This window comes from Malus domestica, chromosome 05 (genome assembly GCF_042453785.1).
Source record: "Malus domestica chromosome 05, GDT2T_hap1".
Classification (NCBI taxonomy): Eukaryota; Viridiplantae; Streptophyta; class Magnoliopsida; order Rosales; family Rosaceae; genus Malus; species Malus domestica.
The window spans coordinates 27,946,134-28,007,081 of NC_091665.1; the positions used below are offsets into that span (position 1 = coordinate 27,946,134).

Sequence of the window (60,948 nt, forward strand, 5' to 3'; positions counted from 1 at the left end):
ATTCCAGCATGCTGGAAAGAAAAGAGTTTGGAAAGATGTTTCCAAATCTCCACTACCCAGTACCCAAAGAATAATGCTCATATAATATCTCAAGTAAGCTCCACTAAGGTGCTAGAAAATAAGAAAAAAAGAACAAAACATCTCCAAAACATCTCAAGTGCAAAACTACGGGTGACCAAAGTCACCAAACCAAACCCATGTAATGGAATAAAACTGCACCGAGCAGTGTGCAGAACAGAAAAGTTCATAAAAGCACGTTTTAAACATAAACCAATCTGTTGCTTAGTTTCTTGCACAGCTACACTAATCTAAACTTCACATAAGCGATTGTGATTCAGTACTATCGCCAGCTCAAGCAACTATAGCCAATCGCAAAACAAACCCATCCATGAACATTAACACTCGCCTATCATCAAGCGTTTCAAGTTCTTCATCATTGTTACTGAAACTATTATCACGTGAAAATCTAAACTCCCTACCTCCTTCATCCAGTTCTTGCATTATATTACCTTTACGCAACATTCCATAGAATTCCACAATTTGCAGGTTGTTATGCAGCAATCAATTAATATAAACCAAACAGCTACCACTCTTCGCTCATGTAAACTACAACGAGATGACTACTACAAACTAAAGATTCACATTCAACCTCCATTCAAGTCGAACTCTACATTTACTTCCTGGACCTAAGCCTACAAACTGAAATCCACATTCAACTCCATCCAGGTCAAAAATATGTCCGTCATTTACTCAATCTGCTCCTAGCCTCCTACTTCCGAAACACCACCCTTATATTACTAAATGGAACAACGAACAAGGATTTCTGACCCCATTCTAGAAAACCCGAAATCTATGCCTCAACACTTTTTCAACATTTCTCCTACATTTCATCGATTTTCACCAACTAAATCAACACTGAAAAAAGCACAAAGATTAATACGGAAGCCAAAACAAACAATTCAACATTTCAAAATATTCAAATCATGAAATTGAACAACAATTTTCTCAATTCATACACAGAAATCCAAAGCATTAGACCCACAACATTAAAAACTGGTTCCACATAATTCCCTCAGAGCCAGAAAATCGCATTATTGTATCAAAAAACAGAGTAAAATCCCAAGAATTTCACTACCCTAAGCTTATGGAATGTCCCAGGGTTTGGCCTCAGGGACAGCAACCACCATACCTTGAAGCTCTGGAGTGAGTACGACCTGGCATCCCAGCCTGGAATGCTTGTTGAGAACCCTAGCCCTAGAGTTCCTCTTCAGCACGTACTCCTCGTCGTAGGACCGCGGCGGGAGCTTGTCGAACCATTCCTGAGCAATGTTGACTTCGCACTCGGCGGAGCAGGCGTCGATGTCCTCGAGCCGGTGGGAGGCCGGGTCGATCAGGCCCCTCTGGGCCAGGGCCTTGAGGAGAGTGTGGCCGGATAGGCCCACCACCTCGCGCTTGCGGCCGTCGACGTCGATCGCGAAAAGCTTGACGATTCGGTCGGAGACTTTGGCGGAGTGAGTGGGGGAGGATGTGGAGGCGGAGGATCTGGAGATTAAGGAGAGGGAAGGGAGGCGGTGGAGGATTTGAGAGTGACGGAGTCTCTGAAGGCTCGCCATCGCCATCTTTTGTTTCAGGTTTGGGCAACGATTTGGCTGTGTGACTGCGATGACCTGTTTGTTTGGGAGAAAAAAAATACTTTTTTTTTGTTGTAAAATCGAAGGTGTGTGCAATAAAATAAATGAAATAAGACATAAAATTTATGAGGTTTTTCTACAGTTAGTGTGACTGGAGTACGTTCTCGGGGCAGCAGTGGTGCTTTCTATTACAATTTAGAATAATATGAGTACAAAAATAACTTTTTCTATTATCTCCTCTCTTTTCTCTCTTCCTCTTCCGTGAACTTCTTACTTTCATCCTTAGGTGTGTTGTGTTCCATAAAGCTTGCTTTTATATAAGCAAATTACGAGCAACATAGTGAAAGGCATATTAGTAGAGTCACCTAACATTCCATCCAATAAAGATAGATTGAAGTGGATTAGTGATTAGTCATCCAGTCACCTTTACAACATTCCATCTTGAATGGTCACAAGTCTTCGATTGACTCCTTAAAATCTTGATATGTTTTTGGATGCTCCCCTTGATGAGTAGTATCATATATGTTATGCTTGTTGACTTTCCACATGCTTGTTCTTGAACTGGGCTAGAGGGTCTTCTGCTAGACTTCCTCCAAATGTCTGAATTTACTCCTTTTATTTGGAGCTGAATTTGATTCAAAGGTGGTGGACACTTGATCTTGAATCAGACTTGTGATTTCTTCAAGGACTGTCGAGGCTTGATCTTGAATGAAATTGGACCATGAGGAGCTTCACGTGGCAAATAGTCTTCAGCTTTGTCAGGGATGAATCAGCACGTGTTTGTTGCGCTTATCTCCACATGCTTCAATGTATCATTTTCACTTGTCTTATCTGTTCCCCTTGCATAAGTGGTATTTTTCTTGGTTTTCCCCCATGCATGTGTGACATCTTCTCTTATAGTATTTGTCCCCTGTTGCAAGAATGGAATGCAACCCTTTCATTTGGATGGTTCATCACTTTTTCGTGACTGGAGACCCAGCTCCAACAACAGTTGGAGATGGTTACTCGAGAGCAATGCTAGGTAAGCAATCAGGAAAGGTTCCAGGCAATTGGTTCCTTACCAGAAGTTTGATTGAAGGTTCCGACATATTGCTTTCTTTATCCTTGTCTTTGTAGGTAAGAACAAGGACAAAGGAAAGAATATGGAAAAAACATGATAAGAGATACTCTTGCTTTCGACCCTGATGATATGAGATACTCTTACTTTGGTGTGACTTGTTTTGAAGAGGTATTCTCGGAAAGGAAGACATGAGTATTTCGAGATGCTTTGTTGAAGATGCATTCTCGGAGATGAGGAAGAGTTAGGTATTCTTGCAGGTCTGCTTTGTTATGGAGAACGGAGGTCGACATATATAGAGATTTCCCAATAGCAAGTAGTGGTGTTGTGCATTTACTCTTGTCAGCAACTGTGGTGTAATTAGAACAGTAAGATTTACGCGTTTTCAACTTTGTCAGAGATCTTTGACAAAGTTGCACACGATATCCGAAAAAACTGAGATTGCGTCTGAAAAATGCCAACAAACTTTATTCAAGAAAATCTGGCTTTTGAAATTCGGAAAGCGGTGCCTCTTCGATATCTGAACAAGTGGCTTTGTTGCCTCTTCTTTTATAGAGACATCAATTGTGTTCAAAAGTATGCTAAAAAAGTTGTTGCCTGTAAAAATTTTCCCCTTCTTGCACTTCTGAGATTTTGACCTCATTTTTCCTTCATCATTTTTGAAAATGGCTTGCCCATCTAACATTTTCTTAGATTTGAGTCTTAGGAGTGATACAGACAAGCATCGTCAAGATAATATATGGCGCTCGTCCTTCTTATCTTCTAATGGTCCTCTTACAGTTGGGGATTCTGTGATGAAGAATAACATAACCGTTATTGTGGTAGCTAGGAATCTTCTCACTCTAAAGGATAACAGAATCCTTTCAAAAAAGTCTGATGAGTCGACCGTTCAAGACTCTTTGGCTCTTAGTGTTCAATGTGCGGGCTCTGTATCCAATATGGGCCAACGCTTACTTGTTCAAACTCGCCAAGTTGAATCATTGATGCCTGAGGTGACAAGTCTTAAACAAGAGATCAGATGGGCTTAAGCACGAGAATAGAATGTTACACGTGCTTGTAAATAATTACTCGATGAACATGAAAAGAAAGCTCGACCAGCTGCAGAAATCTGAAAGTCGGATTCAAAGTGATCACCAGAGATTCGTTGCTAGATTTCGAAAGCAACTGCTGCCTTCCCCTTTTGGTGTTTTGTCAAGTACTGGGGTGCCACATGATCAATCTCCAGTTCCTCCTCCTTCTAGGGTACTGCCGAACATTGAGGCTTCACATGAGCAACCTTTGTGAAGGTTTCATCCTGTTTGTTTGTTTTAACTCATGTGTATGCACATATCTATAATTTCTCGAAGATATTAATAGATAAGCTTTATTTCATTCAATATATTGTGTCAAATACAATAAAGCATTTACTTCACTAAGATGTGGTACTTCTGGACCAAATATCAATTTATTTTTTCCCTCATGAAGATAAATGATCATTCTTAATGTCAACATCATTTAAGTATTCAACTCATAATCTTCAATCTATATGATTCTTTAATATCATAAACATCATGGATAAAATTCGTGTTGGCATATTGTTCGATCTGCAGTTCGAGACAATTATTATGTCGTGCATCATTGCCTTTTTCAGATTGTGCCATGCATATTCCATAAACTTCTTTTTTTTTTCTTTCTTTGTCTATCTCTACCAGTCTCGAAACCCAGGACCAGCTGGGTTGTTGTGGAGGTCACACAAAACCAACTCAATATAAAAAGGTTACCAGAGACTGACGTTGTTCTTGCATGGCCCAGAGAACATGGCATCACAAAAGCAAGAACCTCCCTACAGAGACATAGATGATAGTGGGGTTGACGGAGGCACAAGAGATGGAGGCTTGTGTGGATTCATTCTTGCCATCACCATCTCAGACAACCGAGTATTCATGAGAGTTCTTGAGATTCGTCGAAAACGACGTAATTTGGGTTTCCAAGTCTGATGAGATTATTCTGGATCTCTAGAAATCAGTTGTCAAGTACGAGTTTTCTCATCTCGTGACGACTTCAGGTCATTGTAAATTTCAATTCTCACCGGAATTCGGCGGGGCGTTTCAGGGGCGGTGGGAGAGACAGAAAATAGACATACCTTTTATTTTGTGAGATTTTGGCTAGCAGAGGTGAGAGGTAGGTAATGCTTCACCGGATTTATGACGTTGTGCTTTCCACTGACATGAGAGCTTCTCGTGTTGATAACGTGTTGTAAAATCAACGGTGTGTGCAGTGAAATAAATGAAACAAGACACAAAATTTACGAGGTTCCTCTATAGTCAGTGTGACTGGAGTAAGTCATCTGGGCAGCAGTGGTGCTTTCCATTATAATTTAGAATAATAGAAGTACAAAAATAACTCTCTCTATTATCTCCTATCCTCTTCCTCTCTTTTCTCTCTTCCTCTTCCGTGAACTTCTTACTTTCATTCTTAGGTGTGTTGTGTTCCATAAGACTTGCTTTTATAGAAGCAAATCACGAGCACCATAGTGAAAGGCATATTAGTGGAGTCACCTAGCATTCCATCCAATAAAGACAGATTAAAGTGGATTAGTGGCCATCCATCTAGTCACCTTTACAACACCTTTTTTTTAAAATTTTTATTTTTGTTAGTAGGAGAAAAATGCTAAATTGTATAAGCAAAAAGAAAATGAAAATAGAACTCCACCAAAAATATAGGAGGAAAAAAAAAATAGCATGTACCACTGAAGAAAAAAATAATAAAAAAATTCTTCCTCCTTGAAATTAACGTATTTTTTATCTTTTAAACATGTTAAATGCAACTATTAATTCTTCATTATCATCTAAAATCATCTCTGCAAAAATAATTCAATTTCGACATTGTTTTGGTTATCCATGCATGTTAAACCAATATTTTGATATAAAGTAGTGTCTTCATGATGAAATGAACATTTGTTTGATACATATGAATGGCTAAACTATTTTCATTTTTGTAAAAATAATCTTTAAATGATGATAAAAAAAAATTAATAGTTCCGATTTATAGAAGTCTTGTGGCCATGGCATGTAATTTCTGTAGATCTGAAAAAGCTGAAAAGTTGCTAGTACATTGCATTGTACTTGAGAAGTTGAAACACTAAGGATTCATTTGGTGGACAGGATGAAATAGGTTATTTCCAATTAAATTGAACTTGTAACCCATCCAATGTTTGGTGAGAAAAATATATCACACATTGGATTGGCTACAAAACCAAAATAAAGGAAAATACGATGAGTTATGTAATCCATACATAACTCATCCAATGCCAATCCTATCCCTGAAGCTCAATCCCATCCAGCCTAGCTAATGGATCCTAAGCGTGCGGGCATGCAGGTTTCGGCTAAATAGTAAATACATTCTATTTAATTTTCCAGGGAAACTGGAAAATACGTAGGCTGGACGCAGATGCAGATGCTTGTTGTAATTCCTGGTCTCCTTGTTGATTCCACAAGTGCTCAATAAGACAGCCACTTCACGTTACATTGTATGGTGTTCATAAGAGGAGTAGAGTGAAAGATTTTCCACCAAACTGCAGATGCCGTTCCGTGGTTGTTACTTGTTGCACAAGCGAATGCAATTGGATACGACAGCAGGCAGATGTTCCCAATTGGCACCCTTTGGCACTTCTCGTTTTCCACCTGCCGTATTTGTTGCTCAATTTTCGCAAGTCTACTAGCGATATCGATAAAAGAATCAAGGACAGAATCACAAAACTTGTACTTGGAATGGAACTAAAATATCACAAAAGAAGAAGAAAACCTCTGGTCAAGCAATGAATCACATGCCTTGATAAGAATAAGAGGCAAAGCATAAGTCTTTACCTTTCACATTCATCTACATTATTAATAACTTCATTTTTCTCATAAAAAGTTCTCCATGGTTGATTTGCCGAGTCACTTTTCCATGCACAGGAGGCAGCAAATATGCAACACCAGCGCCACCCAGTTACTAGCCCACAGCGGAGCAGACGCTCAACTATCAAAGGAGAAGTTGTCGTTGTCCAGAGCCATAAACAATCTGGTTCGGGAAAATCAGCTTCTCTTCGATTATATAGTTCGACAGAAGTTGATCCAAGTGAGTTCAAACTGGAGCAATTACTTTGAAAAACTAATGAGCTTTGTGTAATTCTCTGACCCGAAAATCTTCGCTTTCTTGATGTTGTATCCAACAGAAACTGGCAAAGGCAAGTTGAGCAACCAAGCTTACCTCAAATGTGGAACCACCAAAACAGATGATGGTGAAAAAACCAGAACATATAGGGTCAAGTTCCAGGTTGAACCAAACTTTGGAAATCCAGGAGCTTTGGTTGTAAGAAACCGAGGCAAGAATAGGTTTTTCCTCCAATCTGCATCTCTTCAAATCCAGAACAATCAGATTATACTTTTCGACTGCCACTCCTGGGTGTATCCATTCCGAACGACCAAAAATTTAGATCGAATTTTCTTTGCAAATACTGTAAGTTGCACAAATACTAACTTGCCTGTTTTATTTGACACAAGTATTTGCAAATGCAATTAAGCAACACAGCTGCTCATGTTGTTACAGAAATATCTTCCCCATCAAACACCCCAAGCTCTAATAGAACTGAGGAAGGAAGAGCTTATTAGCTTGAGAGGAGATGGAACTGGGGAGAGGAAAGAATGGGAACGAATTTACGATTATGATTACTACAATGACCTCGGGGATCCTGACAAAGGCGAAGAACACAATAGACCTGTCTTGGGTGGGTCGGAATTACATCCATATCCGCGCAGAGGAAGAACAGGCCGCCATCCTAGCAAGGCAGGTATACAACTTCTCTTTCTTCTCATTTCAATTTTGTTGTCAGAGCAAATAGTATTTCCATGGCTAACATGACAAATCGTAGATCCTTTAACTGAAAGCCGACCAAGTACCATTAACCTGGACATATACGTTCCTCCGGATGAGAGGTTCAGCCCCAAGAAACAATCTGAGTTCGCATCAAACTCGATCCAGGCTGTCCTGCATTTCCTGACCCATAAGGTAGAATCTGTGATACAGCCCGGTTCCAATCATTTTGAGTCATTTGATGAGATACATGACATGTTTTCTCGCAACAAAAGTCAAGTAGTTGAGGGCGCTCTCAAAGAGAAACTGAAAGCTTTAGTACCAAAAGAGTTTTTCAAAGAAGTTACTCATGCAATCAAGAACCCCTTGAAATTTCCAGTTCCTCAAATCATAGCAGGTGACGGAGCTGACTATTACACTACTGCAGCTTGCACGGTAGATGCCACTTCATAACTCTTTAGATTGTTGTTTTCCACTTTCCAGAAAACGAATTTGCATGGAAGCATGATGAGGAGTTCGGCCGCCAAATGCTTGCAGGAATCAATCCAGCACGAATACGATCCTTGGAGGTACATCCTACCCTTACTCAACCTGTACTGTTTCTACGCGATTAACAACAAAACAATTCTAGTTATCTTCATATATCGGTTTTCTTTTGAGAAAATTGAAGGTATTTCCACCACGAAGCAAAAACGGACAAGTGAGTTTAATAGAGCAATCAGACATAGAGCACAACCTCGAAGGAATGACTCTTCCTCAGGTAATTCTGTATGATCATCCTGCCTCCCAAACTGAAAAATCAGTATATAATTCACACCGGTTGTAAATTCAACCCAACGTTGTATCACAGAAGGAATGCATTTTCATAGCAATTGTTTTTTTTATAAATTTCCATAAACTTCACAGGCAATGAACAAAAGGAGAATGTTCATCTTGGATCACCATGACTATCTCATGCCCTTCTTAAGCCAAATCAACTCAAAGGATGTTTGTACTTACGCATCCTGTACACTACTATTCTTGAAGAGCGATTTCACACTAAAGCCAATAGCAATAGAACTTAGTTTGCCGGGTTTAGAAGTAAACAACGAGATCAATTGGGTAGTTCAACCGGCAAGTCAGGGCGAAGCTGCAGCACTGTGGCAGTATGCTAAGGCCCATGTTGCAGTTAATGACTCTGTCTATCATCAACTAGTCAGCCATTGGTGAGTTGAACTGTTTGATGAACCCTAAATACTGCATTTATCATTGTTCATTGCATTTCATACAACCAAAATGCTTGCCCGTGCAATGAATCTTTTAGGTTGCATACACATGCGGTGGTTGAGCCATTCATCATTGCTACTAGAAGGCAGCTCAGTGTGATGCACCCAGTCCATTGGCTACTAGATCCTCATTTCAAAGACACCATGCACGTAAACGCTCTGGCTCGGAGTATGCTCATTAACTCTGGTGGAATCCTTGAGAAGACATTGTTTTCTGCTGAACTCTCGATGCAGTTATCTGCTGAGCTCTACAAAGAGTGGCGATTTGATGAACAAGCCCTTCCTGCTGATCTACTTAAAAGGTATTTATAATTCCATGATAACCCTGGGTCATAATTCGACATTCAGTGAGCAATATTGTTTATCTGAAGATGCTTTCCAAGAAGTGATTTCTTTGTGAACACTTTTCAGAGGTATGGCCATAGAAGACCCAGATCCGAATAACCCTTCCGGGGTTCAGCTCCTTTTCCAGGACTATCCCTATGCTGCAGATGGACTTGAGATATGGACTGCTATCCAGACTTGGGTAACAGATTTTTGCATGCTCTTCTACACAGACGACGTTTCTGTAAGATCTGATGAAGAAATCCAAGCATGGTGGTCTGAAATCCGAAACGTTGGTCACGGTGATAAGAGCAGCGAGACATGGTGGTACCAAATGGCATCACGCGAGGACCTCATCAAAGCTTTGACAACTCTTATATGGATTGCATCAGCCTTGCATGCTTCAGTAAACTTTGGGCAATATGCATATGCTGGTTATCCTCTAAATCGTCCCACACTGTGCCGAAGGTTCATTCCTGAGGAAGGAACATTTGAATATGCAGAGTTCTTGACGGATCCAGACAAATACTACCTTAACATGTTGACTGAAAGGGGTGAGATGATCTTGGGTATAGCACTTGCAGAGGTGCTCTCACAACACACGTCGGATGAAGTGTACTTGGGTCAGAGGCCATCAACAATGTGGATACATAATGAACAGGTTAGCGATAAGTTTGAAAAGTTCAAAAGAAAACTTCGAATGTTAGAGGAAAGAATTGAGTGCAAGAACACCGATCCCAGGCTTACCAACAGACGGGGGCATGCCAAGATTCCTTACATGCTTCTGTACCCTGATACACCCAATGTTGAATCCAGAGGGGGCATCACGGGGAAGGGGATTCCAAACAGTATATCAATTTGACATGTTTTAGGCAGTATGAAAGATATGCGACTTTTCGAGCCCAGGAGCCGCACCATAATGTATTTTAATTTATATGAAAACGTGGAAATATGTACACAACACTTCTCTATAGAACACCTGGCTAAATAGCACAAAACAATCATAGAAGATGAAAGATAAGATATGGAATACATAAAGATGAGCAGAAAGGTTCTCCCAGACATGACCTTAGAACTTAGGCTATCCTGAGTGCCCAAGCTACGTTATGAATTTATGATTCATATAGCCCATGAAATGATCATGAAAATCACTGTCTTAATGTTGAATACATTGGTGGTTTTATCATCAACATCGACCATGAACAGTGAACGGTGCAGAGTTAACCTTCTCAGAATTTCCTAGCACCATATCCGTGAGCATTTCGGCAGTCCCTAGAGCCTGAAATTGGAACGAAATGATGGATGATTCTTCCTTCACTTGACATAACTTTTAACAAATAATCAGTACAAAAAATTACCAAGGAAAGTCCTCCCCCTTCATGCCCAGTTGCAAGGAACACGTTTGCCAAACCGGGCATAGGCCCAATCACTGGCTTCCCATCTGGCACTGAGATACAAGGTTATGTCATTCTTCAATTCACCGGAAATGACAAAAGTTTTTAGTACTAGCATAAATCTTAGAATCCAATGATCCAGAGGATCACATTAATTAGGTTCTAAAAGATTTCAGGACTTACTGTAAGGTCGTAATCCTACTCGCACTTCTCTACCCTTACTGATATCTGAAAAGAGCTTTTCTTTTAATTTGGGAAAGAACTCCCCAGCTCGCTCCCATATACGGATAATAATGGATTCTTCCAACTCGGTGCAGAACCCAGCAAATTGGCGGCTGCTTCCTAGAAAGTCATAATAACTGGAGGTAAGACTCTCTTGGATTTGTAAAACATGAGCTTGAGTTATTCTTTACAAAATTCCATGTCTTGTCAAGAAACGAAACAAATAATCAAAGTAAAATTTTACCAAGAATAATGTTCCCCATTGTATCCATAGTGGCTGTCATTGACACAGACAAGGATTGTTCATCTTGATTAAGCAATTCAGAAGTCGATATGCTTGGAAGCGGATTTGCAGTTTGATGATCAACGTATCCCACCTCCATCAGCCCATGATTGAGATGAAAGGAATTAAAATTCTCAAGCACTAAAAGGTGACCCTGTCATGCAGAACAAAAATCTTAGGTCATTCTTAAAATAAAAGTTGGAGAAATTAGAGCAACTCGTTCAGAAGGTTGAATGGCATAAAACACGTACAAACTTCAGTTATAAGTTAACATTATTAAATTACATTTATGCATCTGGAAATCCAACTAAGTCGGTTTAATATACACAAGAGAAGTCTGTTCAAATCCTAATTTAAACCTTTCGTGGTTTCACGGGGACATCCAGCACAATTTCTGATTCTTTCAGCAGGTCACGCATCAAAGACCCACTCCAACAACCAGCTGCGACTACGATAGCCTTCTTGCAGTGCAATGTATTCCTAGAAGTCTTAATAGCCACAACATCCCCATTGCCACCAGATCTGAGCACATAAGAAATGTATGAGTATTAGCTTAACAATGTAACTGAACTACTGAAAACCAAATTCTCCATTCTTGTCCGTTGGTTTCTCAGTGTATCTCCAGAGCACCGAATAAAACATGACAGCAAACCTTAATAAACTAATCACCGGATGATTATAAAACTCAGCATATCTACCCTTCGATGCATAATTCCTGTTACCCTGCGTAAGTGGCGGATCATAAATTACACCAATAACAAGAGGATCACTAAATTTGTTCACTATGCGACATGTGAATACACAATATCATTCACGTGCCAGAAATGAGTAAAATTCAGGGCAGAATAAATGAAAAACCTGTTCAAGATATTCAACACCACGGCGTGCATCCAACTGGCAATCATCAGGTAGAAAGGCAGCTCCAGTGTCTTTATCAGCCAAGAGTTCAGGTTCCTTTACATGCAAGTCACTGGAAGACAAGTACTCCGCTCTTAACCCGGCTTCACATACCTGCTTAACCCTCCTTTTCAACACGTCTAAGTCCTCAGGAGTTCTACCAACTAGCAAGCTTCCTATAAAAGCAGACTAACACTTCAAAATAAATACAAAAAAAATAAAAGATAAAAAATAATAGAATCACCATATTAATTCATTGAATTTGCTACTAAACAATGTGACATGTGTCAGTATCTTTTCTGTTAATGATAAATGAGGTTCATAGCGTGTCAAAATTTGAATAAATAAAGCATACTTGGGACTACTTGAAATTCAAAAAACATTTTATGACAACCAAAATCTCTTCTAGCCGCATTTGGCAGAAAAACTTAAGATTGCTTCTAGGTCACGCCAGAAGCTCTTTCTAAATAAGCACCTGCCACATGGAGCACTTCCAAGTGTTTTTCATGCAACATTTGATTTTTTAATATAAAATTCGAAGTGTTTGTAACGAAATCATTTTTATTAAAAGCGCTTATGAACAAAACTGTTTTCTACAAAAGCAGTAGCGAACGAGCCTTCGAAACGCAGAAAATACCTGTTTTCTTCCAACCCAATAGTTGCAGAGGGTCCAAACCTTGCTCAATCAAACTCTCAGCCAATTCCTCCCAAAGCTTCTGGCTTCTGAGCCCCAAGTCCCAAAGGTCGCTGCCGGGAGTTTTGTGTCCCATCCATATATATCCTTGGCCTAAAACAAAAGATCAACATTTTCATCAGATTAAATTTGACCCAACATTTTTCCGGCATCTAATTTGATTTTCCCGCCTACCAAACAGTCAGTTAGAAGGAAAAAGTTAACTTACCGGCACCGGTGGCGCCAGAGCAAGGGACAGACTTGTCAATTACGGCGACCGACAGGTCCGACCCGATTAGGAACTGCCGGGCAATGGTCAACCCGATTATTCCAGCTCCGATTACTAAAACATCGAATGTTTGATCAGACCGGGATTCCGAATGGGACAAGGTGGCGGGTTCGGGTCGGCCGGATCGGGTTGCGGCGGTGCGCAAGGAGAGCGGTTTGGATGCGAATTTGGAGGAGCCGAAGGAGGTTGACTTGGAGGCGAAGCTGGATGGCTTGAAGTGACTTCGTAAAGACGAGACGGCGTCGTTTGTGTGGGGCTTCGGGTGCGAGAGCAAATTCGAAGCTGCAGCCATCGAAGCTTTGTTGACTTTTCTTCTGAGTTTCAGTTAATCCGAGGGGAGTGTTGGTGTAAAGGGAAAGCAGAATATTACAGCGAGACGACACGTCGTTTTACCGGGAGTAGCGGATTGGTCATTTGAATAAAACTCAACAGAAAACTGAAATTCAAACGGGATGAAGTGATTTTCACTCAATTTTTTATGGATTAAACTTGCGTTGTCCTAAGTAGAAATGCACATAAATGTCCACATGTTTTTTTATTATTTTTATCTTTAATATCTAATATTAGAAAGCCAGAAACACATTTTGGCGTCTCGAAACTTCACCAAAGAAGATTGGACTAAAAAGCCCTTCAAACCAACAAAAATCTAAAACTGACAGAAAAAATAGGATTATAATTGCTAAGGGCACGTTAGTAAATTGAGTATCAAAACTAACTATTTTAATTAACAAAATAAGATGATAATTATCACTTGTGGAGTTTTACGATTATATAACTTCCTGAATAATTGTTGGTTCGATATCAAATTAGGTTGTCTATTGCATGGTTTAGTCGAATTTCCCTAGGCCAAAAACATCAATGTACTAAAAAAAATTAAAAACAAAATAAAACTCCCTCGGTAGTCCCCCACCCACGTCTTATAACTTCTCTTCCATTTTTTTGAGCTTTTTGACGCCAAACCTCCTCTCCATAATCCGTAGTTTCTTGCAGGGTCCGGGAGGCAGAACAAATTGAAATTTTTTTAGATCACTTAGGTGTAAAAGCCCTTGGCATTGGAAGGTATAATTTAATCTTCACCACAAAAATTTTGCAATTTCTTCCTTGAGTTGAAGGGAAGGAACTTCTAACCTATACCGCCCTCTAATCATATTGATTTATTAATATTTTTTTGGAGAAATATTTCTCATTGTTTGAATTCCATTGCGGACAATTAATTTATGTACTATATGTTTTTTGGAGAAGCATCTGGTCTTAGAGCTGACCTAGATTTCATCAGATTTTTGCTTTCAAGTTCACCTGTGCTCGAGCAGATGACTGTGGAGCCAGCTACCATTGTCGAAGGTTTTCCGGAACTAGTAAAAAAAGTGCTCCCGTTTTGGCGTGTCCCGGAGAATGCAGAGATAATATACTTGGACCCTTGCCTCACGATTCATCCATGAAACAACTATGGCACTGCGGACTTGCTTGCTGAACTGAAAAGTGTGGTTTTGATAGTTGGGTGCTATTCCTAGTCTTTTGTTGTCTTCCCAGTTTAAATGGTGGGCAATTTATGTTTGGGTACAATTGCCTACCATTTTTTCTTTGCAAACAATAATATTTAGCCATTGCAGACCCAAAAGTAATAATATTATGTCATTTCTTGTGTGTGTATATATGTATATATCATATATGGATGATTCTTTTTTTTACTTGAGACACAAGTAACTAATAAACTATCAGTCACTGTTGATAAATATCTACATAAGCAGCAGAAGAACCATGTATGATCCACTGCCATATTGTATGTCCTCTCCTTCCATGGCCGGTTGCAAGGAACGCGTTTGCCAAACCCGGCACAGGTCCGATCAAGCACTGAGATACTACAGCTTATGACATACATCAATTAGAACCCAAACGGGACTTACTGTAAGGTCGTAATCCTCCTACTCTAAATCGGATTAATCGAAACTAATAAATGCAAATGTTGCACAAAACTCATACCGTGCAAATCTTAAGGGTATATGAAAGAATTAAGCCTCTATTCTAGGACTAGAACAGTCGTGCACTTTGAATAGATGCACTCAAATATACAAAAGCCTGATCAAACAAACGTTACTTCTCTTACCATGCATAGAGTTGCATAACACAAGTGGTTTTTTCTTTCGAAAGGTCATGACTGTTTAGCAGGGAAAACCGTCTCCAAAATAACATACAAAATTATCACACATAGTGTATATCAAATACCAGGGAATTTTAGAAATACGTACAACATCTAGAACATTCTTTACTCGTCATTATCTACATACAATAAAGTGCTTATGAACTAAAAAACACTTTCACGAAAAACGTTTTCAGTCATTTAAAAAACGTTTCCAAATGAGCTTTATTGAAAGAGGTTTAAAGCTCTTTTGGTTTTTGGATAGTCATAGCCACTACAAAAAAATAGGCCCTTTTGCGACAGGACAGACACGTCGCAACAAGTGCTAAAAACATCGCAAAAGGCTTTTGGCAACGGCCTTGTGACGACAATGGACACGTCGGAACAAACCTATGTCGCAAATGTTTGACACCTATATACGACGCAAAATGACCGTCACAACTACTATTTGCGACCAAATTGGGACATTATCTACAACGTCATTAATAATAGATGCTAGGTGTAAAAAAAAAACTATGACGCTAGAGACAAATTATTCTATTTAATTCTATAAAATAGAAATATATTATTAGTGAAAAATGCATTGTTTTACAATATACAGGCACCCACAACACTATAAAATCAAGACTATAGTTTTACTTAAAATTAGCTGTCATTGTATACATTATACACCAATGGCATCAGGTAGTATTTATCCAAGACCTACAACAAGTGATATTTTTTAAACCATCAATAATGTAGGAAAATTTTTAAAAATCGTAGTTCCATTTCAATAAGAAGAAAATAGATATAGCTAGAAATAGGGAATGAATACTTCAACGTACCTTGAATCCCTCCCATAATCGGGTGATGCAGCTATGGGGCATCATGAGCGCCAAGAGTTTTTTTTGTTGAAAATTTGATGGCAAAGGCAGTAATGAACATCCACGCCAGTAAAGCCACCTTTGACACGCCCTAACCCCGATATCCCTAAATACCAGAGTAGGCACGTGATGGCCGACACTCAAGGGTGACGAAGCCATTAAAAACATGCATATCGATAAAATATTTAATTAAAAAGATATAAACCGATGCATAATCGTGTTCAGAGCATACAACTACTAAGAATAATATGGAAGGATTATTAAGAAAAGATATGAACAAGGAAATGATACCTATATTGAGAAGCTCGAGAATATCTATGTTGTAGAGTCCTGACTCCGGGATCATGTGCCTCGAATCTAAATCCTGAGGGGGACGCAAAACCAGAAAAGGTAAGTGGACCAGAGTTTATAATATTAGTACTAATAATAGGAAAACATTTTTTTTGGGTAAATTACATAGTAACCCCTCAGGTTTGATGTCTAGTACAACCCCATACAACATCTTTAAAACATTTCACTTTCATACCTCAAGTACTATTTTATTTCAATATAATACATCCGTTAGATTTTCCATTCATTAATCCGTTAAATGCTGACGTGGCTGTCAAATGTGTGCCACGTGGCCAAAAAAATAATTTTTTTTTTTTTAAAACCTGAATCTTAAAAAACAAAAAAAATAACCCCCACAAACAAACCCAAAAACGTTATCCTCACCCCCTCCTCCCCCAACCCCCCCCCCCGATACCCACCTCCCTCTCCTCCACTCTCTTCACCTCCCCTCCCATCAAAAAAACCCACCTCCATCTTCCCCGAGCCCTTTCTCCCTTCTCTCATCTGCAACCCCACCCATCCTTAGCAAACCTAACTCCATCTAGACCACCACCAACCGAAAAAATTCAAAATTTGAAAGATGAAAGACAAAATCAAATACATACCTTGTTGTCGGAGCCGAAAGATAAGCCGACCAGCCCACTCGGCGATGCGTCGAGGAGTAGGGTTCGGATTAAAAGGGGGAATAAGGTTTCTGGGTTTTCGGGGTTGCGGGGAGGGGGGAGGAAGATGGGCCTACGTGGGTCATGTGGGTGGGGAGTTTTCGAGGTCGCGGGGAAAGGGGAAGGAGATGAGTTTGCGTGGATCATGTGGGTGGGTGGGGGGTCTGCGACTGGGGGGAGATAAGGTTTCTGGGTTTGGGGAGGTGTTTTCAGCTTTTTTTTTTTTTAATTAGAAGATTCAGGTTTTTTTTTTAAAAAAAAAAATTTGGCCACGTGGCACACCTTTGGCAGCCACGTCAGCATTTAACTAATTAATGGATGGAAAATCTAACAGATGTATTATATTGAAATAAAATAGTACTTGAGGTATGAAAGTGAAATGTTTTAAAGATGTTGTATGATGTTGTAATAGACATCAAACCTGAGGGGTTACTATGTAATTTACCCTTTTATTTTTTAACATAATAACCCCCTGTTTTGAAAACATATATATAATACTACACAATAGGTTTTATGAAAACTCTAACATGCAATGAAAAATGTTTGTAAAATCGATACGTGTAAAACCATGCTTAAAAATACTGAAAACGTCGCCCGAAAGCAAATAAGTAAATCTCATCAGTAAAGTACTCAACTAGGGGTATCATAGTCGCCCGAAGGCAGTACCTATCCATCACCCGAAGGTGAAACTGTATAACATGTCCATCACCCGTAGGTGAAGCTGAACCAAATAGCATAAAATCCACACCGACACTAGCAGTGGCTAGTGAAGCTGTCCGACACCACTTTCGACGGTGAAGCTGGGGGTATATAATATTTTATATCCCACTCCTCCATCATCTGTGTCCTATGGTCATAGACATAATACCCGTGGTGTGCGGATGTGCCGTATGATAACCCACTAGGTAAGTATCGAAAATATAACTCAAACCTCATATTAAATCTCGGAGTTCAAATGTTCAAAGAATTATCTCATAAAATCATATAACTTTCTAGTTCAAACCATCAATATAAATCATAATGAATCCATATCCGTAAATCCATCATATAAATCATAATCGAAATCCACAGAAATCCATATATGCAAATCCAATAATTCATATCCACTCGTAAAAACATAATTTCAATAAATCATAATATTTCGTAAAACAACTTAATTAAATCATGAATTCTATATAAACCATAATTATAGAAATCTGGAAAACATAATGTAAAACATATTAAATGCACAAAATATGAAATGCATGCTAGGTCAATATTTTATAAAAATATATAAGTTATGAAGGGGTCCACTCACTAGTTTTTCCATTGCCCGAAGCTGCTCGAACTATCGAGGATGTAATCCTTTCCTGCTAATGCACCTAAACACAAATAAGGACCTTTTAGTAAAACTCCTACTCGCCACTTTGAATTTTCTGGAATTTTTCCAGATTTTTCGTCCAACTTTGAAAGCTCATTCCAAGTTCGATACAAGCCTAAATCGAGTGATTCAAAAGCCAAAATGTAGTTAGGAATGTGGAGAAGAGATTCATACCCTTGGATGGCTCGACAGAATATAGGGTTGGCCAGAAAAGTGTCTAGAATATGGCCAAACAATCACAGTTTTGAATTTCCAGATTTCTGGAAAATGCTCCCGAGTTGATTTTCGTGTTAAAACCTTCACCAAAGTCACTTTTAATCATCAATAAAGTGATCTAGCCTACGAGGAAGGAAGATAGGAGGAGTTTCGAAGATCACCTTCACCGGAGACGGCGATACTTTGTCAGAAATGGATGCACAGTAACTGTGCCGTGCTATGTAAAATAGGATAGGAGTTTTCCTTACTTATGTTAGGACCTAGAATGATGATTGCTTGAGGGTGTGCTCGCCGGAGTGATAAGGTGGTTGTGGTGGTGGTTAATGGTGTACGGGGAGGAAGAGATAAGGCTGAGGTGAGTGGTGTTGTGTGATGATGTTGGCAGGGCAGCGAGGGAGATATGAGAGCTGAGGTGAGGGAAATGGCACGGTAGAGAAAAGAAGATGAGAGGGAAGGTGGTGAAGTGACTATGTCGGCCAAGAGGGAGAAAAGATGAGATGTGTGTGTGTGTGTGTTAAGTGAGACAATCTCCAACCGAGGGCTAACCAAATGACTCGTTTTAGCCCTCTGGCCCTCCAAGATATTAATATTTTAATGAACAATACAGGGCCATATTTGCCTCCGTCTCCAACTGAAGACCAAAGGGCCAGAGGGCTCGTTTTAGCCCTGTAAAAAAAAAACCGTCTCCAACCAAGGGTCAAAGGGTTATAGGGCCAAACATAATTTATTATTTAAAAACTATAACTTAAATGTAGTTTAAGTTTCATGTTGTTAAATGTTTTTTTTTTATGTTGTATAATTTTTATGTTGGTTAATGTCATTTAATATTGTTTCATATTGTTTAATGTTGTTTCATGTTACTTAATTTAATTTAATGTTGTATAATGGCTTAGGATGTTATAGGAAAAAAATAGAATTAAAAAAAATATATGATACAAATTTTGTGAAATAAAAGTTATAGGAAAAAATGGAATTTAAAAAAAAATATGAAACAAATTTTTGTAAAATAAAAGTTTTAGGAAAAAAATAGAATTTAAAAAAAATAGAAGTTATAGGAAAATTTTTGTAAATAAAAAATAATAATAAAACTGTTTAAAAAAAAATCAAAGTAATCCTGTTGATTCTAACCGACAGTAATACGTTCATATAATCGACAGGATTTCCATTTTTTCTGGCCAGCCATTTTCGATTCCATGGGGCCCTCTGGCCTAACCCTCGGTTGGAGACGATTTTCGGACTATTTTCGACCATCTGACCCTTTAGACCCTTCGGTTGGAGATGGCCTGACAGAAAGAAGAAATAGGCAGGGAACAAAGGTCACGGGCCAAACTGGAATCCTCTAGAAAATGGGGGGACAATCTGCAACCCGTGAGTAGTCCAATGGTGTAAAAATCTCCACTTGTGAAATTACGACAATACCCTTGCATTTAAAAATTCGTAGAAGCTTCATTTTAGTTTCGAATTCAAAACCGCTCGCACTTACACGTTTGTAACGATGAGTACTACAAGGCTACGCCAAGGAAACGAGTATTACATGACACGACAATGCGGTCAACAAAAGTCAATGTTTTTGCCTCGAAGGGCATTTTCGTAACATCACACTTTAAAATTATAAAATCATAATAATTGGTTATGAGTCGTTACAACCTCGACTCATTGGAGAGATAATCAAAGTCCCCATAAAAGAGTAGTACAATTCACAAAGAAGTTCAGATTTTTTTTTTAAGAAAATTTGGTCCTGGATGCTAATTAAATCAATAAAGTCAGTCCACTGCACTGCAATAAAGCAATAAGATTAGTCTCGGTCATTGACAAAGGCTTCTTAAGCAAAAGTCATTGCCAACATCAATAAAAAGATTAACAATTGAGTCACTTACCAAATATCACTGGCAAGATAGTCAGGCAACCGAGGAAGGCCATGCTCACAAAAAACGAGCACCCCAAGGAATGAAAATTTCCAATCTTTTGTACTCACCAATTGGCCTCTTCAAAATTTCAATTAGTTCAATCCACATGGAGGACCTCTGCCAATCTAGGAAGCTCTGTCGAACGTGCAAAAGTAAAAGAAATGTCAAGAATAGAAAACTAATACCTATGGTAAAACTTCTGCTATTTAGTCGGATAGAGAATAGCAGTACTGGTGATCATTAGCTTCATCCTAATTACATGTCCTAGTGAGAAAGATAAAGACAATAGTTCAAAGCACTTCAAATCAAATAGAAAGTATTTGAATGTCATAAGCAATAATACATGGCCGTAAAATGAAACTTAGTCTAGGACTTGAAACAATAAACATTAAAAAGATATTTTAGGTTTCAAATGCAGTCCAAGTAGTCCAACCTGATACCCATAATTTGTTCACCCATTCAGCCAGAAACATTTATCTTTGCCTGCATCCCTTGGAGCACCAATTTCTTGACCGCTACCTCTCAACAAGTTCTGAAAAATGACATAATAAAAACTCCAAGCTTTGACTGTTAATGCAAGGATTAGTACAGTCGAGCTTTATTAAATAAAGTCTATAATAATACCTCCATTTTAGCTTTAAAATGATAGGAAATTTGCTTAATTCACTGCTGGTCTGTTAACTAGACCTCTTGAAGAACATAGCTAACCTATAATAACATGAAATGAATGCATGAACAAAAAATTGCAACAGTAATACAGAGAAAAAGGGTAAAAACCTAGTACACCAATTGCATGCCTTAAACCTTCTCCCAATGTGAAGAAAATAACAATTGAGAGATTTTTTTTTTATTAAGAAATGGTAACCACTCGTCATCTTATGATTGATTACCAAAGATCAAGACAAACTTTAACTGGAAATGATACACAAGCAAGCATGAAAACTTCTCATGAATCTCCAGCATTCTTTATACATTAAGAATCCTAGATGGGGAGAAGTGGGTTGAGTTTTAACATGGAGTAGTTTATAGCAATGACATGGAATAACTAAGCAATCCTACGATGCAAACCAAGAAACAATCTGAAAATATGAACTTAGAAGAATATAATAGTGGTGTGGCAACCAAAAATGAGTAATATTCAAATTATGAGCCGGAAGCCTCAGTTGGTTCTATGGCTTTGAAGAGCTCTACTAGAAACCTATGCACGTTAATGACTAGAACTACTTGCATAACATTTGAAAGTGTGAATTGATATATTCTACACAACATTTGAAAGTACAGTAAACACAATATACATCCTTTTGCTTTTCGTGCAACTAAACAAAGAAAGAACAAACATAAAAGAAAAAGAAAAGAGAAATCAAGTGTCAAAATTCCCACCCATCCATCACACTATTGTAAGTAAATATTGTAAACACAGAAATTCCTGAAACGAACGAGACAAGAACACGTGTACAAAATAATATTTTGTATTAATGATTTTGGGGTTACAATCTCTCTCTAATTTGATCATCTGATTCGATCTCCGTAAGATGTAGATTTGTGGATGTTTTGTTGATCCGAGGGTCGTCGAGGCTTGATCTTGGACGAATGGTTGAAAGTTTCTTCAAGAGCCTTCTGGGCTTGATCTTGAAGGTTGAGGGTGAACAGATCTTCAAGGGCTTTTGGGCTTGATCTTGATGAACGGACCTTCAAGGGCTTTTAGGCTTGATCTTGAAGAATGGATGAACGGATCTTCTATCTTCTAGGGCTTTTGGGCTTGATCTTGAAGAACGGGGATGAACTGGTCTTCAGGGGCTTTTTGGGCTTGATCTTGAAGAACAGATGAACGAACCTTCGAGGGCTTTTGGGCTTTATCTTGAAGAGCGGATGAACAGATATTCGAGGGCTTTTGGGCTTTATCTTGAAGAGTAAATGTGTGGATTTGTTGATGTTGTTGATCCGAATGACCGTTGGGGCTTGATCTTAGGATGAATGGATGATGAATGATGCACACTTTCTTCAAAGGCCGTCGGGACTTGATCTTGAATTGGGTGGAAGTTCTTCAAGGGGCCGTTGGGGCTTGATCTTGAATGTTGATTTGATGAAGAACGAAGAGAGCTTTCTTGATCCTTCGGGATTTGCTTGGGAGCTTTAGAGTTTCAGAGCTTCAAGGTTTTGGTGTAATGTGAATTGGTGTCCCTAAATGGATGAAATGACCTTGTATTTATAGAATTTTTCAAGGCCTAATTTTGAATATAATATTAACATGAAATAAATCATTTATACCAGGTGTTGACATGTGTCTAGTTTGATGAATTTTCCGATGATTTTCAATTTTTCGTTGAATCACATGTTACGTGTAAAAGTTATGTAACACGTGAAAGTTGAAATTTTAATTATTAATCAACATTTATTTTGCCGCAATTTCAATGTCTACAAATACACATTGATATTAAAGACTAATGAATTTCAGATATCAAAGACGAGACAGATCATTAAGAGTATGCCAAATTTATGGAAAATTAACACCTATTTGCTTCTAATTCTTATTTTGTGGTCTAATTCCACTCAAAAAACAAACCACCCTCACTGGTTATACTCTAAACCACCTACGAATTATACCTTCAGACTTTCATGATCTCCCCAAGGTTGACCCATTGCGATACCATGTACATCAACATTAACCCAGTTTTTTGGCTCGAATTTTGCTCAGGAGAACCAACAATTATGACTTTAACTAATCAATATATTTCAGTAGAAACTACTTGAGATCCAGATCAAACTTTATTACCACCCAATACTAAAACAAAAATAATTCTAGGTAAACATGTTATGAACTGTGTTTATACCATACTTGACCAATCTCGAAACTATTGAGCACTGGTCAACGTTATACCGTCAAGGACCTAGAAGAGTTTCCCTCCAACCAGGAGGCCAATCACAGCGCGACACGTGTCGACATCAGAAGCCAATCATAACACGACACGTGTCAATGTCAGAATGAAACTAGAAACTCTCTTCTATAAATAGAGATCATTCTCTCATAGTATTTCCAAATGTCATTTGTACTAAATCATTCACTAGTACTCACTAAATGAGAGCTTGAATCTATGTACTTGTGTAAACCCTTCACAATTAATGAGAACTCCTTTACTCCGTGGACGTAGCCAATCTGGGTGAACCACGTACATCTTGTGTTTGCTTCCATGTCCCTATCCATTTACATACTTATCCACACTAGTGACCAGAGCAATCTAGCGAAGGTCACAAACTTAACACTTTTTGTTGTACCAAAGTCCTCACTGATTTTGTGCATCAAAATTTGGCGCCGTCTGTGGAAACGACACTTATTCCCACTATTTTCAGCTTTGCCAAGCTGGTTTCCACCATTCGTACACTCTCTTTTGACCAGGCATCCCTCTCTAACATGGGGAGCGAAGGAAGCCACAATACACAAAATGACACTTTTCTTGCACCTAATGCGCAGCAACGAAAGAAGGAAGAAAAAAAGGTTGTTCTTCAAGCTAAAGTCAATGAGCTAGAAGCTCAGAACAACAAGATAGCAATGAAGAATGAGGTCCTCCAGGAGCAGTATGAAAAGCTCTTTGAGACGCTCCACGAAACTAGGCGTACTCAAACACGCTAACTCGTTACCCCTGTGGGCATCTACCATCATCTGGGTACTCCCCAACACGGAGGGTCACCTCCATTCGACATGGGTATCCTTGATGATGAGCGAGCTAATCATCAAAACATTGATCAACATGAGACTTCTCTCAACCCAGATGCTTCGACCCGAAGCAGGAGAAGTGGATGAAGACACCTCCTTGCAGAAGGGTTGGAAGGATCGAAAATCGTTTATTGTGACTGCCGAGACTTCCTAAAGCAACGTCGAGAGAATCCCCTCCATATATGCTCGAAGATCAATAACCCAAGGGTTTTTGAAAGACTCGGTCCCCTCCTACGACCCAGGCCAGTTGCCAATCTAAGGAAGGAACAACAGGTCCCAGAGGAACATGAAGGTACAGAGGACTATGAGGTATTCCGACAGACTCGCCCTAGAAGTCAGTACGGCAAGTCCAAGAAAAAACCGCACGCCCTTGCTTAAACTTTCCTACTTCCAAGAGGCGATGAAGACTTACGAAAGAAAATTCCAGTGGTACATGACTCTACTAAGGACCCATTTGTCCTGCAGCTCCTTGAAGAAGTAAACAAGTTGAAGGTTGAACGTCAGGCCGAGATACCTGACTGGAACCAACCCAGGCCTGACCTTCTCACAAGAAGGATCCTCGACACCCCCTTCAAGCAAAGACAAAACAAAAGCTTGGTTTACAACTCTATACTGGAAGGGAGGACCCAATTGAACACTTTAACCTCTTTGAGTCCACCATGGCATATCGGATGAACACCGACGAATAGCGATGTCTTCTCTTCCCCTCCACCCTCTCTGGCGGAGCTCTAAACTGGTATTGCCGTCTTCCACCTAAGACAGTAGACTCATTTGAAGAATTGAGGAAACTGTTTGTCTCTTAACACATCTTCAAGACTGATCGCTTGCATTCTACAGATGACTTGTACACTATTCGTCAGAAGTCGGACGAGTCACTACGAGAGTATGCCGGTCGCTTCAGCCATGAGTATTCTCGCTATGCAGAGGCAGATGACAAAACCGCCCTCAAGGCCTTCACGGCAGGCCTACGTAATTGTTTCTTCAAGTACATGATCAATGCCAACACTTGGAAGACTTACTCTGAGGTGATGGTACAAGTTTACAACCACGCCTCCGCCAAAGCAAGGACATACCAATGGAACCCCCATATGGTTAACCCCTATCAACAAGTAGGAAGTGGAAGTCAAGTTCTACCAAGTGAGGAGATCTTGGCCATTCAGACACCCATTGCATCATCTCCGCCTCATTTAGTTACTCGCTAAGTCACCAAACGTATATGTCTCTTGGTAAGAGGAAGGATTTTTACTCTCAGCAAGCCCATTACAACAAGAGAGATAAAAGTTCGTATTAAGACAACCAGGGGTGAACTTACCGTTGACTATTATGACTATGGGGCCAAGCCTCACTCTTTCAAAGTGGAGGACCAGGTACTGAAGGAAATGCTATTATAAGAAGGCATACACATTACAAATGTTTTGACTCTCAACCGCTTGAGATCTTTTGTCACACAAGCCATTCGGAAAATATTTAAAGAAGAGGGAATTCAGACAATTTCTTATGAGTCTTTTACGTTCCTAGCACTGGAACACTTGGTCTACGCTGACCTACCCTTATACTCTAACTCAGAGCTTCAACATGCGTACTTTGACGCAAAGTATGAGATACTAAGTGTTACAACCAACATGGTTCACATATCAAAATCATGGATCCCTTCATGCATAGCAAAACATTCATAAGCATCACTCATATCAATCAACATAAACATCACACATTCCAACACATTCATACATAAACATCATACAATCCAACACATTCATACATAAACATCATACATTCCAACACATCCATACATAAGCCAACTGTGCTTCGAAAGGGTTCAACATACTTTGTGTCACTCGACACCTTGCCTTTATTCTCACCAACCAGGTGATGAAATGTGAAGAATAAACTAATGTTCATGCCACCAACTAGGTGATGAAATGTACAACCCGTATTCTAATATCATTTGGCAACTTGCCATTCATGCCACCAACCAGGTGAAGAAGGAACTCATCTTCATGCCACCAACCAGGTGATGAAATGTACAACTTGTACTCTCTTTCATGCCACCAACCAGGTAATGAAATTTACAACCCATACTCTAATATCATTTGGCAACTTGCCACTCATGCCACCAACCAGGTGAAGAAGGAACTCATCTTCATGCCACCAACCAGGTGATGAAATGTACAACCCGTACTCTAATATCATTTAGCAACTTGTCATTCATACCACCAACCAGGTGAAGAAAAAACTCATCCTCGTGCCACCAACCAGGTGATGAAAGGTGATGAAGGTACTCACCTTCGTACCACCAACCAAGTGATGAAAGCAACTCACCATTCATTCCACCTAACAGAAGAAGAGTGGTACAACTTGTACATGTGAACTCCTAGCATTCACAAATAATCAAAAACCCTCTAGCTTAACAACTCAACTAAGGGAGCATTTATGCCCAACAAGAGTTATAGTCACCAACAAAGTCTTATTGCAAGCCAACGACAACTTCAGTGCATGGCATACGAAGATCAAGCTATTCAACCCTATTGCCTCTGCTTCAGACATTTCCCCTTTGTAACAATGCAAACACTACAGCTCGTAGAAAGCTTCACATACTCTTGATCAAGACAGTGTAAAGCAAAACCAATTTATGGTGCCAACAAGAGCTTCATTAAAGAAGTTCATCCACAATTCTCAAAAACTTCACACACTCTTGATCAAGACAATGTGAAGCAAAACCAATTTATGGTGCCAACAAAAGCTTCATCAATGGAGGGCAACCACAATTCTCAAAAGCTTCACACACTTTTGATCAAGACAGTGTGAAGCAAAACTAATTTATGGTGCCAACAAGAGCTTCATCAATTAAGGGCAACTACAACTCGTAGAAAACTTCACACACTCTTGATCAAGACAGTGTAAAGCAAAACCAATTTATGGTGCCAACAAAAGCTTCATCAAAGGTGGGCAACCACAATTCTCAAAAGCTTCACACACTCTTGATCAAGACAGTGTGAAGCAAAACCAATTTATGGTGCCAACGAGAGCTTCATCAAAGGTGGGCAACCACAATTCTCAAAAGCTTCACACACTCTTGATCAAGACAGTATGAAGCAAAACCAATTTATGGTGCCAACAAAAGCTTCATCAATTAAGGGCAACTACAACTCGTAGAAAACTTCACACACTCTTGATCAAGACTGTTTGAAGCAAATTCAATTTATATGGTTCGTCTAAACCTTCGACTACTACAAGGTGTGGCTTGCATCACAATCTCTTGCTCAATAGTATGGAAGCAAAATTTTTATATGTTGTCTCTTCCACATTTCCAAATTTCTAGTTTCCCAAAAAAAAAAAAAAGGAAATTCAACAAAGCTTCATCAATGGAGGACAACTACAAATTCTCAAAAGCTTCACACTATCTTGATCAAGATAGTGTGAAGCAAAATCAATTCGTGGTACCCAACAAAGCTTCACCACAAAAGCTTCACCAACAGAAGCTTCATCAATGGATGACAACTGTTTGTACCATACTTGACCAATCCCGAAACTACCGAGCACCGGCCAACACTATACTGTCAAGGACCCAGAAGAGTTCCCCTCCGACCAGGAGGCCAATCACTACTCGACACGTGTCAAGATTAGAAGCCAATCAGAGCGCAGCACGTGTCGACATCAAGAACCAATCATAACATGACACATGTCAATGTGACAAAGCTACAAGTTTTTCTATAAATAGGGGTCATTCCCCCACAATATTGCCGAATGCCATTTTGTGTTAAATCATTCACAAGAACTCACTAAATTGAGAGCTTGATCCTTTGTACTTGTGTAAGCCCTTCACTACTAATAAGAACTCCTCTACTCCGTGGACGTAGCCAATCTGGGTGAACCACGTACATCCTGTGTTTGCTTCTCTGTCTCTATTCATTTACGTACTTATCCTCACTAGTGACTGAAGCAACCAAGCAACCAAGCGAAGGTCACAAAACCTGACACTTTCTGTTGTACCAAAGTCTTCGCCGATTTTGTGCATCAACATTTGGCGCCGTCTGTGGGAAACGACACTTATTCCTACTCTCTTCAGCTGTGTCAAGCTGGTTTCTATCATTCGTACACTTTCTTTTGATCAGGCATCCCTCTCCAACATGGGAAGCGAAGGAAGCCACAGCACACAGAATGACACCCCCCTTGCACATAGTGCGAAACAACGAAAGAAGGAAGGAAAACGAGTTCTTCTTCAAGCTAAAGTCGATGAGTTGGAAGCTCAGAACAACAAGATAGCAATGAGGAATGAGGTCCTCCAGGAGCAATATGAGAAGCTCTTCGAGACACTCCACAAAGCTAGGCAAGCTCAGACACGCGAGCTTGTTGCCCCCGTGGGAGAGCTTGTTGCCCCCGTGGAAGTCAACCATCAACTGGGTGCCCTCCAACATGGAGGGTCACATGCATTCGACATAGATATCCCTGATAGGGAACAGATTACCCCTCGACTTGATAATCAACATGAGGCTTCTCTTAACCCAGTTGCTTCGACCCGAACCATGAGAAGTGGAGGGAGACACCTCTTTGCTGAAGGGGCAGAAGGATCGAAAGCCGTCTTTCGCGATTGTCGGGATTTCCTGAAGCAACGTCGAGAGAATTCCATCCATATAAGCTCAAAGATCAATGACCCAAGGATTTCTGAGAGACTCGGTCCCCTGCCACGGCCCAAGCCGGCCACCAATTTGGGGAAGGGGCAACAAGTCCTAGAGAGACATGAGGGTACAGGGGACTCAGAGGTGTTCCGACAGACATACCCTGGAAGCCAGTACAGCGAGTCCAGGGAAAAATCACATGCCCTTGATCAAACCTTCCTAATTCCAATAGGAGATGGAGATTTACGAAAGAAAGCTCCAGTGACACATAACTCCGCTCAGGACCCCCTTGTCCTACAACTTCTTGAGGAAGTAAACAAGTTGAAGGCTGAACGTCAGGCTGAAATACCTGACTGGAACCAACCCAGGCCTGGCCCTCTTACAAGGAGGATCCTCAACACCCCCCTTCAAGCAAAGACAAAGCAAAAGCTTGGCTTGCAACTTTATACTGGAAAAGAGGACCCGATTGAGCACCTTAACCTCTTTGAGTCCACCATGGCATACCGGATGCACACCGACGAAGAGCGATGTCTTCTCTTCCCCTCCACCCTCTCTAGTGGAGCTCTAAATTGGTATTGTCGTCTTACACCTGAGACGGTAGACTCATTTGAGGAATTGAGGAAACTATTTGTTTCCCAACACATTTTCCAAACCGATCGCTTGCACTCTGCAGATGACTTGTACACTATCCGCCAGAAGCCAGACGAGTCATTACGTATGTATGCTGGCCGCTTCAGCCATGAATACTCCCGGTGTGCCGAGGCAGACGACAAGACTGCCCTCAAAGCCTTCACGGCAGGCCTACGTGATTGTTTCTTTAAATACATGATCAATGCCAATACTTGGAAGACTTACTCTGAGGTGATGGCGCAGGCTTATAACCATGCTTCCGCCGAGGCAAAGACATATCAGGAGAAACCCCCTACAACCATCCTTTATCAACAAGTGGGAGGTGGAAGCCAGACTCACCTAAATGAGAAGACCTCGACTTTCCAAACAGCAGTGGCACCTCCCCATGCCTTGCATAATGCTTCACCGAATCAACAGACATATCAATTTCAAGGCAAGAGGAAGGATTTCCATCCTCACCACTCTCCTTTCAGTAAAAAGAGTAAGGGACACTATCCCGATAACCAAGGGTATCGCCACAATAACGCTCGCCCCCAGGCAGTCAATGCAGTGGGTCAAACCCGCGTCAAGATACCCCCTACCCCAAGGTATGAGACATACACGCCCTTGAATGCCACATGCGCGACCATTTACCCCAGCATAGCTCACCTGATACCAAAGCCAAAGCCGAGGCACCCAGATTACACGCCCCCGAATAACGCGGGCATGTTTTGTTGCTACCATGAGCATAACGGCCATGATAGCGAGAAATGTATCATCCTCCGTGATCGTATTGAAGCTTTGGCACGAGAAGGAAAAATTGATCAATTCCTCCTTCACCCTCAAAGGGATAACCGTAACCAACGCCAGGTGAATGTCATATATTCCATAAGCGGCGGCACACCCATATCTGAATCTTCCAATAGGGCCATGAAAAACAGTGAACGAATTCTGAGGCCTGGTCACCAAGTGTTTCACGTGGAAGACATCAGGGGAGGGAAGTATCAAAAGCCTAACTGGGATCCGATATGTTTCTACCCTGAGGAAGAAAGAGGCATCATCTACCCTCATAACGACCCATTGATCGTGGAGGCTCACATAGCCAACTTTGATGTTCGACGAATCCTCGTAGACACAGGGGCTTCGGTCAATATCATGTTTGCCGAAGCTTTCAGGGCACTCAGTGTAGCTGAACACTTGCTCGATCGCTCGATTTCTCCTCTGATAAGCTTCTCCGGTGATATCGTGCAACCCTTAGGGAGCATACATTTACCCTTTACTATTGGTACAGGCCCTTACACGGCTACCATTACCACTAACTTCCTAGTGGTTGACTGCCCAACGGCATACAATGTCATATTTGGGCGCACAGGCATCAATGATCTCAAGGCTATGGTATCCACGCATATGCTGTTGATGAAATTTCCAACCCCCCATGGCAACGGCTACATCAGAGGAGATCAGCTTAGTGCACGATCATGTTACAACACTTCAGTTAAGCAACAACACTTGCCCGGACCCAAGGAAACCCTGTCTGTACATGACCAAGTCACAAAGACCAGCCTAGATGAAGCGAACTTGGATCTTCCTGATAGCAACAATCAACCCGATGATCCTCGAGATGACTCTTTCACCCAGCAAGCCCAACCTGCTGAAGAGTTGGAGAAGGTACCTATCTCAAGAGATTATCCAGATCGCATGGTGAAGATTGGCACCACATTGTCACCACCCCTTCGGTTAGCATTGATATCTTTTTTGAAAGAGAACACTGAAGTCTTCGCCTGGTCATACGAGGACATGCCAGGCATCTCTCCCGATGTCATCTGTCATCGTTTGAGTATTGACCCCAAGATCAAGCCGGTGAGACAGAAGCGAAGATCTTATGACGCTGAACGATACGAGGCAATGAAAGCAGAAGTTGAAAAACTCAAAGGCATAGGCTTTGTCCGCGAAGTCAATTACCCGACATGGGTAGCAAATGTGGTCCTTGTTAAGAAAAATCCGACCAAAGAAAGTCTTTTGCTTCAAAAGGTCTTGTGGAGAATGTGTGTTGACTACACCGACCTAAACAAAGGGTGTCCGAAAGATAGCTTCCCTCTTCCTCTTATTGACAGACTTATAGACTCTACGGCCGGGTGTGAACTCCTGAGCTTCATGGATGCTTACTCAGGATACAACCAAATCCTCATGAACCCTTCGGATCAAGAACACATAGCCTTCACTACCGACAGAGGACTATACTGCTATAAAGTCATGCCTTTCGGCCTAAAGAATGCAGGAGCGACTTATCAGAGACTAGTCAACTCAATGTTCGCCGAGCAGATTGGGAAGAGCATGGAAGTTTACGTTGATGATATGTTAGTCAAGAGCAAACATGCTGACCAACACATCACCAACCTATCTGAAACTTTCACTATTTTGAAGAGGTATCGAATGAGGTTAAACCCCAACAAATGTGCCTTCGGCGTAGGCTCTGGCAAATTCTTAGGTTTCATGATTAGCCAACGAGGCATTGAAGCTAATCCCGAGAAGATCAAAGCAATCCTCGACATGAAGGAACCGGTAACTTCAAAGGACATCCAGAGCCTTACTGGCAAGGTGGCAGCCTTAACCAGGTTCATTTCTAAGGCCACAGACAAATGTGCTCCCTTTTTTAAAGCACTTAAGGGAAGTAGGAAGTACATTACATGGACTGATGAATGTGCCGAGGCATTCAAAAACCTCAAGGAGTACATGAGTAAAGCCCCTCTACTCTCCAAGCCCGAGGTAGGAGACATTCTCATTATCTACCTATCGGTATCAGCTTCAGCCGTAAGTTCCGTTCTCATTCGAAAGGATGGGAATATTGAGCGACCTGTCTACTACGCTAGCAAAGCCTTACAAGATGCGGAGACACGGTACTCTAACATTGAGAAATTGGCTCTGGCATTGGTCATGTCTGCTCGAAAACTCCGCCCTTACTTCCAAGCGCACTCCATCATCGTGCTTACCAATTATCCTCTTCGACAGATACTCCAAAGTCCTGACACTTCAGGGCGAATGATCAAATGGGCAATAGCGTTGGGTGAGTTTGACATCTCCTACCAACCAAAGCCAGCTGAGAAGGGCCAAGCAGTGGCAGACTTCATTGCTGACTTCACATATCCGGTTGACATTGCTTCTACACCTGAAGCAGTGGCTTCATTACCCCCGGAAGCTCAGAAGATAGAACCAACAACCCCAGCATGGAGTCTGTATGTTGATGGCTCATCCAACCAACAGGGCTGTGGAGCGGGACTAGTCTTGACTACACCCAACAAAGTAGCAATGGAGTATGCTCTTCGTTTCAAATTCAAGGCATCAAATAATGAGGCCGAGTATGAAGCCCTTCTAGCAGGATTACGTTTGGCCAAACACCTCGGGGTTAAACAAATTGATATTTTCAGTGACTCCCAATTGGTGGTCAACCAGGTTACCAACAACTTTGATGCTAAGGACAGCTCCATGGCAGCATATCTTGCGCAAACACAACTTTTGCTCAAGCACTTCCACTACCAGATCACCCAAGTTCCTCGAGCGGCAAACAGTCATGCAGACGCCCTGGCTCGCCTCGCTTCGGCTGTGGAAGACAAGATTGGAAGAAAAATTCATGTCGAACTGTTGGCAACACCAAGCACCATGGCCGCAGAAGTATGCAACTTACAACAGGGGGATAGTTGGATCACCCCGATCTATAATTTCCTTGCTCATGGCACCCTCCCAAATGATAAAGTCCAGGCTAAGCAAATTCGATACAAGTCTACCCGCTACCTGATCATCAATGATCAACTCTATAAGCGAGGTTTTAGCCTGCCATACTTAAGGTGTCTTACGCCTGCCGAGGCGGAAATCGTCCTTCGGGAAATACATGAGGGAGTCTGTGGAGATCATGCTGGATCTCGGTCCCTAGCACACAAGACTTTTCGCCAAGGATATTACTGGCCAACACTCCACCAGGATGCCATCAAAGTATCCCGCTCATGTGACAAATGTCAACGATATGCGGCTATTCCTCATTCCCCTCCAGAGCCTCTTACTCCTATGATCAGCCCTTGGCCCTTCGCCCAGTGGGGACTTGATTTGATCGGCCCAATGCCGGCAGGGAAGGGCAAAGTCTGTTACGCAGTCGTTGCAGTGGACTACTTCACAAAGTGGGCCGAAGTAGAACCCTTGGCAACCATTACTGAGGCAAAGATAGAAGACTTCGTGTGGAAGAACATCCTTTGTAGATTCGGCATTCCCAATGCGATAGTCACTGACAATGGGCGACAGTTCGACAACAAGAAGTTCAGGTTGTTCTGCTCTAAGTTCAACATCAACTTATGCTTTGCCTCTCCAGCTCATCCCCAGTCTAATGGACAAGTTGAGGCCATCAACAAAATAATCAAGCGCACTTTGAAAACCAGCTTGGACAAAGCTAAAGGCTGTTGGCCAGAATTTGTACCCCAAGTTCTTTGGTCATATCGCACTTCATATCGGACTTCAACAAGAGAAACTCCATTCTCACTTGCCTTTGGCACAGAGGCGGTTGTCCCTGTTGAGCTCGAGCAAGCAACATTCCGAGTCCAGAACTACATTCAAAGTGAAAAGGACAAACAACTCACCCTCAACTTGGATTTAGTCGAGGAACACAGAAACCAAGCTCACTTGAGGAATGTCGCCTACAAGCAGCGCATCTCCAACTATTATGACTCTAGGGTCAAGCCTCGTTCTTTCAAAATAGGAGACTGGGTCTTAAAGAAAAGATTACTCTGCGACAGAGTCCCGAGTGAAGGCACACTTAGTCCAAACTGGGATGGACCGTATGAAGTCATTGGCATCAGTCGCCCTGGCTCTTACACACTTAGAAGCTCCGATGGCAAGACCCTTGGCCATCCATGGAACGCTGATCACTTGAAGTACTACTACAAATAGACTCACGATGTACAAGTGTTGAGCTATAGCCGTTTGGCATCCTATGTAATGAAGGCCATTTGGCAATGAATTCAATAAAGAGGTAATTTAGCCAACTCAGCCCTCACTCTTTTACATTCATAGCAAGCGATGCCGGAACCCTTCTCAATCAGAAAGCAATCCGTCTTCCACAGTCACTACAAAACAAGCAAATGAAGACCGTGTCAAGCGCCAAAAAAAAAAAAAAAAAAAAAAAAAAAAAAAACAGCTTCATCCAAAAAGCTTCACCCGAAAAGCTTCACCTCCAAAGCTTCACCTAAAAAGCTTCACCCGAAAAGCTTCACCTCCAAAGCTTCACCCACAAAGCTTCACCTAAAAAGCTTCACCCAAAAAGCTTCACCTAAAAAATCTTCACCTAGAAAGCTCCCTCTACATACTTTCACCATCAAAGCTTCACCCACAAAGCTTCACCCACAAAGCTTCACCTAAAAAGCTTCACCCAAAAAGCTTCACCATCAAAGCTTCACCTAAAAAGCTTCACCCAAAAAGCTTCACCTAAAAAGCTTCACCCAAAAAGCTTCACCATCAAAGCTTCACCTAAAAAGCTTCACCCAAAAAGCTTCACCCGAAAAGCTTCACCTAAAAAGCTTCACCCAAAAAGCTTCACCCGAAAAGCTTCACCTAAAAAGCTTCACCCACAAAGCTTCACCTAAAAAGCTTCACCCAACAAGCTTCACCCGAAAAGCTTCACCTCCAAAGCTTCACCCACAAAGCTTCACCTACAAAGCTTCAACACAAAACCTTGCTCCAAATAAACAAATTTTGTTCACAAAACCCAAGATGCCCTTGAACTTGTACAAAAACACTTGGGTAAACATAAACATTTTTTGTTTTACACCCACAAGGGCCCAAAATTTTCCTTCTTATTTATTCACTTATATATGTTCTCAAACATATTATAATAGATCCAACCACAAGCCAAAGTCCCAAATTTCATAATGGACAAAAGTACAAGCAATTCATCAATAATGAAGGTGCTACAAAAATTGGAATCTGCCCCAAAATAGAAATCCAACCCAGGAGACTTTTTCTCTCTCTCCCTCTTCCGCCTCCTTTCATCTATCAAATTTCTGCAACCTCTGCTCTTCTCCAATGGAGCTGAATTTTGGACACCCTATAGTTCTTGAGCATATGAACAACTTTCAAGAAGGAACCATTTCTGTTTGAGCGACGGAAATTAAAGTGTTGAAGCTCCAAACATGATAGTCGGCTTCTTGCAGATTTCGAAGCTGTTGTGATGTTTCGAAGATCTGGAAATATTTAACCGTTAGTTCATCCTGAATTTTTGATATGTTATGAAAGAGTCGATGAGGAACAACTTCAATGAAGAAAGCATACCGATCTGAACAAGAGAAAATGGAGTTTCGAAGCTCACAACAAATCTGACGGGTTGACAGAAAAATAATAACCAGTCATTCATCATACCTGAGTTTCTTGAGTTATACAGCTCCGAGGGATCTCAAATTTGGATATGTTGTAGTTCACAAGCTGAGGAACAACTTCAATGAAGAAAGCATACCGATCTGAACAAGAGAAAATGGAGTTTCGAAGCTCACAACAAATCTGACGGGTTGACAGAAAAATAATAACCAGTCATTCATCATACCTGAGTTTCTTGAGTTATACAGCTCCGAGGGATCTCAAATTTGGATATGTTGTAGTTCACAAGCTGAGGAACAACTTCAATGAAGAAAGCATGCTGATCTGAGCAAGAGAAAATAGAGTTTCAAAGCTCACAACAAATCTGACGGGTTGACAGACAAATGATAAACAGTCACTCATCATACCTGGATTTCTGGAGTTGTACTGCTCCGATGGCTCTCCAATTTGGATATGTTGTAGTTAAGGAATTAACGAACAACTTTCATGAAGACAACTTTGTGATTCGACCTACAGATGATGGTGTTATGTTGAAAAACAATTCCGGTTGTTAGGGGAAATGAAAAACAATTCCACCAAAGAAACATCATTATGATGTTTCATCATTATGGTGTTTTCATCATTATGATGCTTTCATCATTGTGATGCTTCCATCATTGTGATGCTTCCATTATGATGTTAATGCACCAACGGTTACACCTTCTGCAATTCCACTTATTCGGGCCTAGCAACCTTCATAAACAAAATCTATGAAGAAAAAGTCCGGGGCTACCACTTAGAAAACAAAAGAATGAAGTTTTGGTACTTACGACATGGACTATTAGCAAGACACCTCATTCGTCAACTCCCTCGACTAGAGACTTGGGGGACTCCCACCATATGCTACTATGCCTTGGTACTCAAAAGTTCGTGACTACTCAGTGACTTGGATTTTTCAAGTCTCCAACCGAGAAGTTTTCCTCACTCGGGAAATTAAGGGAACACTACCTCAAACTACATGCTTCACTCACAAAGCTTCAACAATACAGGTTTCAACAAAAGCAAAAATTCAAAGAACTTTATGAAGAAGGCTTTGGTGTATTTAACACAATATGTTGAAATGAAGAAAGCTTATTTATTAATATTTTCGATAAGCCACAAATATGTACATATACATGAGTCAAAATAAACAAACAAAAGGGAGCCTTCACAAAGGTTGCTTAGGGGAAGTCTCAGCAGTCGGTAGAGCCCCAGAAAGAGAAAGCACCGGAGGGTGGTTATCCGGAGCCTCAGTACTTGACAAAACCCCAGAAGGAGGAGGCATTGGAGGTTCATCATTTGAAGCTTCATTACCAGGTACAGCCCCAGAGGACGAAGGCAATAAATGCCTTTGGAACAAACCTACAAACCGCTGATGATCAAGTAAAACCTTACCATCAGATTCCTTCATCTGGTCAAGCTTCCTCTTCATGTTTGTAGCATAGTCATGGGCGAGCCGGTGCAACTGCTTATTCTCATGCTTGAGCCCTCTAATCTCCTGTTTGAGACTCATCACTTCAGCAGCCAATGATTCAACTTGGCGGGTTCTAGCAAATAGGCGTTGGGCCATATTAGACACAGAACCTGCACACTGAACACTAAGAGCCAGAGAGTCCTTAACAGCCAACTCATCAGACCGTTTGGAAAGTAGTCTGTTATCTTTGGGAGTGAGAAGGTTCCTGGCCACCACTGCAGCGGTCATATCATTCTTCATCACAGAATCCCCAATGGTAAGAGGACCAGTAGGGGATATGAAGGATGGGCGCCATATGTTGTCTGGAGAAGGCATGGCTGTCTCTTCTCCAAGGTTCAAGTCAAAACGACGGTCGGAGGGTCCAGACATTTTCAAATGTGTTGAAGAAGGAAGAGGTCAGACAAATCAAGATCTTAGAAGTGCAAGAAATGAGCTTCTACTGGTAGAGATTCAAGTGTGCTGTGGAACTTAATGCCAGCCTCTATAAAAATCTGCACTCGACGGAGCTTCAGAAATCGAAGAGGCGTTTGCTTTCTCAAAAGCTGGACTGCTCAGAGACCACGAGGGCCGATCTCAGAAATCGAAGAGGCGTTTGCTTTCTCAAAAGCTGGACTGCTCAGAGACCACGAGGGCCGATCTCAGAAATCGAAAAGGCGTTTGCTTTCTCAAAAGCTGGACTGCTCAGAGACCACGAGGGCCGATCTCAGAAATCGAAGAGGTGTTTGCTTTCTCAAAAGCTGGGCTGCTCAGAGACCACGAGGGCCGATCTCAGAAATCGAAGAAGCACCTGCTTTTTCAGCCTCGTCAGCACCTGTCACATGCACAATCAGCTTTGCGGAAATTACGGGCACTCTGTCGAAGATTTCTGGTGAAGTAGAAAGCACGTGAATCTTACTGATCAATCACCGCTCTCCATATGCACCATCAACTCCTCGGGTACCACATATAACTTTGTCAAAGATTTCTGACAAAGTTTAGGCACGAGAATTTCGAAGTTCCAGCTACCCTACTATTACCCATAAGGGTAAAGGAACAGCACCACTGCTTGACAACTGGAAAGTCCCTATGTGTGTCGACCTCCGTGTTTTGCGGCAAGACAGGTTGGCAAGAACGTCCAACCTTTACTCACATTCGAGAAAAGACTCCCAACATAATTACTTTCTCAAAAACCGGAGTAGCACCGCTTTCCGAATCTCGAGAGTCAGATCCTCGACGGGATTGCTTGTTCGAAAACCGAAGAGGCACAACTCTCAGAACTTCGAGAGCCAGATTTCCTTAGATAAAGCTTGTCTGTAATCTCCACACGTAATATCAGCTTTCCAGATACCACATACCACTTTTTCAAAGTGCTCTGACAAAATTAAAACACGTGAAGCTGGCAGCTCCCACTACATTGCTGTGACCAAGAAGGGTAAAGGAATAGCATTACTACTTGTTATTGGGAAATCCCTATATACATTGACCTCCCTCCTCAACGGACAGGCAAACCTGCAAAAATGCTCAACCCTTTCTCGCATTCGAAAAGGCACCCTCAACATAACCTCTCGAAATACTCAGCTTTATTTCCCCCCGATAATACCTCAGCAAATAAGCCACACCAAGAACAAGAGTATCTCATATCATCAGGGTCGAAAGCAAGAGTATCCCATATCATGCTTTCTCCCTGTCTTTGTCTTTGTCCTTGTCCACACCTGCAGGACAAGGAGAAAGAGAGCAGTCAGTCGGAACCTGAAATCAAACCTCCAATTTGGAACTGACTGCCTGGAGCCTTTGCCTGGTTGCTTACTTAGCATTGCTCTCGAGTACTCATCCTCAACTGCTGTCAAGGTCACGAATTCCACCGGCAAATGCCTCATGACAGTTGATCAGATATTGGCTCTTTACACTGAAGCTGCCAAGCGTGGATGAGTCACTATGAAGGAATGTTCTGAAGGACCATTTAAATGCAAAGGTTGCACACCACTTCTGCCATGCAAAAGATTGAAGCAGAAGGTTCAACGGTGAGCTGAAACAGATCACTACAGCACGACACCTTTCCATACCACATTCATTATTCCGTCAACAGCAAAAGTATCCCATATCATCAAGGTCGAACGTACTCTAGATTTGATGGACTTGTTTTGACCCTCAAATTTTTGAGTCGGCCTTATACTCTGAAGGGCACCAGAAAACCCTCCAGCACAGTTCAAGAATAAGCCTGTGGAAAGTTACTTCTTCAAAAGCAAAAGTATCTCATATCATCTCTTATCCATTTGCTTCTCCTTATCCTGGCAGTTGAATGAGAGACAAGGAGAAGGAGAACAATCAACCGGAAGCCGAAGTCAAACCTTTGATCCTGGGTTGCTTACTTGGAAGTTTGACTGCTTACCTTGTTTGTCACCTCTTTCGGCAGATCTCCTAGCTCGGCGACTTGGGGGACTCCTACTATAGGGTTTGTATCACACTTGACTAAGCCCGAAACTACAACTAAGCTTCATCCAAAATTGATACATTACCTTGTGCGTCAACATCAGCTAAATACACCATTCCCGGATGGAGGAAAGGTACTTCCAGAGAAGGGCAGATGAAGATCAGACCACACTTCGGTACTTAGAAGTTTCGTGATTACTCAAGGGATTGGATCTTGCAAGTCCCCAACCGAGGAGTTTCCCTCACTCGGGAACTTAGGGGAGCACTGTTTGTACCATACTTGACCAATCCCGAAACTACCGAGCACCGGCCAACACTATACTGTCAAGGACCCAGAAGAGTTCCCCTCCGACCAGGAGGCCAATCACTACTCGACACGTGTCAAGATTAGAAGCCAATCAGAGCGCAGCACGTGTCGACATCAAGAACCAATCATAACATGACACATGTCAATGTGACAAAGCTACAAGTTTTTCTATAAATAGGGGTCATTCCCCCACAATATTGCCGAATGCCATTTTGTGTTAAATCATTCACAAGAACTCACTAAATTGAGAGCTTGATCCTTTGTACTTGTGTAAGCCCTTCACTACTAATAAGAACTCCTCTACTCCGTGGACGTAGCCAATCTGGGTGAACCACGTACATCCTGTGTTTGCTTCTCTGTCTCTATTCATTTACGTACTTATCCTCACTAGTGACTGAAGCAACCAAGCAACCAAGCGAAGGTCACAAAACCTGACACTTTCTGTTGTACCAAAGTCTTCGCCGATTTTGTGCATCAACAACAACTATAAATTCTCAAAAGCTTCACACTATCTTGATCAAGATAGTGTGAAGCAAAATCAATTCATGGTACCCAACAAAAACTTCAACTCCTAAGCTTCACCTACAAAGCTTCAACTCCAAAGCTTCATCTACCAAAGCTTCACCCACAATAGTTTCACCTAAAAAAGCTTCACCCATAAAAGCTTCACCAATAAAAGTTTCACCCACAAAAGCTTCACCCACCACAAAAGCTTCACTCACAAAAGCTTCACCCACCACAAAAGCTTCACCTACAAAAGCTTCACCCATAAAAGCTTCACCAACAAAAGCTTCACCCACAAAAGCTTCACCCACCACAAAAGCTTCACCTACAAAAGCTTCACCTACAAAAGCTTCACCCATAAAAGCTTTACCAACAAAAGCTTCACCCACAGCTTCCCCCACCACAAAAGATTCACCTACAAAACTTCAACACAAAAGCTTCACTACAAAAGCTTCACTACAAAAGCTTCACACTATCTTGATCAAGATAGTGTGAAGCAAAATCAATTCATGGTATCCACCAAAGCTTTAACCTCAACGCTTCACCTACAAAGTTAAATATATATATATATATATTTTCAGAAATTCAAAAATTCAAAAATTCAAAAATTAAAAAAAAATGTCTAGGCCTCCTCTTCTTTGGACCTAACAACTTTCATAACAAATACATATGAAGGAGGAGTTTTGGGCTACCACTTAGAAAGGAAAATGGTGAAGTTTTGTACTTTGGAAACTTGGCTACTAGCAAGACACCTCCTTCGTCAACTCCCTAGATCGGAGACTTGGGGGACTCCTACCATATGCTACTGCACCTTGATACTCGAAAGTCTCACAACCACTCAGTGACTTGGATTTTTTCAAGTCTCCAACCGAGAAATTTCCTCACTCGAGAAATTAAGAGAGCACTACCTCAACCTACATGTTTCACTCACAAAGCTTCAACATACAAGCTTCAACAAAAGGAAAAATTCAAAGAACTTAGTGAAGAAGGCCTTGGTGTATTTAACACAATACGTTGAAATGAAGCAAAACTTGTTTATTGATATCTCCGATAAGTTACAAATATGTACATATACATGAATCAAAATAAACAAACAAGAGAGAGCTTTCACAAAGGTTGCTCAGGAAAAGTCTCAGTAGTCGGCAAAGCTCCAGAAAGATGAGGCACCAGAGGGTGATTATTCGGAGCCTCAGTACTAGGCAGAACCCTAGAAGGAGGAGGCACCGAAGGTTGATCATTTGGAGCTTCATTACGCGGTACAGCCCCAGAAGACGAAGGCAATAAATGCCTTTGGAACAAACCCACAAACCTCTTATGATCAAGTAAAATCTGACCATCAGATTCCTGCAGCTGGTCGAGCTTCCTCTTCATGTTTGTAGCATAGTCATGTGCGAGCCTGTGCAACTGTTTATTCTCATGCTTGAGCTCTTTGATCTCTTGTTTGAGACTTATCACTTCAGCCGCCAATGATTCAACTTGGTGGGTTCGAGCAAATAGGCGTTGGGCCATATTAGACACAGAACCTGCACACTGGACACTGAGAGCCAGAGAATCCTTAACAGCCAACTCATCAGACCGTTTGGAAAGTAGTCTGTTATCTTTGGGAGTGAAAAGGTTCCTGGCCATCTCCGCAGCGGTCATATCATTCTTCATCATAGAATCCCCAACGGTAAGAGGACCAGTAGAGGATAAGAAGGATGGGCGCCATATGTTATCTTGAGAAGTCATGGCTGCCTCTTCACCAAAGTTCAAGTCAAAACGACGGTTAGATGGGCCAGACATTCTCAGAAATGATGAAGGAGAAATGAGGTGCAATAAATCTCTGAAGTAAGGGGAAAATTCCTACAAGCAATAACTCTCTGATGTACTTCTTGCACACAATTGGTGCCCTTATAAAAGAAAGGGCAACAGGGTCGTTGGTTCAAAAATCGAAGAGGCACCACTCTCTGGATTCCAAAGAGACGCCATTTTCCACACGCAACATCAGCTCCTCGGGTACCACAGATAACTTTGCCAAAAATCTCTGACAAGGTTTAGACACATAAATTTTGAAGGTCCAGCTACCCTACTATTACCCACAAGGGTAAAGGAACAGCACCATTGCTTGATAACTAGAAAGTCCCAATGTGTGTCAACCTCCGTGCTCCGTGGCAAGGCAGACTGGCAAAAATGCCCAACCTTTACTCACATTCGAGAAAACACTCCCAACAAGATTGCTTGCTCAAAAATCAAAGAGGCACAGCTCTCCGAATCTCGAAAGCCAGACTCCCAACAGGATTACGTGCTCAAAAATCGAAAAGGCACCGCCCTCCGAATCTCGAGAGCCAAACTCCCAACATGATTACTTTCTAAAAAATGGAAGAGAAACTGCTCTCCGAATCTCAAGAACCAGACTTCCAACATGATTTCTTTCTCAAAAATTGAAGAGGCACCGTTCTCTGAATCTCGAGAGCCAGATCCCCGATAGGATTGCTTGTTCGAAAACCGAAGAGGCATCGCTCTCCGAACTTCGAGAGCCAGATTTCCTTGGATAAAGCTTGTCTGTAATCTTCACACGCAACATCAACTTTCCAGATACCACATACCACTTTTTCAAAATGCTCTGACAAAGTTAAAACACGTGAAGCTTGTAGCTTCGACTACATTGCTACGACCAAGAAAGGTAAAGGAATAGCATTACTACTTGTTGTTAAAGAGACTCCTATATATGTCGACCTTCATCCTCCACGGACAGGCAGACATGCAAAAATGCTCAACCATTCCTCATATCTGAAAGGGCACTCCCAACGAAGCCTCTCGAAATACTCAGCTTTCTTCCCCCCCCCCAATATTACCTATGCAAACCAGCCACACCAGAGCAAGAGTATTTCATATCATCAGGGTCAAAAGCAAAAATATCTCATATCATGTTTTTTCCCTGTCTTTTCCTTTGCCCTTGTTCTTACCTGCAAGACAAGGAAAAAGAGAACAATCAGTCAACACTGGGAATTAAGCTTCCAGTCAGGAACTGACTGCCTGGAATCCCTTGCCTGATTACTTACCTGGCATTACTCTCAAGTACTCATCTTCAACATCTTATGCTTTTAGAAAAGATACCGCATCTGCCTGAGGAACAGATAGGGCAAGTGAGAATGATATAAGGAAGCATGTGGAAACAAGCGCAACAGAACACGTGCCGATTCATCTATTACTTCGTCAACAGCAAAAGTATCTCATATCATCAAGGTTGAACGCACTGTTGATTTGATGGACTTGTTTTGACCCTCAAATTCTTAAGTCAACCTTATACTCTGGAGGAAACCAGAAAACCCTCCAGCCCAGTTTAAGAATAAGCATGTGGAAAGTTACTTCTTCAAAAGTAAAAGTATCTCATACCATCTCTTCTTCATTTGCTTCTTCTTATCCTTGTTGTTGTTTACGACATAAGAAGAAGGAGAACAATCAATCGAAAGCCGAAGTCGAACTTCCGATCCAGGTTGCTTGCTTGGAAGTCTGATTGTTTACCTTGTCTGTTACCTCTTTCGGCAAATCTCCTAGCTCGACGACTTGGGGGACTCCTATTATAGGGTTTTGTATAACACTTGACCAAGCCTGAAACTACAAGTAAGCTTCAAGTGAAATTGATACATTACCTTGTGCATCTTCATCGGTTAAAGATATCACCCCTAGATGGAGGAAAAGTACTTCCAGAGAAGATGCCACATCTACGTATGAGACAAATAAGGCAAGTGAAAATGATACCACACTTTGGTACTTAGAAGTTTCGTGATTACTCAATGGCTTGGATCTTGCAAGTCCTTAATCGAGGAGCTTCCCTCACTCGAGAACTTAGGGGAGCACTGTTTGTACCATACTTGACCAATCCTGAAACTACTGAGCACCGATCAACGTTATACCGTCAAGGACTTAGAAGAGTTTCCCTCCAACCAAGATGCCAATCACAGCGCGACACGTGTCGACATCAGAAGCCAATCATAGCACGACACGTGTCAATGTCAGAATGAAACTAGAAACTCTATTCTATAAATAGATATCATTCTCTCACAATATTTCCTAATGTCATTTGTACTAAATCATTCACTAGTACTGACTAAATGAGAGCTTGAACCTATGTACTTGTGTGAACCTTTCATAATTAATGAGAACTCCTCTACTCCGTGGACGTAGCCAATCTGGGTAAACCACGTACATCTTGTGTTTGCTTCCTTGTCCCTATCCATTTACATAATTTTCCACACTAGTGACCGGAGAAATCTAACGAAGGTCACAAACTTAACACTTTCTATTATACCAAAGTCCTCACTGATTTTGTGCATCAACAAACTGTAAACATGTGATTTTCTTAATCACATTTTTAATAAGTGAGTTAGTATTAAGCATGAGATTAGTTACAATTGGTTATGCTTTTGTTGTTTTGTGCTGAAATGGCCAACTGACTTAGTTTGTATGGCTTTATATGGCCGGATGGTTGTAGTGGACTTCCAACAGTTAATTGAATTAAAAAAATATTATTCCAAAAAATAGAGCTCAACTCCTTTCTTCTCCATCACTCCCATACTTCATTGTTATACCTTGCTGCAACAGGTCAAGGTTGAATTAAGTCCTAACATTGGTATCACCCATTGCCGATCATGGTTTCCCTTTTGTGCATGCCCAGACACACCACCACCACTCGCTTTACAGCCATGGATGAGCGAATGGATGCTCTCAAAGCTTCTTTTGCTTCCTTGCAGTCCTCTTTCTCTGATACTTTGGACGCAAAGCTCGCGATCTGCTTTGAGTAGTTTCACCGTGAACTCTCTTTTGGGGGAAAGAATGATGGTGAAACCTCTGATCCAGAGTGTCGTCCACCTCCGATCATGGAGAATATCCCAGATCTTTACGAAGGGGAGCTCATACACACTTCACGACATGAGATCTATGACGATGCACACAACCAATGACAAAACCTGCAACATTGTATCGAATTTCCCAAATTCACCAACGGAAATGATCTGATTACTTGGATTTACAAGGCCAAGAAATTTTTCACTTATTATGGCACTGAGGAGCATCAAAAAGTGGTTACAATCTCTTTTCACTTGGAAGGCGAAGCGTTGCAATGGTTTGAGTGGATGGACTGTTTGGTCACTACACCACGCTGGGATGACTTCACCACTGCATTTTTCCTTGAATTTGGACCTTTAGAATTCGAAGATTGCACTTAATCTATCTTCAAACTCCGTCAATCAGGTACTCTCAAGGATTATATTGCTGAGTTTCATAAGCTTGCTAATAGATTTTCTGATGTTGGTCTAATTCTCCTCAAAAGTTGTTTCAAGAAAGAATTGAGGTTTGATATGAAATTGCTACGCCCTACCACTGTCTATGAGGCTATTTATATATCTATTCAATTAGATACTAAGTATGTTAAACTTAAATCTGGTTACCAGAAACCTTTCCCTCATTACAAACCCACACCACAGCCTCCTAATCCTTACAATGTTGCCAATTCTAGGCTCCCCAACTTACCACTCAAGAAACCCTCACATGAAGAAATTCAAATAAAAGAAGAAGATGGGTGACTATTGGTTCTGTGATGAGAAGTGGATTCGTGTAAACAAGTGTGGCCAGAAACAATAAATTGTTACATCCTGGCACGGGGTCCACCACATCCCGGACCCGCTACACTACCGTAGCACGATATTGTTCGCTTTGGGCCCCGACCACGCCCTTACTGTTTTGTTTCTGGGAACTCACACGAGAACTTCTCAGTGGGTCACCCATCATGGAAGTGCTCTCGTGCACTACTAGCTTAACTTCCGAGTTCTGATGGAACCCGAAGCCAATGAGTTCCCAAAAAGGGATGGGAATATACATATAAGGATCATTCCGGCGATGTGGGATCTTACAATCCATCCCCCTTAGGGGCCCGACGTTCTCGTCGGCATACCACAGCCAGGGTTAGGCTCTGATACCAAATTGTTACATCCTGGCCCGAGGTCCACCACATTCCGAGTCCGCTCCACCGCCATAGCACGATATTGTCCACTTTGGGCCCCGACCACGCCCTCCCGGTTTTGTTTCTGGGAACTCACACGAGAACTTCCCAGTGGGTCACCCATCATAGGAGTGCTCTCGTGCGCTACTCGCTTAACTTCTGAGTTCCGATGGAACCCGGGTTCCATCGGACCACCGAAGAAACTGAATGCAGGTTTTGATATTTTGGTACAATTATCTGTTATGTATGTGTCTCTAAACAATGTCTCTGCATCTTACTATGTGCTTTTTTTAGTGTTATGTTTTGTCAAACGACGCCAATAGATATCTCTTTTATTCTTTTACTAATCTCATGTTCAAATTGGACTCTGATATTAAATTTTGAGCCTAAGATGTCTGATGAAATGTCTCGAGTACAAGAGAAAACTAATTTGGAAGTACTTTTAGAATGAATTAAAAGTGTTTACAGATAGCCAGAAGTGTTTTTGGCAACATTTTGTTGAAAATGTTGAAAATTATTAATGGAGAAGGGCAACATGCAGTGGTCGTACGCAAGAACCTCTCCTGGAGTTGGTAAATGAACATTTAAAAAGTGCTTGACGCAACCAAACTAGAAGAAAGTACATGGGCATCAAATTTTTGTTTTCAATTCAGCAATATAACCAAAAGAAAAGGTTTTGTTTAGATTACCTCCAGAATAGAGGGCAATGCCTGATTGCTCTTCCCGTTTTGGGATAGCACGACAAAAATTATCGGTTGTACAACGGGTTTTAAAACAAAACTGATCTCATTTCTAACGTATGGAGTTTTACATATTACAAGTCATCAAAATTTATCACTCAGTTGCTAGACCAATAAATTTCTTTAGAATTTGTTGCTGAATTAACTTCTGTAAAGTAGTCTGAGTCTTCCAAGGCTTTGTCTAGGGACTCCACTAAATCTGCCTCCCATAAGCCTAACCTGCAGATTGTCTTGTAAGTTTCGTAACTTGATGCTCTTATGCCCTCCAAAGCGATCTCCATTAAAGAGTCACAAATATCTTCACTGCTGATGGCATCCAAAAAAGTTTCAGATAAACCAAGTCGCCAGAAAACAACAATGGCACAGTTCTTGTCCACTAACCGAACATCAAATTCTTTAGAGAAGACAGCATGTGACTTGCACAACAAGCTCTTGATCATCCCCGCAGTCATCCCACTCCTGAATCCCCATAAGAATACCAATTGATCACAGCTGACCTTTCTCATATTCTTTGTCCAGACTCTGATATCCTCATTGGTTGATTCTTGGGGCTGTCAAAACACGGATTGGAAATGTTTGTGTACTTTTCGATGGCTGGAGCTAAAAGTGCATTGTTAGATACCATAGGATTGTCGGAACTTTTCAGAATGGAGCAGAGCTTTGCCAACAAATAGCACATCTTCACCACATTATGCCAATGAATGTTGCCTTCACTTTCAGGATCTTCTGCACCGGGTTTTGCCACTTCAACTATATTCGTAAAAATATAAGTGCGTTGAATCAGTATCTAACTCTATGGGAAAAGATACTAAAAAATGCCTTTTATGGTGTAATGTGGTTCGGCTATCTAATGCCGAAGTACAAAGTGACCTGAGAATAACCGACCATAGAACACTTCATTTCGATGAGAAGCTAATGAAGTGAACTCTTTGGGCTAAAGAATTGAGAATTCTTCACCGATAGAGACTTGTATAGATAATCAACCAACCAGAAACAGTCATATTTACTTGTCCAAACTAAAGATTTTACTAAATCGTCTAATTCTACGGCTATAGTGTTGTTTACTTATCTAAACTGAAGATATCGCCGGTCGTCAACACAGTGTTGTTTACTTATCCAAACTAAATATGTGTTGATAAAAGGTTAAGATAAACAGGGTTGTGAGAAAGGTTTTGCGTAAAGTGAGGAATTTCTCGTAGAGCATTTTGAGTTGTTTGTTGAGTTTAAGGGGGTTTTCACATTGCATAACCTTTGATGAGGTAGAGTCTTGATAGGACTATGCCTACTCGGCATTTACCATGATATTCTCTCTTTATCCCCTTAATCCCTTCTTTAGCTGAAACTCAAAGTCTAATTAGTCTCCACCTCTTCGAGTTAAACCAGGATTTTGAACTTAGTCCCTTTATGCACTTGATTCATGCTCATCTGGTCAAACATAAGTTATGATCCTTAGAATAATTCGAATCTTATCGGAATCCATCTTGATCCTCAACAATTTTAATTCACTTAAGACTTGACCGAACCATGCATGAGCATGATCCTTTAATAGTCCTACTCCTATAGAGACTCATTTGAATCAGCGCGCTTTTAGGCTGAGAGTCAACTGGCCCGATGAATCATTACTAGGTTGAAAATCATGGCATTTCGATTTGTGTTGTTCTTTCTCAGCCTAAGCCTTTATTTTAGGCCCAAATAGAAATAAAATTACATTTTGACCTCAAACAATTACCTTGTGCCGCCCGTGACCAAGATTAATGAAATTTGAATGAAAAATTTTAAAATCTAAATGCTAGGATATAAATTGACCAATTATAAAAGTTAGGTAATTGGCTAAAATTAAATTCTAGAGGGAAGTTGATCCAATTATGTTGATTGGTCACGATTTGGGTTTTTGATCAAAGGGGTAGTTATGATATTTGCAGGACCTGATTTAGTGTTGTTCAAGCTTGCTAAAGACCCCATCAAAAGTGTGCTACTACCTTCTGTGTCGTCAATGGAAGTTAAGCAATACGAGAATTTGGGCTCATTGAGCTGTGAAACCAAGGACAACGGTCCACGGCCTAACCCCACAAGTCCGGAACCTTGATGAAGGCCACCACCTTCATTGTCTTTGCCACATCCAAACCCTATTTTGGGAACCGAAACCTCTCCGAATGTGAACGTTTCGGTTGCGAGAATCCCATTCGTGGAGAAAGAATCCCCGTAGGTGTAGTAGTACTCGCATGAACTGTTGGTGCATGTTTGGGATGGTAGTGCTTCACAAAGCTCGCTTTCGCATGATAGCTTTGAGAATGTTGAGGACTTTGTCGGGTCGAAGATTGGGGTTGGTTGATCATAACAGTCCTCACACGGCTTGCACTGAGTCCAAATGAGGTCGCTGCCGGTGTCCATAATGGCGTTGAAGGTATATGCCGGAGTACCAATTGACAACTTCATTAAAAACTCTCCTTGACCGGCGTGGACAGGAGACGTAACACGGGAATCCTGATCGGATGGTGACGCAGCTAAGACCATTGCGTTGAGCCTTTGCAACCTTTTTCGGCCACGACTGATTCTGCGTTGGAAACGCTAGATTTTGGTCAAGTTTTTATCAGAATCAATGTGTTTGAGAGTCACATTGAACCCGTTTTGTATGGCCTGGTGGTCGCGAAGACGGAGAGCTCTTCTTGAAGTGGAACCGGCAGAAGGATAATTGGTTAAAAATAAGGCCTAATTGGATAAATGGTCCCTGTGGTGACAAGGTAATCGGAAGATAGCCCTCGTGGTAAAAAAACTAGGATTTAAACCCTCGTGGTGCTAGTCCGTTAGCAAATTTAGTCCAAAAGTAATTTTTCCGTTAAATGTCTGTTAATTAAAGGGTAAACATGTACTTTAACTTGTGCACCTTCTTCTTCCTCACCTTCTTCTTCTTCCATATCTACCAGGACCACCACTGCTCCCCGCTGGCCTCCACTTCTTTCTTGCAAAGATAAAACTCACGGCTAGAAGACCCACGAACTGTTACTTGCAGACCGGCCTCCTGCAGGTCCGAGAAGAGGCGACCCGCGCGATTCCTCCATATACGCAACCGAACTGGAACGTCTAGCCTTCTCCATACCCCACACGCGACAGCTTCTCTCGTCCAAATCCAACCCACGACAACCTTCTCCAGCTAGGATCCAAAGGGAAATTTTCAAAAAACTATGAGATCTCAAGTTTTTCCATTGATATCACCGAAAAAAAATTCCATTGATAAGGAGCACTAGACCCAATTCATGATTTTTTTTTCATAAATCATAAGCAGATTAAACAAAATAAATTTTTAATTGTAATTTTCTTTTTTATTTATTGTTAAGAATTTTAAAATATCAAGGTTATTTTTGAAATAATGGTGGTTGTAGAAATAGCATCTCATTGTTTCTTCTTCCTCATGTACTTCGAGTGCCCTGAAAATTTCCAGGACTTTTTCGGGTTCACTCGTAATCCATAACCAGCATAATCATCGTCTTCAACCTCAGAATGTGCTTTGCACATTTCGATATTTTTCTCAGTTTTAGCCGATTTCTTTGCTCCATGGCACCTCATGTGACCTCCCAAGACTCTGCCACTCAAGAAGCTCTTTTTGCAGAGCTTGCACACCTGCTCCATCGTCCTAACCAGAAAAGTAAACGAACCTAGAGTCCAAAACCAAGAAGGACTCCAATTTTCCGAGAAAGTTTGAATCTTTCCACCGCATTCCAGAAAAACAAAAATCAGAAAAAAGCTCAAGAAACAGAGGATGTTGAAAACCCAGATCAGAGATGAAGCTTTCTTGCTTCCTTCACAAGTGATTGGAGAAGAAGCACTTCTTCTGGGTTTTGTAGAATTTGTGGACAAGAACAAGATTTGGATCCCTAATCAAAACTTCTCTCTCCTGGGGAAGAAACGATTCAGATTTCAGGGTTTTGGTTTGAGCAGTAATGTCTCTCTCTCCTGGGTGGTACTTGAAGAAATGTAAATGTTTGATCCCGTATTTAACAGAGAACTAGAGAGGTGAGGAAGAAGAAGTTGCACAAGTTAAAGTACATGTTTACCTTTTAATTAACATACATTTAACGGAAAAATTACTTTTGGACTAAATTTACTAACGGACTAGCACCACAAGGGTTTAAATCCTAATTTTTTTACCATGAGGGCTATCTTCCGATTACCTTGTCACCACAAGGACCATTAATCCGATTAGGCCTAAAAATAAAGTTCATTAGAAAAATGACAACTTCTTACAAGCTCGTGAAAAAAAATCAACAAATACCTCTTACTTTTTCAATCTTCAATACCAAATTACGCTTACCGACGTGTCGTTTTTTCCTATTTAAGCCCAAACACAACAAACATTTGGGCCAAGGAAAACGAGCGGTGGCTCAGTATTATCAGGTAATATATGAACCAAAGTCACGTGACACGTGGTCGTTGCAGATCGCGAGCCATCATCCCCCGATTGCAATTGATTAGGGCATTTTGGAGTGGAAGCTTTATATATGTGAAACTATCATAAACCACAACGAGCAGAGCGACTGCGTCTCCAGCTATAAATCCGGCAGACCTTCGATCGTCGCTCAAAACACTCATCGACCTCCTCCGTCAAACCCTCGTCGGCTTCATCTGCTCTCATCGAGGTTTGAGATTTCTCTCCACAGCCGCCGTTTATTTTATTTTTTAGCTGAATCGTTTTTTTTTTTTTTTTTTTTTTGTATTGCTCGTTTAAAGCAGCAGTCTTTTGCTGCAATCGAGCATGAAATGGAAATGTTTCTGGTTTTTATTGATTACTGGAATATCTCAGATGGAAAGAGAACCGCCCAAGTCCCGTTCGAAAGTGTCAATGGAGTTGGACAGAATTAGCAACATACCAAGTGAAGTTATAAACAAAATTTTGTTATATTTGCCAATTAAGGAAGCAGTTAGAACAAGTGTTTTATCAAGCAAGTGGAGGAACAAATCGGCTATGCTTTCTCATCTTTTGTTTGATGATCGGTGCACCTCGGATCAAAACCCTACAACCTTTGCAGGCATTGTTGATCATGTACTCTTGGGTCACATTAGCCCCATATACAGGTTCAGGATCACTCATTCCCCACCTCTAGTCGGTGGAGATATTGATCGATGGATTCTTCATCTGTCAAGAAACTCTATCAAAGAGTTGTTGCTTAATATCAAATGTAGTGGGCATCTCTACAAGATGCCTTCATGTTTGTTTTCTTGTCAAGATCTCATTTATTTAGTGTTGTATGATTGTTTGCTACAACCTCCATCCAAGTTCCAAGGATTCAGGAGTTTGAAGACTTGTCGTCTTTTTAATGTTACCCTGGACCAAGATGTGCTTGAGAATCTGATTGTCTGCTGTCCTCTCCTTGAGAGATTAACATTGTGGCACTGTGATGCATTAACCCGGTTCAAGATTGATGCACCGAATCTCAAATTCCTTCATTTTAAAGGCATGCTTGAGGATGTTAGTCTTGTGAATACCTTAAAACTGGCTGAAGTTCACATTAGTTTGATTGTTAATGTTGCAAATGACCAAAGACCGACTGCTGGAAGTTGTAGCAATTTGGTCAATTTTTTTGTTCATCTGCCTCACATTCGATGTCTTCATGTCACAAATTACTTTTCGAAGGTAATGGATTTTGTGGTTTCATACTATCAGTCAATAATCAGATTTTGTGGCCATCAGAATTTGACTGTAATTTCATTCTCCTGTTTTCTGAACCTTTCTGTTCCAGTATTTGGCTGTCGGAGTCTTGCCAGGAAATCTACCTCAACCGTGTCTATATCTCAATTTTTTTTCTATTCATTTAAGCTTCAACGATCTGAAAGAGATTTTAACTGTTTTATGTCTTCTGAGAAGCTTCCCTGCTCTACAGGAACTTGAAATTTGGGTGAGTTTATTGTATTATGTTGATGCATGCATATCCCGGTGTTCAATTAAGAATGTCAACCCAACTCTCTACGCTAATTGTATTTTACTGTTTAGAGAGCTATTTTATGTGATGTTCAAGCATCTGATGATATAGACTTGTGCAGGCCCAGAATGAGTACAAGGCTGTTGTGGGAGAAGTAAACTATGGGTCGGATGACAACCAGAATTGCCAATTGACCAAACTGCGAATTGTCAAAATAACCGGCATCTTTGGTCTCAAAGCTGAACTAGATTTCATCAGGTTTTTGCTTTCAAGTTCACCTGTGCTTGAGAAGATGACTGTGAAGCCTGCTGCTGCTAATAATTTTGAAGTAAAAATGTTGCTCCAAAAGTTGCTCCAGTTTAAGCGTGTCTCGGCGAATGCAGAGATATTCTACTTAGACCCTTGATTCATCAATGAAACATGTTTGGCAGATACGATACGAGGACTTGCCGGCAGAAACTGAATGCGGGTTTTGATAGTTTGGTACAATTATCTGCTATGTATGTGTCTTATGTTTTGTCAAACGACGCCAATAGATATCTCTTTTATTCTTTTCCTAATCTCATGTTCAACTTGGACTATGATATTAAATTTTGACCCTAAGATGTATGATGAAATGTCTCGAGTACAAGAGAAGACTAATTTGGAAGTACTTTTGGAATGAATTAAAAGCGCTTACAGATGGCAAGAAGTGTTTTTGGCAACATTTTGTTAAAAAAGGTTGAAAGTTATTAATGGAGAAGGGCCGCATACGGTGGTTGTACGCAAGAACCTCTCCTGGAGTTGCTAAATGAACATTTAGAAAGCGCTTGACGCAACCAAACTAGAAGAAAGTACATGAGCATCAATTTTGGGATAGCACGACAACAATTCGCGGTTGTACAACGGGACTAAACTGATCTCATTTCTAACATATGGAGTTTTACATATTACAAGTCATCAAAATTTATCGCTCAGTTGCTAGACCAATAAATTTCTTTAGAATTTGTTGTTGAATTAACTTCCGTAAGGTAGTCCAAGTCTTCCAAGGCTTTGTCAAGGGACTCCGCCATATCTGCCTCCCATAAGCCTAACCTGCAGACTTTCTTGTAAGTTTCGTAACTTGATGCCCTTATGCCCTCCGAAGCGATCTCCATTAAAGAGTCACAAATCTCTTCACTGCTCATGGCATCCAAAAAAGTTTCAGATAAACCACGTCGCCAGAAAACAACAATGGCACAGCTCTTGTCCAATAACCGAACATCAAATTCTTCAGAGAAGACAGCATGTAACTTGCACAACAAGCTCTTGATCATCCCCGCAGTCATCCCACTTCTAAATCCCCATAAGAATACCAATTGATCACAGCTGACCTTTCTCATATTCTTTGTCCAGACTCTGATATCCTCATTGGTTGATTCTTGGGGGCTGTCAGAACACGGATTGGAAATGTTTGTGTACTCGTCGATGGCTGGAGCCAACAGTGCATTGTTAGATACCATAGCGTTGTCGGAAATTTTCTGGAGCAGAGCTTTGCAAACAAATAGCACATCTTCACCACATTATGCCTATGAATGTTGCCTTCACTTTCTGTAGATGACAACCCAAACATTGTATATAGTAAGAGAAGAAGTTAGGTTTGCTCTGAAGTAAAAAAATGGCATAACGGACAGCAATCGACACAAAAAATCACAGGAAAACCAAGTAAAACCCACAAGAGCAACAAATATGTGAATTACTGCACTCTCTTCAACTGTGCTACGCGAAAACTAAGGGTAATATCGATACCTTGAGGCAAAATTTCCATATCAATGGCTGCGAAGTAATGATTATTCAAGTACGAAATAGCTGCAGGAATATTGGTCATCCTTCTTAGAGGGCCAATATTCTTCATCAGATGGTTGACATCAAGTATGTGGGGAAAAACCGAGTGCAAGGAACCCATGAACTCGTCTACATTAGTCGGGAGGGGAGAGAGAAACTCTGAATGAATAACTGAAATCTGCATAACGCAAAATTAAACAGTAAGTTGAGAAACTAGAAAAAGAACAGAAGCCAAGTCAAGGGCATTAAAACTCATAGATGTTTATTAAACAGAGATACACCGTTAAGGGAATTGTGGGAGACAACAGGTTTCTGTGAAGCAGAAATCAAATCGATCACCTCTTGAAATCCACGAACTCTCTTGTTTTGTTCCTCCTCAAGGTTTTGGAGCTCTCTCTGTAAGTAAAACATTCAAGCCAAATGTTGTGTTACAAAAAGCCCGATAATGCAAAATAGAAAGACTTGAAAATCACGTCACTACCTCAAACCAGTCCTTGTCCGCTGTAGAACTTGTCAAAACAGCACGAACAGCCTGAGTTCCTCCTCCCTTTGCTGGGATTATTAAAGGAACAAGTTCATCAGAGAACTCTTTCAACATCTGCAACCAATGAAAAAAAAATCATTTGATCAGATAAAATCTGATTAAATATACCGGCACCAGAAAAAAGGATTAAAAACAACAACGGGTCAACATACATACCTCCAGAGCAAGCTGCACTTGACGTTCACTTCAAACATCTAGATTCATGCCGGGTCTGTTCCGTAAATTTCACTTCCCATTACAATTTTTCTCAAGGAACTCAGCAGAGCATCTGCAAAATGGAAAGCCAAAACACTTTTTAACAGAAAATATAACAAAATCGAATGAAAGATAGGGGATGTAAGTAGAATCTAGAACCCTTTTTCTGTCTTTACCATCTTTCTTTGTGTTTTTACATGCACTTTTCCAATGCTTAACTCGCAATTTAATTCTTTCAACAAAAACCGTATCAGCAACAGTATGAGTCGAAGAAGAGTTCATTACATAGCTACTGGTAGTCGGATTCCCTATCCGAGCTTTAGCCGCAGATTCTTGTGCTCCAGACAAGTATGAAATACCCGTCTCATTACAAAACACAAAATCTCAATACAACAGCAAAGTTACAGACTTGTAATGTCCCAAATGGTACACTTTCACCAATGCATCGAGCCAAAGTTTTTAGTTTTCGTAATTTCTGTTCTAGTTTTCGAAAAAATATTCACTTGGGTAAAATCATATTCCACAAGAAATTAGGGAGTAAAATGAAATATCAAAACTTGACAGGGGAGGCTTACCATTATATATGCAGGCATTGAAATCAAAACCTTCTTCCGCCATGGAAGTCAAATGTGATGTTTGAACTGATCAACAAACCCATCATCAATTCATCCCTTGGGAACAAGACAAAGTTGTATCTGCACCAAAATCAACAAACCCATCATCAAATTCCATTCTATATATGTGTATGTATATGTATGTATAGGTATAGTGAAAGCGTACGGACGGGTAAGGAGTAAGCTTCGAGGCTCTGAGAGTGTAAGGGCAGGCTGCGAACTGGAGGAGCTGGAAGCGCTCAGCGGCGTACTTGGCCTTGAAATACGAAGTGTCGGCGGTGTCGAAGGGCTGAGGGTGGCGCCACGGCGCACGATATGACCCCGTTTTCTGCAGCGAGAAGGCCACGAAGTCGGAGCTGGACAGGTGGTCCTTGAACTCCTCCAGGGACTCGGAAAAGTTGGACTTCGTCACTTCCTTCACGGCCCATTTCTTCAAGACATTGGTGGGGGTGGTGGTGGTGGTGGTGGTGGTGATGGTGGTGGTGGTGGTGGTGGTGGTGGTGGTGGTGGTGGTGGTGGTGGTGGTGGTGCTGAGGAAACGGCGTCGTATAAACGGAGGCAGAGACGCCATGGTTTAACTTATCTCCAGCTTGACCTCAGCCGCTACCTGTATAATGCGTTTTTCAATTTTCAGTAGCCGAATAATAGGCTTACGACTTGTCGTTGCTTTCCTCTCCTTGTGATTTTTTTTATTTTATTTTTTATTTTACAAACGATATTATTTCCAATAAGGGGATAGAGAGTTGACTACACGGCCACGCTTCATAATGGGCTAGCAATAGTGTGGTTCAAAGTCGCATTTGGCGAGAATCGAACCAAAAATCTTTCACTTACATGTGGATAGGAATATCACTATACTGTAGTACTAATTACTAAGTGATCATTTCCTTCTAATTTTAGGTTTAGATTGTTTCATGTAGATCTGTCGATAGATCGAATTTTAACCTAGATTCAATTGAAATCAAACGTAATTAATATAGTATGGATTGTAGTTTTCAATCTAATTATTTGATTACAAATGAATTTGGATATGTATAGAGGTTGACCCCACTAGATCATTTATAACATATTATATTATTTGTATTAGGGTCTTGGATTGAGTAATTACTTTTCTTGTTTGTATTTGGGCTTTGGATTGAGAAAGTGAACCGAGACGGTCATGTGAATCAAGTCACAAGAAAGAACAATGAAATGGCATGTTGCTGAAAAAAGTAAAGACTATGGAGAAGATTCATTGTTGTCCATGGATAAAATTCAACCAAAAAGAGGAATGAAAAAAAAATTTGATGTCTATATTAGGAATTGTTGACCCTAAAAATGCAAAGCCTACGTGGGGCATAAGTCGAGTAACTATTGAACTAACTACTTCTTTCTTGTGAATGCGAGCGTGCCACCTCACGACCAAGCTCGGTCGGGCGAGTAGAATGGATGTGGTGGTGGTGCTGAATGCAGTACTGACTTATGCATCTGAGCAATTACGGTCGAGGATGGAACACCTCTATGCCTAAGGTTCTCGAAGAAGACAATGTTGCTTAATTCACTACGAAGTTCAGGATCTTCTGCATCGGGTTTTGCTGCTTCAACTACATTCGTAAAAATATTAGTGCACCAAATCAGTATCAAACTATGTGGGAAAAGATACTTAAAAAATGCCTTTATGGTGAAACGTGGTTCGGCTATCTGAATGCCGAAGTACAAAGTGACCTAAGAATAACTAACCATAGAACACTTCATTTCGATGAAAAGCTAATGAAGTTATGACGACCCGTCCCGAACTTTACCAAACAGAAGGGTAATTTTGTAATTTCACTATGGTTGGGTTAAATATTTTGAAATGCTGCTTTTGGATCTTGTTTGGTGTGCCATGTGGGGCCCACTTTCCTTTTTGGTCCCCTGGCCCATTCTCCTTTCTCCTTCCTTCATCCCGTGTGAACTCTCGGACCTCTTTCTTCTCTCTTCACTTTCTCTCGTTTTCTCCTAACCTCTCCGAGCCCTCTCTCTCCTCTACAACCTCTTCTCATTTTCTTCCTCGATCACAGCAACTGCAAACCTCACCATCTAGACTGGATGACCTCGAAACCTCAGGCTAAACATCGTGGAACACCAACAATGACGGAGTCACTGTTCATCAACTTTTCCTGACGAGCTTCGACGTAGTTTGTGGTTCTTTCGATGTTGGAAAGCTCCTAGAAACCCTTGGGATGTGTTTTAAAGTTGGATCGAGGCTTGTTGTATGTTGTTTAAGCTTGTTGGACATTGAAATAACTCGGAGTTAGCTTTTCCTAGATTTCGACAAGAACCCGTGACTTTCGAGGCGTTTTCCGGCCAAACCATGACGAGTTAGCCGTTGGGCAAGGTACCATTCTCTTCGGCTCGTCAAGAACTATGATTTTTGTTTTTTGAATCACTCAATTTCATTAAGTATTGAAGAAGTTATGAACGTTTAAAGTTTACCCAGTTTCCGGCAAATTCCCTAGTTTTCCCTCGGACCAGTCACTTTTCTGGCAAATAATCTTGTTCTACACTTTCCTATCTTCATTTTTATATATTATGGGTCAAATTTGGTTAAGAAACGATGAAGTTACGAAGCTTTGAAATTTGCCCAAACTTCCGGCCAAAATTCCAATTTCCAGTGAGCTCCGGCGGCTTGACTTGGCTCGGCTCGGCTTGGCTGAGTCAGCCATTGACTTCTCGGTCAGTGTTGACAATTGACCTTGATCGTTAATCGTTAACCCATCAACGTTGACTTTTTGGTTGACTTTTTTTTTATTTCGGCCGGGATCCCTCCTAGACTAATTTTGATGTTCTGAATCCGTTTCTAACGCCTGTTTTCCCAAATTCAATCATTTTAGTGTAGTTTTATAAATTGGTCCCTTTATGTGCTTAGGTGAAATTGTTTGTGGTGTTTCCATCTTCTCCAGTTCGCAAGGTTCTTGGATGACAAAGTATCTGTGAGTGAACCCCTTCCAAAATGCATGATTTTACTATTACAAAATGCATACACGAAAAACATGATTTTATGGATACGTTTTATGTAATGTTTATGAGAAAATTGGATTCATGCTTTATGAAATATCATGCTTTATCAGATTTACATTCTTTGAATGATTTATGATTATAAATTATGAACATATTTTATGATATGATGTTTGAGCTACTGAGCTCCAATGAGATATACTTTGGAAAGATTATGTTCATTTTTTTATATGCTTATCTAGTGTTTTCATACGATCTGCCTACGGGCGAATGATACTGCCTACGGGCAAATGATACTGCCTACGAGCGAATGATATCTATATATGGCTTCGGTCGGGTGATGTAGAGGCCTACAGGCGAATGATATCTATATATGACTTCGATTGGGTGATGTAGGGGCCTATGGGTGAATAAAGAGTTATATATGTCTTCGGGCGAATGAAGATTTATATATGGCTTCGGTCGAATGATGTAAGGGCCTACGGGCAAATAAAGGCCTTTGGGTGATTTTGATACCACTACTATGCACACTGTATATGATATCATTTGGACATCATTTGGATCTTCTGTTACTGTAGTAGTGTGTCAGTCTTGACATCATTTGGATGTCACGACTTCTGGTTTTGGTGCCATTCAGCGCAGTTGTGCAAACCTTTTTCGTGTTGGGATTGTGCCTCATCGGTGACGAAATGGATTGTTGGACGATTTTCAACATCGAACCGATATTCTACAACATGCGTTCCCTAGGAATTGCGGCAAAGTCAGTTTTACATTGAAGTGACGTGAATTAGAAATCTCAATAAGAGGAAGTCCAGTTAAGACTAGCTGAAAATCTGAAATGGCGATGCCACTCTGCAACATGTGTTCCTCAAGAATTGCGGGCAGAGTCGGATTTACAGATGAGTGTTGGGAAACGGAAAAATCTTAGTGGTATAAGTTGGATGAGACCAACTGGAGTGTTCTGAAACGGTGATGTTACTCTACGACATGCGTTCCCTAGGAATGGTGGGCAAAGTCATATCTTTATGGAAATTGCTCGAAACATCGAAGTTCGTGTTGGAGAAAGCGGGTAAGCGCTAGTCGTGTGCAAAGTTTAGCAAGTGTTAGTTTGGTGGGATCGAATCTTTGTTCTTGGACTCTTTCCCACTAAGGAAATTAGTGTGGACCCTCAAAACAATTCTCAGCTATTGTTCTATCGATAATCTTCTTGCTTACTCTAACAACGAGGTCAAGTTCAATAAACACCGATAGTTAGCCTTACACCATATTCTTCGAGCGTTGTTTTTGTTTAGATTAGATACTTTTCTTGAGAGACTCTTTTATAGCAGACATTATTCTTATCAATTTCCAAAAAGGGTTGCGACTGTTGGAAATTGAAAATCCTCACAAAGTGTGTGAAATGCGAATTACCCTTGATCTTATCACATTCTATCGGCAGTTCTTAACGATTCCTTGAGCTTGGCCCTATTTCCTTTTTTGCTAAGAAACCAGTCAATTTTGTTGTGATGCTGACGATGAATGAAGTTTCTGACAACAGGGTATTGTCTCATCTGATCGTAGTTCTTACACTTTTTGAATTCTGTGATGGTATATTATTAATGTTTGGCTGCATGCTGATGCAACATGATTAAGTTACGTTTGTGCCTCTTGACAGTTGGAACCGTATGAAGTGAACCATCTTATCTTTGACCTTGAGCCAATGGTTACAATCTAACTTGAAAACCTAATGAAACCTTTTCTTTGTGGAAATCCTTGTGGGACGAAGGTTGGGAAAGAAACTTTTTGGTGTTTTGAACATCATCTTACTCATGCTCCCGTCCCTACTTTTCTTGACGTTG

General features: G+C 41.0%; 5 protein-coding genes, 1 long non-coding RNA gene and 2 pseudogenes across 9 annotated transcripts; 2 read left to right on the forward strand and 6 right to left on the reverse strand.

The window, feature by feature from the left end:
• Positions 1-965: 965 nt before the first annotated feature.
• Positions 966-1,910, reverse strand: LOC103428312 (uncharacterized). Its single transcript, XM_008366417.4, has one exon. It carries the CDS (start codon positions 1,617-1,619, stop codon positions 1,143-1,145), a length of 477 nt encoding a protein of 158 aa, XP_008364639.2. The 5' UTR covers positions 1,620-1,910; the 3' UTR covers positions 966-1,142.
• Positions 1,911-6,430: 4,520 nt separating this feature from the next.
• On the forward strand, positions 6,431-10,086 carry LOC103428313 (linoleate 9S-lipoxygenase 6). 2 transcript variants are annotated; one of them, XM_008366420.4, is made up of 9 exons: positions 6,431-6,786; positions 6,884-7,167; positions 7,258-7,541; positions 7,605-7,918; positions 8,005-8,090; positions 8,192-8,281; positions 8,428-8,726; positions 8,825-9,088; positions 9,198-10,086. In XM_008366420.4, exons 1-9 carry the CDS (start codon positions 6,636-6,638, stop codon positions 9,970-9,972), a joined length of 2,547 nt encoding a protein of 848 aa, XP_008364642.3. In that variant the 5' UTR covers positions 6,431-6,635; the 3' UTR covers positions 9,973-10,086. The 2 variants fall into 2 exon arrangements, with proteins under 2 accessions (XP_008364642.3, XP_008364640.3); XM_008366418.4 differs by having other exon boundaries at positions 7,258-7,498; positions 7,580-7,918.
• LOC103428347 (uncharacterized) lies at positions 10,004-13,206 on the reverse strand. Of its 2 annotated transcripts, none has more exons than XR_011581426.1 (9): positions 12,809-13,206; positions 12,544-12,693; positions 11,868-12,082; positions 11,662-11,732; positions 11,369-11,531; positions 10,971-11,163; positions 10,688-10,846; positions 10,469-10,580; positions 10,004-10,389 (listed from the first exon to the last, which is right to left on the reverse strand). XR_011581426.1 is itself a non-coding variant. In XM_029102412.2 (9 exons), the coding sequence occupies exons 1-9, from the start codon at positions 13,158-13,160 to the stop codon at positions 10,297-10,299; spliced, it is 1,485 nt and encodes a 494-aa protein (XP_028958245.2). In that variant the 5' UTR covers positions 13,161-13,204; the 3' UTR covers positions 10,004-10,296. The 2 variants fall into 2 exon arrangements, 1 of the variants encoding a protein (XP_028958245.2); XM_029102412.2 differs by having other exon boundaries at positions 10,469-10,557; positions 12,809-13,204.
• Positions 13,207-35,296: 22,090 nt separating this feature from the next.
• LOC139196476 (uncharacterized) lies at positions 35,297-36,247 on the reverse strand. Of its 2 annotated transcripts, none has more exons than XR_011581428.1 (4): positions 36,039-36,247; positions 35,858-35,955; positions 35,677-35,774; positions 35,297-35,501 (listed from the first exon to the last, which is right to left on the reverse strand). It is a non-coding gene; the product is annotated as an uncharacterized lncRNA (long non-coding RNA). The 2 variants fall into 2 exon arrangements; XR_011581427.1 differs by lacking the exon at positions 35,297-35,501 and adding an exon at positions 35,560-35,593.
• A 10,914-nt stretch (positions 36,248-47,161) lies between these two features.
• On the reverse strand, positions 47,162-48,064 carry LOC139196185 (poly(A)-specific ribonuclease PARN-like). Its single transcript, XM_070821853.1, has 3 exons — positions 48,052-48,064; positions 47,686-47,813; positions 47,162-47,614 (listed from the first exon to the last, which is right to left on the reverse strand). Exons 1-3 carry the CDS (start codon positions 48,062-48,064, stop codon positions 47,162-47,164), a joined length of 594 nt encoding a protein of 197 aa, XP_070677954.1.
• An 862-nt stretch (positions 48,065-48,926) lies between these two features.
• LOC139196186 (aspartic proteinase nepenthesin-1-like) lies at positions 48,927-49,978 on the reverse strand (annotated as a pseudogene).
• A 1,577-nt stretch (positions 49,979-51,555) lies between these two features.
• Positions 51,556-53,595, forward strand: LOC103428314 (F-box/FBD/LRR-repeat protein At1g13570-like). Its single transcript, XM_070822519.1, has 4 exons — positions 51,556-51,697; positions 51,862-52,692; positions 52,799-52,954; positions 53,100-53,595. The coding sequence occupies exons 2-4, from the start codon at positions 51,862-51,864 to the stop codon at positions 53,382-53,384; spliced, it is 1,272 nt and encodes a 423-aa protein (XP_070678620.1). The 5' UTR covers positions 51,556-51,697; the 3' UTR covers positions 53,385-53,595.
• A 260-nt stretch (positions 53,596-53,855) lies between these two features.
• On the reverse strand, positions 53,856-56,438 carry LOC103428348 (poly(A)-specific ribonuclease PARN-like; annotated as a pseudogene).
• Between the last annotated feature and the right edge of the window lie 4,510 nt (positions 56,439-60,948).

Coding starts and splice junctions, on each gene's coding strand:
- LOC103428312 (XM_008366417.4), bottom strand. CDS start 1,619: ATGGCGATGGCGAGCCTTCAGAGACTCCGTCACTCTCAAATCCTCCAC.
- LOC103428313 (XM_008366420.4), top strand. CDS start 6,636: ATGCAACACCAGCGCCACCCAGTTACTAGCCCACAGCGGAGCAGACGC. Junction 7,542..7,604: donor ATTTCAATTTTGTTGTCAGA/GCAAATAGTATT, acceptor AAGCCGACCAAG/TACCATTAACCTGGACATAT. Junction 8,091..8,191: donor CACGAATACGATCCTTGGAG/GTACATCCTACC, acceptor AGAAAATTGAAG/GTATTTCCACCACGAAGCAA.
- LOC103428347 (XM_029102412.2), bottom strand. CDS start 13,160: ATGGCTGCAGCTTCGAATTTGCTCTCGCACCCGAAGCCCCACACAAAC. Junction 12,694..12,808: donor CTCTGGCGCCACCGGTGCCG/GTAAGTTAACTT, acceptor CTTTTGTTTTAG/GCCAAGGATATATATGGATG. Junction 11,164..11,368: donor TCCCCGTGAAACCACGAAAG/GTTTAAATTAGG, acceptor TCTGCATGACAG/GGTCACCTTTTAGTGCTTGA.
- LOC139196185 (XM_070821853.1), bottom strand. Junction 47,615..47,685: donor AAAGTTCCGACAATCCTATG/GTATCTAACAAT, acceptor GTGTTTTGACAG/CCCCAAGAATCAACCAATGA.
- LOC103428314 (XM_070822519.1), top strand. CDS start 51,862: ATGGAAAGAGAACCGCCCAAGTCCCGTTCGAAAGTGTCAATGGAGTTG. Junction 52,693..52,798: donor TCACAAATTACTTTTCGAAG/GTAATGGATTTT, acceptor TTTCTGTTCCAG/TATTTGGCTGTCGGAGTCTT. Junction 52,955..53,099: donor TACAGGAACTTGAAATTTGG/GTGAGTTTATTG, acceptor AGACTTGTGCAG/GCCCAGAATGAGTACAAGGC.